Source organism: Octopus bimaculoides, chromosome 5, assembly GCF_046866305.1.
Source record: "Octopus bimaculoides isolate indiv1 chromosome 5, ASM4686630v1, whole genome shotgun sequence".
Lineage (NCBI taxonomy): Eukaryota > Metazoa > Mollusca > Cephalopoda > Octopoda > Octopodidae > Octopus > Octopus bimaculoides.
In genome coordinates, this window is record NC_142932.1 from 48578731 (window position 1) to 48649584 (window position 70854).

Below are 70854 nucleotides of genomic sequence, written 5' to 3' on the forward strand. Positions count from 1 at the left end.
AGAAATCGCTCAACATTCGATTATTATTATTATTATTATTATTATTTGCTTTTAATCTGCATGTTTGTTACAATCGCTTGCCGAGACACATCCCGCATCTTAGGGTAAGTGAAGCATAAGATATGTTACAGTATGACTGAAAGCTTGGGAAGGGGATGTGGCAGGGAAGGTAGTGCGATATCTTCATCTAATACAATACAAACATTTAAATTGATAAGGATTTTTTAAGGATGTGGGCAGTACTTGTCAGAACAATCTTTTGGATTCCTCTGAGACATGGTTCTCCTGGGATATTATCTTCATATTTCTGATATCCCTTTCTTATCATACCTGGGCACCCAGAATTACTATTATTATTATTATTATTATTATTATTATTATTATTATTATTATTATTATTATTGCAGCCCCATTGAAAATCAGTGTATAGTTTACAAACTTTCTCTCGATACAATAGACTAGATGCTTCGATCTTGCTTCCGAAGCGACGCGAGGACGTGACAATGACAAGCTGCAACGAAGGCGAAATACGTATATGTCGCTCTCGCAGTTGTTTCCACGGAGATTTTGTTTAGCCTGGCTCTGTTTTGCCTGGCTCTTTTAAACAATATATTTAAAACGGGATTTTCTCAGACACAAAATTAAGGATTTTGTCTTATCCGCAGTACACATAGATTAGGTATAATGCACAGAATATGATTTTGTCTTAGATCTGCTTTTATTGCATAATTCAAACGTAGTTTTATTGTTCTTACTGTTGTTGTTGTTGTTGTTGTTGTTGTTGTTGTTGTTGTTGTTGTCGTCGTCGGCGTCGTCGTCGTCGTCGTTTTCTTATTGGCCACAAGGGCCACAAACGTAACATTAAGGCATTACAAAGGCAAATGTCAATGGAGATATATATAAACACGCGTAAACAGTAAAATCAATAATACGAGAACAATAACAACAAAGTTCTCCGATACAGTGTATACCATGCTAGAGTAATCAATGAACCTCATAGTTCCTTGATCACCCCAGCCATCAAGTGTCCTACTGGAGGGCGTTCTTCTCCAATCTTTCCTCTTCGTGCTACAAAAACCAGCTAAAAGTAGATACACACACTCAAGCCATCCTCATCACATTCACCCACCTTTTAGGAAATTTACTAGGTGGCAGTACCTTCCTCTCCATCCTCACTTTACTTTTCAAATGACACTTGAAAAAGTTAACGTGTCTGTCTTCGGTAAGTCGAAGAGAGAAATGTCTGTCTTCAGCCCTTTGAGTCTTGTCCATCATACAACCTATTTCGACACCAAGTAGAGGAAAACTGGATGTGTTTCCCTATTCAAATAAATGTACTGGGTAAGCTTCACAATAGAGTCGGCCGATATTTGGATCTATCCTATGACAACTATTCGACATAACTCCACAAGTTAACAGTACTTAGGTAATGCAGGAGCGCGCACAGGACGGTTTACTCGGTATCCTCGTTTACTGCGCATCTGAGTAGGCCCGGCCGACAACACTACCAAGCCTGTAGAGATTCTCCCGAAACAGTTATACTCTCCGGTCGCACTGCTACGCCAGAGATTTCCGAAAATAATCCATAAAAACTACCCCAAAAGTCCAAGGAAGCACACCAGCCAGTTGAATCTCGCCGACGCTAATTTTCCCCGAGAACGTCGTCACTCTTGCTTGCTCACAATCGCCAACAGAACACCATGATGAAGCTTCTATCGACCATATTTCCCGATTGGCAGACGGTTGTAAGCGCGCTTGACAGCACTTACAGGAAACCTGCCTCGCTTTAAGCTTGATCTAGGGTTGCATTTCTGTAAAAGAGCCTGTATGTTGAAAAGGGAATCAGCACTATACCTGCTCATCATCAAGGAAACCCTTGAAATATCGTAACCTCAGCATATATCCGTGCGCCATAAGCACGGCATGCCCATTTTTCCATGTAGTGGATGTTGACAGCAAGTGGACCGTCTGACCAACGGAATCCGTCCCTTCTTCAAAATATTGAAAAACAAACTGGTCAGCCAAAAATCAGGGCAAGGTACAACAGTCAGGCAGTAGTAGATGATGGATGCATTGAGGTATTCGCCTCTCCCACCCTACAGTACAGGAATAGCTTCCTTTCGGTTAATTCGCGGATAAGGCTAGCTATCCGGTTCATGACCTTACCCAAATCTTGGCCACTAGGGGGTGCAGACAAAACCAGATCCCGAACTATTTACCAGTTCTCCGTCCAGTATCTTACTACGCTTTCGGGCAGAATGGATCTGCTTCTCCATGTGCCGAGTTGCAGGTCCACTGCTTTTGGTTAACTTTTGCTTGTATGACTGCCTTGTATTCCCTTAGCGTTGTGCAATCACCTCTCACTTCATTGGGTTACCTGCCCTAGACTATTACAGTAGTATCGTCCGTATATACAAACCACGGATATTCTGCACCCTAGTTCTCGCACGAGATCTCCCTTCAAAATCCAGCTTATGCAGTTGTGTCTCCTGAGTCCGCACAAACAGAAGGAAAGAGAGGTGGTACTTTGATGAACCTAGTGCATGATACTGAACGATTCCGATAGGTAGTCATTTACTCTAACCTCCGTACAAATAAGGCAGTACACTGCAACGATCCAGCCTCTGAAGACGAAGCCGAGGCCAGCCGCCTTCAGGTCAGCCGCCTTCAGGCCAGCCGCCTTCAGGCCAGCGGCCACATTGACAGTCGACCCTATCGTACGCTTTCGAGTAATCTAAATTTACCCACACTTTCTGTGATGTATTGCCTGAGGTGAAGGTTTCTTAGATAGATCTATTTGATATGGGACGTGTCTGTGCCTCACCCACTAATGTATCGGCGACAAACTCAGACTTCTTAGCAAGCACTTGACCAAATCTTTCAACTCTGCATTTAAATAGGTCTTAACGAGGCCTTTGCAATCTTCCCCCCTTGTTCGGATCCTTTCTTAGCAGCACAAACTGTACCAATTTTTGCAGGACTGAATTTTTCCGTTCTGCTGTCATTTGTAATTGACACCACCCAAGAAGAGACCGAACAAGTTTGGCATATGGCGATAAAGCTAGTAGCGTTGACCATCCTACCTCAGCTACTTCTCCATCGTGTAGCCGGTCATCGCTCCACGTAATTCCTCAGGAGTTATCGGCCTTTTGCAGAATTCAGCATCACTATCTAAGAGTTACAGCAAGCCATGGAGGTATGGGGTAATTTTTGTGTTGCCGACAACTTAGAATGGTGGATACCCAGCGCTATCTAACCGTGGATGATGAAGCAGCAACGTTACGAGACAGTCAATCAGTGGGGTCATCGATTCATATCCTGTCACAGCCACTTCTTTTTGCCAATGGTCAATACAATTACAACTTAGCAACGAGATTTATCTACATGTAATTACGTGATGCAAGGTGGAGCAACGCATCGCTGAATTGCGGAATTGGTGAATCATTGAAATTTCAATGCTTCTTCGTTCATATTCTCTTGCGGAATAAAAAATTCTCTGCATCAGACCATTCAACTATTTTTCTCTCATGTGCACCAAGTTACAGAAATTGTTGATAAGTAACAGTTTTATCAATACTAAATATTCAAGAAATGCTTTTAAAATAAATGATGAGAAAGACTCTTTCACTTGAGCACAGTACTCAGTAATTTGTAATAAACATTGTAAAGTAAACCAGTATAAGAAGTATAAATGACTCAATTACTAAACTATATTTATGCTTAAAAATACGTAAAAATGTTCATTTGTAGTTTCTTTAGATATTCGTTTCACGCTCAGCGTAACAAAAAAAGTTTGACGTTTCGGACATGAATTCTTCATCAGTGGAATGAACGATGAAAAAGAACAGAGGGATGATATTTCATCAATGAACAAATATTGTAGACATATGCACATAATTATGTCATACACGATCACATACATACACATACTTAAATGCCATAACCCAAGTACAATTCAGAAATATGTATTTAGAATTATTCTTTTAGTACAAATTTTGAATAAGTACAGAATATATGTAAAGCTCAATTTTATGTTATACACAGTCCGTTCGAAGCTAACGAATTAAATAACGGTTAAACTGATAAATCTATTTCAGCTTCTTACATTAATTGATTTCCATAACCATCAATACCATCACGCATTTTATTTCTAATTCTGAACCGTAGAGGCGCCAAACAACATATATTATCCATCAGGCAAATAAAATTATTAATAATACTGGAATTATTCAAGAAAACATTGACAAGTTGTGTGTGTAAATTTTACTTAAATATCAATTTAATTCTATCAGAAAATTCTCTATTCGCAAAATATCTTCCACTCTGCAGATAGTCGGCAAAATATAATTCCAATCAATTATCGCATAACACATGCTTATCATATACTATATACCCTATATATGGCATATATTTTACATTTGTAACTTGACTAAAAATATAATGGAAAACATGAACAAATTAGGACAATTATTTGCGAATTAATATACTAATAATGGCGATATACAAACGAAATACGCGTGCGTATGTGTGTATGTGTAAACGCATGCCCGTGTATGTATATATTTGAATCAATACTGATTCATTCAAATATATTTAGTCAATAATCGTTTCATTTATGTATATAAAACACATCTTTTTTAATGTATATATAGATATATGTATACATAGATATGTACACATATACTTAAAGACATGATTGTATATTTATATTGAGTTTATTATTCAGTCAAAGTTCATTTTTGGTTTTTCTTTGGTGATACCAAAATTCATACGCACATATATGTATGTGTGTTTACTCATGTTGGTATGGTTGCGTATGTATACGTGTGTCTGTTAGAGACAACATTTACCCGTATAAATCCGCTGCTGTAACAAATGGTGTAAATTAGTGATTCGATAAATGATGATTGATAAACTCATTACCAGAATGATAAAAAAAGTTACTGGAATATATCTGATTGATAAAATACTTGAAGGCGGTGACCCAGCAGGGCGGCAGTTCAATGATTGAAGCTTTAAAACAAAAAAAATATATTTAGGAGATACACTAACTAAAGTATGGAACATTTATTTCTCGCAATTGTGAATTCGAATATACCTCTCCCTACCTCCGCAAGCGAACAGACACACAGACACACACGCGCGCGCATATTTATATATATACATATACAGGGTGTCCATAAAGGCAATTGATATCTTAATCAGACTTGTTCTATTGTACTCAATGATTTTCAAACTTTTTAATCACATTGCATTCTTGTGCTTCAGGCATCCTGCAGATTAAAGAGGCACTATTTTTAATGAATCCTTAAGAAATGGCTACTCCTCAAGAGAAGGCACAATGTGTGTTGTGGTTTATTGAGACAGAATCGGATACGCAGACTCAACGAAACTACAGAACAAAGTATGGAGGAGATGCACCATCACGTCCGTTAATTCGTGCATTGCACAAGAAATTTATGGAGCCAGGGACAGTATTAGATAGAAAGAGAAGTGGGCGACCAAGAACATCTGAGGAAAACATTCATCGTGTAAGAGAAACCTTTCTCGTTCTCCCACAAAGTCCATCCGTACTGCTGCCAGACAGTTAGAGCTACCACGTTCAACAGTACACAAGGTCCTACACAAGTACCTGCGATTGTACGTTTACAAAGTGCAACTCCAGGCAATCGAACCAAATGATAAACCAAGGCGAAAAGAGTTTGCAGTTAACATGCTGCAACTAATATCTGAAGATGAAACATTTCTCAGGCGAGTTTGTTTTAATGATGAAGCAACCGTTCATGTTTCAGGGAAACTGAACAAACACAATGTGAGAATCTGGGGATTAGAACACCACCACGTGACTAGAGAAGTTCAGCGAATATCTGGTGTGGGATTACGTGTAATCGAATTATTGGTCCATTTTTCTTCAATGAGAGATCAATTACTGCAAATATCAACACTGACCTTTTGACTGAATATGTGGCACCACAACCTCAGGACCTTCGACTATCATTTTCCAGCAAGATAGTACCCCACCCTATTTGGGACTGCATGTTCGTGAGATACTCAATCAAACATTTCTAGACCGTTGGATTGGAAGGAGTGGACCAATTCCGTGGCCACCACGTTCACCAGATATCACATCTCTGGATTTCTTTCAATGGAGCTATGTTAAAGATATCGTGTATCGAACAAAGATGCGGAACATTACTGAACTAAAACAAAAGATAACAAATGCGATTGCAACCACTGATGAGGTTATGCTACACCGAACATGGCAAGAAATCGAGTGCCGTCTTGATGTGGTTCGTGCGACTAATGGTGCCCATGTAGAGGTGTATTAAATGAGGTAAAAAATTTGAAGACCACTGAGTAAAATAGAACAAGTCTCATTAAGATATCTTGTCAATTGTCTTTGTAATAAATTGTAAAAAGGATTTATGGGCACCCTGTATATGTGTGTGTGTAAGTTAAGTGGAGTATATATTAACCTCTTTCTCTCTCTTTCACACAATCTCTCTCTCTCCCTGTCTCTCTCTCTCTCTCCCTATATATATATATATATATATATATATATATATATATATATATATATATATGAAAAGAGATAGAATATACGCTACCGGTTTCAACCTTTTGAAAGACAATTTAGTGATGCTGAAATATAAGAGTAAATATTTTGAAATAAATTGTAATTTTTCATACTAGCCCTATACGTGTGTATATATCTATATGCGTATGTGTGTGTGAGTGAATGCGTGTGTGTGAGTGTGCGCGTGTGCATGTGCGTGTATATATATATATATATATATATATATACGCTCGGGAAATAAGAAAGTCTTTTACGTTTCGAGCCTACGCTCTTCAACAGAAAGGAATAAGAGAAAATAGAGAAAGAAGAGAAAAAAACATGTGTATTTAGCGATCAGGCATGGCGGCTGGTTGTATGTATGTGCATTTGTATGTATGTACATGTATGTATATTTCTTTAAATATATATATATATATATATATATACATATATATATATAGTAAATCATAAGGGTAAAAATTTTGAATAATGTATTACCAGTGGTTCGTATGCGTAATAAAAGTTATAAGACAACATATTTTCATATATAAGAGTGCATATAGATATATGCACAAAGAGAAGACCTATAGCACTAGTGCTTTATCGGCGTGTCTTTAAAATTATTTTTTCTTGATCGTGATTAACTGCCGTTTCTAGCGTGCAGGTATAGGTTTTCTCTTTGAGTATATATCTATATATACATAATGCTCTGAAATTGTTTTGAATTTGGCGCGCAACTATTCAAGACATAACGGATTACAACGAGACGTGATGGATTCCTTATTCTACGGTTTTTTTTTTACCTGAGGTAGTATGTTAAATTCCACTCGTTTGCCCGATTTCTGTTAGTCTGTTACATATTTTCAGTGAGATTAATGGTTACCTTCAGGTTTTTAACTCCACTTTCAAGCAAGCTGGTGCTTCATGTACCCTCTAGTATAATTAAGAATTTATTGTATAACTGTTTAATGCTAATGTTGCTTGTTATTGTTATTGTTATTATCAATTATTTAGATTTGCTGCTGATAATAATAATAATAATAATAATAATAATAATAATAATAATAATAATGATAATAATAATAATAACAATAATAATTATGATGATAATAATAATATCTTTACCAGAATTTATTTTGAATATTGACTCATTCTTATATATATGTTCTTATATTTAGTGAAGACACGTGGCTTAAACAGCGAAGGCGCGTGGCTTAGTGGTTAGGGCATTCGGCTCACAATCGCAAGGTCGTGAGTTCAATTCGCGGCGACGCGTTGTGTCCTTGAGCAAAATACTTTAATTCACGATGCTCAGTTCACTCAGCTGAGAAAAAGGAGTAGTACCTATATTTCAAAATGGGTCAGCCGTGCCACGCTGATGTTCCCAGTGAACTATGTTAAGGGTACGCGTGTCTGTGGAGTGCTCAGCCAGTTGCACGTTAATTTCACGAGCAATCTGTTCCATTGATAGGATCAACTGGAACCCTCATCTTCGTAAACGACGGAGTGCCAGTTTTATATATGTGTGTGTGTGTGTGTGTGTGTGTGTGTATGTGTGTGTATGTGTGTGTGTGTGTGTGTGTGTATGTGTGTAAATGTCTACCTACCTACGTACGTACATACATACATACATACATACATACATACATACAAAGTCGTTGATTGTTATGACGTAGCAAACTGGCAAATGAAAATTTTCCCCTTCAAGATTCAGTCTGCAAAAATCGATGCGATCAAAATTCCGAAGTTGCAAAAACAAATATCAACTGTTCACAATCAAATAAACATACAAATACATACAGTGAGAATTTACAAAAAAACAAAAGACGAATGTGGGTGTGTAAACAACAAACAGATGTGAGAAGTGAGAGAGTCTTCTACGTTTCGAGCCTACGCCTTTCGACAGAAAGGAACACAAAAATAAACAGGGAGAGAAAATACAAAAGGTTTGGTGGCTAGCGATCTATCATGGCGAATCAAATACATACACTCAGACAATTATTGACGCATTTATACACATAAACACATACACTCATATATTGTACGCTTAAGCATTGAACGCAAACGGGAAATACATCTTGCTGAAGAAGATTAAGTTTTTTTAATAATTTATTGTTAGTCGATCCCACAGTGAAGGAAATTATATGCACACATACATACCAAAATAAACATATATATGTAAAGATACATTCACACAAAGACACACACGCCCACATACACACACAAATATGTATGAATATATGTGTGGATGTGTGTATGCATGTATGTATGTATGTATGTATGTATGTATGTATGTATGTATGTATAATCTCTAATGTATTTCAAGTGCGTGATACGTCACCACTCGTATTAGTGCTCCCTATATTTTGCTATGTTAATATCCTCTATTCCGTTATTGTACGTTTAATGAAGTATAATGTTGCGTATATTTAGTGGGGAGGCTAAAATGTAGAATATTACCAAACTAAATTGAAAGAATAACCGAAAACAAATTATTGATATTTCGAAGCCATCATTTGTACGCTCATTTCAATAATTTAATGCAATCATAAAATGATTTCATCAGCAAAAGCTTACAAATGGAAGCTTCGAAATATCAATAATTGGTTTTCCATTATTCTTTCAAGTGTACATACATACATACATACATACATACATACATACATACATACATACATACATACGTACGTACGTACATACGTAGATACAAACATACACACATTGATACATTGATACATTCATTAAAAGAAATGCATGTGTATGTGTTTCGTTGCACAGGAAGCACTCCACAATCCTGAAGAGTGACGTACGGCTTCTCATACCAATCTACCTCGGTCGATGTGTAATAATAATGGAGTTTGTCGATGTGCCACCAGAAGTAAAGATCTATAGGAGGATGGTGGTTGTTCTCTTCGACATAGAAGATAAAACAATATATTGCAAGCCTAAAGACTGCAGAATAAAAATTGGTTACGCCAAGGTTTGAAATATTGATCCAAACGGTTCAAGAGTATAGAAGCCATCTCACATTTGATCAATCTGCGAAGCAACTCACAATTGTTCGTAGACGCAGTGAGAAGAGGGTTTAACATCACTTTTGTGGTAAGTGAAACTTTCTCAAGGTTTTCGGCCCACAGAAATAGAGGAGAGGAGCAAGAACCGCTTCTGTACTTTCTGTCATCAGAACGCCAGAAACACCAAAACATCAGTACCGCCAATAGCAGCGTGTATTTACAATAACATCAACAGCAACAATACAACCAACTGCCGCGAAAAAGGCAGTAACAGTAACAGAAACAACTGCAACAATAGCAGCAATAGGGATTGTATCGACATCCCCAAGCCTGCAAGCAGTACTTACAGCTACAGAATAAACATTAATGACCACCACGTTATAGACAACCGCAAAACCAACAGCACTAGGAAAGACCCAAACAGCCACAAATATATGAGAAACAAAACAAAACCACAAAACTTTCCAATGAGATTTCCTCTTTGCATCGTACCAAACAGACATATCGTGTCGTGAAGATGAGGGCGAGGATGTTAAATGGCAAATGTTAGTGGAATTACTGGAAATCGTTAGCCTGCCAGATAAAATGCTTAGCGACACTTCGTCTGTCTTTACGTCCTGAGTTTATATTCATCAGCAGTAGACTACGCCTTTCATCCTTTTGGGGTCGATCAAATAAGTAGTAGTCGAGCTCTAGGTTCGATGTAATCAAATAGCTCCTCCACCAAAATCTCAGGGCTTGTGCCTACAATAGAAAGGATTATTACTATTATTATTATTATTATTATTATTATTATTATTATTATTATTATTATTATTATTATTATTATTATCATTATTATTATCTCGGAGCGGCCAGCTGACAGCGTCGTTAGCACGTCCGATAGAATGTTTAGTGGAAGTTCTTCCGGCTTTATGTTCTAAGTTAAAATTCCGCCGAGGTCGACTTTGCCGTTCATCTTTTCTAGGCCGATAAACTAAATGTCTGTTGAGCACTGGGCTCAATAATCAACCAGCCCTTAATCTCCAATTTCATGCCTTGCGCTTAGAGTAGAAAGGATTATTGTTTTCAGTTCGATGGTGGATGTTTACCGGTTTATCTTCCTCTTTCTGGATATTAACTATTGGGGCATACTGACACAAGGTGAGCATCATGGTTTACATGTAGATTAGAGTTTGTGGTGCTACATGTATAAGAAAAAGATTTAGGGTCACGTTTAGTACAGGGGTTTTGCTTAATATATTTAAGAACTTTTTAGATATATGTCCGTGTGTATTATTATTATTATTATTATTATTGTTATTATTATTATTACTTCCGCCTTAACGAAGGCGGAGGTATTGTTTTTAGTTGTGCTTGTTTATTTGTCCGTGGACAAGATATCACAAGAACTGCTGGGTGGATTCGGATGAAGCTTTCACGGATGTTTAGATTTGTTACTGGCACGAACTGATTATATTTTGGGATCGATCCAGTGCCGGACAAGGATTCTGAATTACTTTTCCTGTTTTTTTACTTAATTTTTTAAGAGCAGTCGGGTTCATCTTTCGTATTCTCGTTTGTGAGCGCAGTCAATTTTAGTTCAGGTATTGTCATTTTAAAAATCATTTCTGTCTAATCGTTGAGAGGACGTTGGTGTTGCCTTGGCGGAAGTTTGCGCTGTCTGAGTGCTCTCGTTCTTCTTCTTCTTCTTCTTCTTCTTCTTCTTCTTCTTCTTCTTCTTCTTCTTCTTCTTCTTCTTCTTCTTCTTCTTCTTCTTCTTCTTCTTATTATTATTATTATTATTATTATTATTATTATTATTATTATTATTATTATTATTATTATCATTATTATTATTATTATTATTATTATTATTATTATTATCATTATTATTATTATTATTATTATTATTATTATTATTATTATTATTATTATTATTATGTTGTTTTTTTTCTTCTTTCTTCAAATTTTCTTCCATTTCTCGCCGAGTGTTTTCTGTATACCTAGGGCAGAGAAACTCATTGTATGCATTCCCAGTTTACACACGGAAATAAACAGGTAAAATATGTATTTAAAAAGAAAAAGATATTATTATTATTATTATTATTATTATCATCATCATCATCATCATCATCATCATCATCATCATCATCATTATTATTATTATTATTATTATTATTATTATTATTATCATTAAGTCAGCGAGCTGGCAGAATCGTTAGGACGCCGGGCAAAATGCCTAGCGGTGTTTCGTCCGTCCGTACGTTCTGAGTTCAAATTTCACTTTACATCCTTTCGGGGTGGATAAAATAAGTAACAGTTGAGTACTGGGCTCCATATAATTGACTCTCCCTCTCCCCCAAGTTTCAGACCTTCTGCCCATATTAGAGAAGATTATTATTATTATTATTATTATTATTATTATTATTATTATTATTATTATTATTATTATTATTATTATCATCATCATCATTAGTGACGACGAAGAGCGCGATTCGGTTCTAATAGATATTTTATTGGTTAAACGATATTTCGACAGTAAGTCTGTCTTTGTCAAGTTCAACATAAGGGGTAATAAAAATTCAAAATTATAGAAATTTAAATTTAAAGTATGAACGAGAGCAACCAGCGTCCACACGTTGATGGAATGATGCCATCAGTCTTTAAGATTCAATTTTATAACAGACGAAAAGAAAAAGAAAGAAAAAAGATTAAAAAAGCGAGGAAAGAAAAAAGAAAAGGAAAAAGAAGAATATTTAATCAAACAGTTTTGTGTAAATTTGCTGATATTCTCCTGTCATTTTATTCATTCCTCCAGGGCGTGATGTTAATAAACCGCAAACATATTTCTTCTCATACGTTCTGAGAAGTGAAAGTGAAGCAGATTCAGAATATTTTCTGAGAATATGCACTTTCAATTCTTTTTCAAAATTGCAGCCGCTTGAAACGAAATGTTCAGCAAGTTCTGTCGAACTACTGTTATTGTTCCTGATGTCGAATCTGTGCCCATTAAACCTTTTGTTTAATCGTTCTGTTGTACAACCAACATAAATTAAGTTGTGTTTCGTGCATTCTGCCGGGTAAGCCCTGTTCAATATGCAACAACATGAGCCAAGTGAATTCCATCAGGAATCATAACAGAAATGTTTTGATTTATACAGAAGGTGGGACATGTAGAGATTCTCATTTCGTGTATTTTGAACTTGATAAAGACAGACTTACTGCCGAAATATCGTTCAGCCAATAAAATATCCATTACAATTGAATCGCGCTCTTCGTCTTGACTGTTTATCTTTGTGACGAGTTACATCAATCTTTTTTAAAATATTATTATTATTATTATTATTATTGTTGTTGTTGTTGTTGTTGTTGTTGTTGTTGTTATTATTATTACTGAGTGAGAGAGCAATACATGCCATCAAAGTGATACTGGGGTAAAATATACAAAGCTCAATATACCCATCATGACTACCTGTCTGATAAGGTTACACCAGGTACATGCATCACAACCATATGTGCACGACATAGAGATCTCAAATCAAGCTCAGTTAGAACTTTCTTCAGGTCGAGTATCCCATCCTGCTTAAAATGTCCCTGAATAAGGGTTGTTTAAGGATGTTGAACAAAACACTAATGTTTCCAAAGGTGAATTATCCAAACCCCAAAGAATTCCTCTCAACACATGGCTATGATACTCCCCAACTACTTCTGCTCATGATCAGAGATGCACATATCATCAGCCACCAAAGGACACGCTCAAATGGTTATGGTCAAGCGACTGACTAGCAAATCTGTGATATTGAGCAGAATATTTGCTGTGGCCCATATTTTATACCAAGACAAAACAATGTACATGATAACACTTCCAATCAGTTAAGATCAGAAGCCATGAGAGCCACTGCCTGGTACTGTATCAGGGCATTTATTGTCATCATCATCGTCATCGTCATCATCATCATCATCATCATCATCATCATTATTATTATTACTATTATTATTATTATTATTATCAGTAGTAGTAGTAGTAGTAGTAGTAGTAGTAGTAGTAGTAGTAGTAGTAGTAGTAGTAGTAGTAGAAACGTTATCATGCCGGGCGAAATGTTTAGCGGCATTTCATCCGTCTTTACGTTTTGAGTTCAAATTTCCACCGAGGTCCACTTTGCTTTTCATACTTTCGGGATCAATAAATTAAGTACCTGTGAAATACTTGGGTCGATGAAATCGTGGAGTCCCCTCGCCCAAAATTGCAGGCTTTGTGCCTTTAGTAGGAAGGAATATTATTATTTTAATGCTGTTGCTGTTGTTGATGGTAGTGTTGGAGGTGGTGTAATCGTTGTTCTTCCGGATGTTGCTGAAACTGTTGATCCTGGTGATTCTGTCTTTGTCGCTATTGTAACTGTTGATGTTGTTTTCTGTCTCCCGGACGTTAGAAAATAAAGCTGAAATTTCTAACAAATTTGTAACAAATAACGGAGGAAAACATAGATGACTGATAGGAGTAAGTTTCTGAAGAATATATCAAAATATCAGAGGTTTGTATGCTCTTATGTAAATTGGGTTGTGTACGCATTCATGAAACATAAGTCTCAAATATACAATATTTGATACAGCTATCGAAGGGTGGTAATCACCCGCACTGTTTTCACATTATGACCTTGAGTTCTATGTGGTTACTTATAATAAGCAAATGAAAACACTGGTATTACAGGAATTCAACTGATGAATTGCTATCAAGTTTGGTTAAAAAAGGCGTCAAGCAACCAAGAAGAAAATTACTAGAGAACACTGATATAATGTTAGATAAGAAAAATAGAATGTACACATGAGAATTAGACAAAACACAAGATTTAAATACTTAGGTATTCATGAACTTGACAAGTACACCACCATAGATTAAAGAGCAGTGTAGGGACGAATATTGCAGCTGCGTTAGATTAATATTTAAAGTATTTAAATAGTAATAAAAATGTAATAATAGATATCTAACACTAGCTGTTCCAGTAATAAACCGAACGATATGTGAAATAACGAGATTAGTCAGGAAAATGGGGGAAATAATGAATATATTTAGGTACACCCATAGCTCGGAATATTATAATTATTAGGAATAGACGAAAGTATGGTTCGTATACAACAAAATAAGTATTATATAATTTCCGGTGTAAAACAAGAATATCTTGCAGAAGGCAAAACAAACGAAAAGACAAAAGCACCAAACAAACACAGCAAATATCACTTTTTGGGCTTCAAGGAAACTCCTAAATATAAATGCGTATATTTTTACAAGGATTTGTTGTTATTTCTCGCTGATCGAGCGGCCATGTAGAGGCTTTCTCATTCGCTCAGAATCAGTTTGTGTGTGTGTGTGACAGAGAGAGTGTATGGGTGTGTGGGTGTGCGCGTGAGAGAGAGAGAGAGAGAGTGTGTGTGTGTGTGTGTGTGTGTGTGTGTGTGTGTGTGTGTGTGTGTGTGTGTGTTTGTGTGAATGCTTATGTGTGTGCGAGCATGCAGTGGGATGAGTGTACGTTGGTTTCATTTGTATTGTTGCATGAGAGATAATCAGTTGTGTATTTCCTTTTATAGAAGATGAACATGAAAACGATGGTATAAAACAGAGATAAACCTCGAGTGAAATCTGTTATTTCGAAGGGTCGATAAGTTAAATAGATTCGATGAAATGAAACGATTTAAAAATGCAACCGAAGTTCAAATGGTGTTGTCATGGACAATTTGAATCCTATGCAATCGATTTGATACAATACCATATAAACTTAATGGGTGGAGTATTACTGATAATACATTGTATTGGGATGAAGAATGCATACGTCACCCTCACCGTCTTTCTCTCACTCAATTCATCTTTCTTTGTGTGTGTGTGTGTGTGTGTGTGTGTGTGTGTGTGTGTGTGTGTGTGTGTGTGTGTGTGTGTGTGTGTGTGCGTGCGTGTGTACATATCTACTTCGTTGTGGTCAAATATAATTTTGGAGAGATGTTGGCTTATTGAATCTGGGGTGGTTTTTCGCTTTTTCGCTTGATAATGTCACTTTGAGTCGATTTGGGGCTTTTAGTTTTTTTTCCTTTATATTATTATATTACAGGTTTGGTTGTTTTACATCGTTTTGTTTATACAAGAAGGGTGTTCGGATCGAGGATGTACACGCATGTGGAGAGATATATATTTACATTTATTCACTATACCGTGGACGTGTTTCATGAATAATAATGTTACATACAGAATAGTTTATAAACAGATTTCATCATCACATCATCAGAGATTGCATAGCAAACGTAAATAACCTTTAAATTATATAAGAGACATCGAACAGTTTTAAAACATCGACATGCATAACTACTGTTATGCTTGTTGATATGATAACACTATTCGAAATCCATTATATAATTTAAAGGTTATTTGAGTTTGCTATGCAATCTCTCAATCTGATAATGTAACTTTTATATAATGTATTTCCATATAAAACAGATTTTATTGTTGTTAACGAAATACGTGTAGGATCTTTTGTATACACGTGAAAATTTATCTCCACATTTGTTTTGCATTCGGTATGGGACTACAATTAGATAGAAACTTAGAACAATGACGCATTTGCGCTTGACAAATGGGTATTTTGAACCATATACAAAGATATGAAGTTCTAAAAATTGATAATATGTCGTGATGAATAAACAGCAGTACACAAATGCAGGGTGCTCGGGCTAAATCTGACGATTTGTATGCTTTATTTTTTCAGGAGCGGCTGGATGTATAGATGAATAATCAACGGTGTTGGGGAGCATAAAGATTAAAGTTGTAATAGAGATAAAGTTATCCGACATTGAGGACTGGAATTTATCTGAATATTGGAAAAGAGTTACACGTATCATGATGATTCGCGCCAGCTATCAATATGCCAACAACAATACTGCTGCTCAATGCTCTGTGAACACTGTAAAGGATGTAATACGTGGCACGGACAGCTGCAACGGAGACTACGAAGCCTTGGTGAGTAGGAAGGAACACAGCAGTCGTCTTGATTGCTTCTCCCGGCCGGAGTTCATCCCCACAACTTTGAACAGGACCTTAGTCTCAATTCAGACTGCTCCAGGTTGGCCAATTCCTCGCTGGGGCTCCAGCTGGCACGCCATATGCGTGGTAGTGGGTTTCGGTTCCTTGCCATATCTTTGAAATGAATCAAAAGTGGTTGTCAGAGAATTTTTGATCTCCTAATTCTACCGATTGTAATCCGATGTGTTACAATGTGTCGAGCGTGGTTCACAAAGACACCAAACGTTCTGCCTGCAACACCAAGGCTGATCTGGTGGCCAAGATTAAGGATATGTTCGAAGATCTTCCCAAGGACACAGTCAGGAAAGCATGCGCCAAGTTCAGGAATCATCTTGAGGCTGTTGTGGAAGCCGTTTTGAGGGTAGCTACCTGGAGTAAACTATCTTCCAGTCAGAATCTCATTGATATTTTTTTATATTAAAAAATCATTACATGCACTATTATGTCTCTTCTATTTTTCAATTATTATAAACCTCCCACTGAAGTGGGAACCGGTTTCCAACAAAGATACAAGGCTCCATCTTTGGGATGTAGATAACACAGAGAAATTCACATTTAGAACTTGAGAAAAGTCTTGCATATTGTTACTGTTCCACTCACAGATTGCACTTATAATGTACGAATTAGCCGGTTGATTTCTCTTTCTGAAAAATCCCAGTTTATCGAGATTCTCCTTTAAGCATTTATGCATGTACGTACGTACGTATGTATGTATGTAGAAATATAAACGCATATATATATATATATATATATATATATATATATATATACATATATATTTGATGTATATATATTCATATATATATATATATATATATATATATATATATATATATATATATATATATATATATATATATATATATATATATATATAATATAGGATAAAATCTTTATAAGAATTTATCAAGTAGTCAGCGTGAAAAAACCCCATAAGGAAAAAAACGATCGTTTTTTTCCCATAAATATATATAATTTATATAAGGGCATTACTATATAGTAATGCCTCACGCTTAGAGGGACTTAATAAGTCAAAACTACCAAAAAATAAGCACATATTTACCGAAAGCGAGAGAATGCAACTTTCAAAGTTAACCTCCTAAAAACATTTAACTTGACGGCAAACCACTGGTTTCATAATTAATACAGCAAAACTATGTAGTAAGCTGCATCTTTTATTCATCAGTGCACGTATAGTCGAGACACATAAAGAATAAACAAAAATCAACATACCCTGATGTACCCAACACAGTACGATGACTTATGTTCACCCTTATATATCCGTGAAAGAGGCGGGCTTTTTCAAGTTGCATCTCGGTAACACGTGCTTTTACAGAATAATATTCAGCACTGAATATATTCTAATTATTTATAATATCATATAGGATAAAATCTTTATAAGAATTTATCAAGTAGTCAGCGTGAAAAACCCCATAAGGAAAAAAAACCCATCGTTTTTTCCCCATATATATATATAATTTATATAAGGGCATTACTATATAGTAATGTCTCACGCTCAGAGGGACTTAATAAGTCAAAACTACCAAATCAGGGTATGTTGATTTTTGTTTATTCTTTATGTGTCTCAACCATACGTGCACTGATGAATAAAAGATGCAGCTTACTACATAGTTTTGCTGTATTAATTATGAAACCAGTGGTTTGCCGTTAAGTTAAATGTTTTTAGGAGGTTAACTTTGAAAGTTGCATTCCCTCGTTTTCGGTAAATATGTGCTTATTTTTTGGCAGTTTTGACTTATTAAGTCCCTCTAAGCGTGAGGCATTACTATATAGTAATGCCCTTATATAAATTATATATATATATATATATATATATATATATATATATATATGGATATGTATATGTATTTATATATATATATATATGTATTTATATATATGTTTATATATATATATATATATATATATATATATATATATATATATATATATATATATATATGTATGTATATTTATATATATTTATTTATTTATTTGGACCACTCAAGCAGAGAGTTGTTGTCGGTCGAGACGTATCCAGGTGTAAGTGGTTTATCCGATATTTCCTGGAGGAGTTTGTCCAGGTACCGTTTGAAAGTTGTGGGGTCTTTCTATACTTTTATTTTTTGGGGGATAACATTGAAAAATGCAGAACTATTTGCATTGAAGAAATTGTGTCGCAACGTTCTTACGTGATGTAATCTCGATCTTTGTAGGGGACGCATTGCACGGGGTCCTAGTCTTGGGTGAATTGTAAACATAATACCAATATCATTTGGATAATATTGGTGGAATATTTTCCACATAGTGCAAATAATGTATCGCTCACGGCAGCGTTGCAGAGAATAGAGCTTCAGCTGTTTAAGTCGAGCCCAATAATCAAGTCCCATCATGCCATTTATTTTTTTTTGTGATTGATCTTTGTGGCGCTTCGATTCTCACTATGTTTTTCTTTTTGTAGGTGGACCACAATGGGCAGCAGTATTCAAGGTGGGGGCCTAGCGAATATGGAGAAGAGAAGGATGATGGTTTCATGATCCCAGATTGGAAAGTTCTGAGGATCCATGAGCACATTCTGCAGGCAACATCGACTTTTTTGTTGATGTGCACACTCCAACTAAGGTTGCTGTGGACAGTTACACCTAAGACTCTGATATTATCCGACGGTTCATGTAGGTCTACCGACCGTAGTGTATATGGTTGTTTGAGTGTGCCCTCTCCTCCAAAGTAGATGAGCGCAAATGTTTCTTCGTTCAACTTCATATTGTTTTTTTTTTTTTAGTGCCCACTGGGTTACTGCGCATAGGTCCGATTGAAGCATTGTTCGATCATGAAGCATTGTCTGTCTGTCTGTGTGTTTGTGTGTGTGTGTGTGTGTATTTGTGTGTGTGTGTGTGTGTGTGTGTGTATGTGTGAGTGTATGTGTGTGTGCGTCTTTGTGTCTGTGTTTGTCCGTCCCCACCGACGCTTGACAACAAGTGTCGGTGTGCTTACGTCCCCGTAACTTATCGGTTCGGCAAAAAACGCTGATAGAATAAGTACTCGGCTTTAAAAAATAAGTTTGAGGTCGCTTTGTTCGACTAAAACTCTTCGAGGCGATGCTCCAGCAAGGCCGCAGTCAAAACGACTGAAACAAGCAAAAGAATAAAAAAATACAAGAGTATGTATATACACACACATGCACACACCCAAACACACACACACACACACCCAAACACACACAAACACACACATACACACACCCAAACACACACAAACACACACACGCACATTAGACGGGATAAGTGCACTCCTTTCACAGTTTTACAATTTAAAATTTCCAATTGGAATTTTTTCCAGTATTTTCCATCTGTATGTTATTACATATCTCTCCCGCCTGCGCTCCAGTGAGTAGAGACCTAGTGCCTTCAGTCGCTCCCTGTAGTTCATCTGTTGGACTGTGGAAATCTTTTTTGTGTAGTGACGCTGAATTGCCTCGAGTTCTGCTGTCCGCTTGACACTGTGAGGTGACCACATCTGAGAGCAATAGTCTAGGTGGCTCAGAACAAATGTCTTCCATAGAGTCAACATGACTTTTTGATCCCTTGTTCGGAATGTCCTCAGTATCCACCCTGCCAGTTGTCTGCACTTTGCTGCCAGCTTGACAATGTGCATGTGAAATTATGCATCACTACACATGTTGATGCCCAGGTCTCTTACTGTTTGTGGTTCTGGGATTGCAGTACCTCCAGGTCCTGTGTATGCCAGTTGGGAGGCACTTGTGGCCTTGTTGCGCAGTACTTGAATTTTTTTTGCATTGAACTGTATATTATTTTGCTCTGCCCACTTGTATATTGCATTTAGGTCATTCTGCAGGCTTATGATATCATCAGGATTCTTTATTGCCTGAGATAGTTTTGTGTCATCAGCGTAGCTAGTGACAGAGGCTCTCCGAGTAACCGTGGGCATGTCCAGAAGGGCCACTATGAACAGTAGCGGTTCCAGGGCAGTTCCTTGCGGAACACCGCTCAATATTTGCATTTCCCTAGATACTTCTCCATTGGCTGCAACTGTCTGACTTCTACTATTCAGGAAGTCATGCAGCCATTCTTCATATGCTTATATATATATATATATATATATATATATATATATATATATGCTTATATATATGTATATATATATATACACACACATATATATATGTATATGAATGTGTGTGTGTATGTATATATGTGTGTGCATAAACATATATATATATATATGAGTGTGCATAAATATATATGTGTGCATGTATTATTCTTTCCCTTTTTTACTTGTTTCAGGCACTGTATAGCGGCCATGATATAGCACCATTTTGAAAGTTTTATTTGATCAAATCAACGACAGTACTATTTTTAAGTCATGTTCTTATGTCGGCCTTTTTTGCAGGATCAATTGATTACCGGGACAGAAACAATCCAGCACTAGTTGTCGAGATGCACACAGTAACGCACATGCACATGCACATACACAAATACCAGCACTCATACATACATACATATATATATATATATACATTCATACATACATACATATATATGAGAATATGTGCGTGCACTTATGTATACACACACACACACACACATATATACATATACATGCATCCCCCTTTTATATACATACATATATATATATATATATATATATATGCACATACATACATACATGCATACATGTATGCATACATACTTGCATACATACATACATACATACATACATACATACATACATACATACATACATACAGACAGACATACATACATATATGCTGAATAATTAGACAAATAAATAGACGCCGTAAATAAACTATAGCTAATATAATTTTAGACACGTAATCGAGTGAAATATATCCTAGTAAATTGTAATTCAGTCTTGTTCAATGACGACTTGTTATGTCAGCAGTATAAATTTCTTTCAGAGTAAAAGTATCGATTGATAATCACATCGAAGGTAGAAGCGGACAGACGTGGATGGAAGTGGAAAGAATCGGGTAGATGTGGGTAGAATGTCTATTGAAAATATTAAGCAGATATATTACTATTCATTCGCAACCCACTGCTGATTCAGACATATTTTTAGTCAAGGTAGAGGCTGGCTTCAGCCAGGTGATTATTGGCCCCGGCAACAGACAAGACTTGCTTGGTTCCACATAACGAACGACGAATATCGAACGTTAATTCAATTACAGAGGGGGAGGCTTTCTCGACCAAATGGACGCTTTCTCTCTCTCTTTATCTCTCTCTCCCTCTTTCTTTCCCTCTTTCCTACTCTGTGTCTATCTATGTATTTAGCTACCTATCTACCTCTCCCGCTCTTTCTCAATCTCACCTTCACTCAACCACTCAATCACTCACTCATTCTCTCACTCTGTGCACAAACAACTTGCAGCCAAAATCAATGCCGACCAAATCAGAGTAAAGATAGTTTTGTCTGGAATTATTAACGAATGTTCTTCGCATTTCTCTCTCTTTCTCTCTCTCTTTCTCTTTCTCTCTGTCTGTCTATCTGTCTGCCTCTCTCTCTCTCTCTCTCTCTCTCTCTCTCCCTCTTTCTCTCTCTCTTTCTTTCTCTCTCTATCTTTCTCTCTCTCTCTCTCTCTCTCTCTCTCTCTTTCTCTCTCTCTCTCTCCTCTCTGCCGATATGTGTGTCTGTGTACGTAAATGTCTTTGCAAGTTTGTGTACTATGTGCATGTTTCTCTATGTGTGTGTGTGTATTTGTGTGTGTGTATCTACTTGTATGTATGTATATAGGTATGTGTATATCTATCTATCTATCTATCTATATATATATATATATATATATATATATATATATATATATACACACACACACACACACACACACACACACACACACACACACACGCATACATCCAATTCTATATGTGTCTCCTTAGAAATATATGTATATACACATATACGCACAATTACATACACGCACCACGCACACACGCTCACATACACATACACATATATGGTGCTTTCATTCTTCCAATGAGGAATTGCTTGTATTCCTTTTGCTCACGTTGTCTGCTCCATGTGGTGAGGCAGAAAGCAGTCCATGTATGAGATTTCCCAGCCATTACACTGCCACATCCTAACAACGCTTTTTTTCGGGTTTTATCGCAGCCCAAGTGTAACGTGGCAGTTGATATCGTAGTAGGGGTCAATAGAGAGTGTATTTCAAATCTGACGCATATGCTCTGACGTTTATCAGTCACTGCCTCGCTGCCTCGATGCCTTTTGTGCGAATCCAAGAAAGCAAAGTCGAAGGCAGCAAACACCAAGAGAGAAACAAACTGTGGCGTTCGGTTTTCAGACGGTTTCTGGCACACAAGACTTCCGATTGCCTGTTACAGCCGTGATGATGTAGAACCGTCTTGGTTTATATTTGCCAATACTTCTATTTTTTACTCAGTGCCACTATAAAGATTCATTGCCGGGTATTTTCTCCTTCATCTTGGGCCATTGATTTTTATTTCCTACTATTCTGACAATAAGGGAGTAATTCTGAATGTGTTGAACCCTCCTAGATCTCTACACCTGAGTGGCACTGGGTGACAGCTGTTGGGAAATTGATTGGGAGCTACCACCGTGCGGCAACTGGATCGTCCTATTCAAGGATCGCATTCTTCACTCTAGTCTGGGAAGTGACTAGAAAATGAAGCCTAAACATCGTATCCTCACCTCAATTCCTTCACAGCAAACCACACCTGTCAGTACATTCCAAGTGGCGGGGACAAATACAAAAATAATAAATCACCCAGGTTTGTTATGTGGAACATATGGACATTGCTTCAGGTCAGCAACTCGATGAGCCGGCCAGAGCGTCGAACAATTGTCACAGTCGCTGAACTGAAACGCTGCAGTGTGGATATTACTACACTCACTGAAACCAGGCTACATAGAGATTCTCTTAACACGCGGCTGGTGAGAACTTTAGTGACATTTCAGAAGAAAAGATAAAAGAAGCGTAACAATATAAACACAACAACAACAGTACACATACACATATTTCGTCAAGTGAATGGAGCATACGCCAGTCTAGAAAGGCAGAATTGGTTACGACACAAATATCTTTGATAGGTCCGCTTGATCAGGATTGACTTGGTTGTAAACGAAAGTAGGAGCGAGAAAGAAAACTTAGTAGGATTAAAAACGGCATGCCATCAGATGCATTTACATGACATAAGACAAATATGGGTTGCTGGAATGAAGAAATTGCATTGTAAGTACTACAACTGTAGTATTATATACTGCCTGAAAGCAAGAGAGAAAAAGAAAAAAACAGCAGCTGCTTGCAATTACAATACGCCGATAAGAAAATGAACATAAAGAAGATTCAACTGTTAGTAACTGCCCGAAGAAAACAAACCGAAACAAAAAAAAAAGCCTAGTGAAGATAAAGAAAGTATAAGTTTGCCCATTTGCGTATTTGCATCCAAATAAAGAATTTGGAAGAATGAACTTCACTTCAATTGCAACACCAGCTACAATAGCAACAACAACGATTATGTTGACGAATCTGAAGTGATTTTAAGATTCATTATTGATATTGCAATTATCCCAATCGAAGTTTAATATAGTATTTCAGTTTGAAGTGAAAAAATAGCTTAATCTTAATTCTCTTGAGATTTCAAGTTTCTGGGCGGAATGGGTCTTAACTTTGGCACGAGTCCCGGGGTTCAAGCAAGTTTAATGGAGAGATTTGCATTCCATTCGAAATATGGTTCTATGTCGTAAACGATACTACATTGCAAGTTTTGCATATGTCTCAATTTTGTATCGATCGCAAGAAAGAAATGGCCTTGCTAGAATAGTATCAAAACATTAGCAACAAATGGATATCGAAATGATTTTAAAGAGAGCAAAAGAAAGAGTGCTCATGAGTTTAGCAACATATACATAAAGATGTATTATCCCAACAAAAACTCGCATCTATCCAGTTCCGGAAGCATCATTATTGTTTGTTTCAGAAATGCTTAGAACATGAGATAAGAACCACCTTTCTGGATCTGGTTAGAAGATCAGAGGTGTTAGAAAAGAGTGGCAGTCAAGGAGGTGCCATTAGCCCAGTGGACACGTGTTCTCAAAGGTGACGGGGCGACCAAACTTCTTAAGGCCGCGGAAAACATTATTCAGAATATTCTGATTCTTAAAGTTAATTAGCGACTGGTAGAGTATCTGAAAAATATTTAGGATAGCGTGAGAATACCATACAAATGAAGAGTAGATACCAGCTTCCTTAATTTGATCAAACATTTGCAACTGTCAAAAGGAATCGGTAAGATGTGCATAATGTTCCATTGGTGTTCCGTTAGTTTAAGTTCTGTAGTATTTTCTTATTGTGATTGATACAATGAGAACGAAAGCAAACAATGAAAGGATTATGGAAATATTTATACACGATTTTACGCGAAACATTACAACAAATAAATAAGTGGATTTAAAAACCAAGCATATATCTGTGCGTATATCTGTGTGTGCGCGCGTGTGCGTGTGTTTGTATGTGTGCTTGTGTGTGAGGGAGAGAGAGAGACGGCGCCCGAGAGAGGCAGCGCGGTTATGATTATCATTTAACAACCACATCTTTTCTGGCTCGTCTCTACTGAGTGATGCCTTGGACAAATACGTTCTACTAGAATCCCGGGCCGACCAATGCCTTGTGAGCGAATTTGGCAGGCGGAAACTGTATATATATATATATATATATATATATATATATATATATATATATATATATATATATAGGCTTGAAAAGAGGTGGAGGCGTGTTTTCGTCCACATAACATAGCGGTTCAGCAAAAGAAACTGATAGCATATGTACCAGAGTTAAAATAGATGCTGAATTTGATTTTTCTCTACTAACCCTACAATGCTCTGTTCTAACATGCGTGCGTGCGTGCGTGCGTGCGTGCGTGTGTGTGTGTGTGTGTGTGTGTGTGTGCGTGTGTGTGTGTGCGTGCGTGTGTGTGTTGGGTGGTATTGGTTGGGTGGGTGTGGGTGTGGGTGTGAGTTTGTGTCATAAATGACATGGTCGAGTTTAACTTACTGCTCTGAACTCCGTATCATCTAAACCTCTCAGATGTATATTAATTACTCTATCGATTTATTGGTGCTCTCATCATATATGTTTGTCACGTCTTCGTGGGTACATTTTTCTGACTTGTTATATTATGATTTGAGAGTCTGGCTGCACCTGTTGAAATTCTTAAAACAAAATTTGCTTTTATTTCTGTTTTTCAAGATCTAATCTTAATTTTTGTTGAATAATATACAATTACGTTTGATATAATTTTCCGCTATATAAAGTTTTCATTTGTTGTCACCTCCATAATAAGCTTTGACAAAATCAATAACGCACCATTTTATTGCTGCATTATTTTCGCCATTCTATTCCAATAACTAAATATGCCTAACAAAGCGAAAGTATTTTCGTCGATATATTTTGGAAGAAACTAAGCGCTAATAAATACTCCACTGCAGGCCATATGTTTCATAAATTATTTAATAGAAAAAATGTTAAGGTCAGTTATCAGTTGTAGGCAGTATATAAGAATATAGGGAATATAACACACACTGGTAGAGCATATAACAACCACAATATTACACATGTAATACTATCACCCATCACACATGTAACAATCACTCTATCACACATTTAACAATAATATTTCGAAGTATCTACCAGATACTAGTAAATGTTTTACGATAGAGTATCACATATCATGCAATGGTAAAAAAGAAGATAACATAGCGCTAAAGGGTATCAGAAAAATATAGTAAAAATACATTAGCAAAATCTACTGCAATCGCAGTAGGAAAGATAGAGAAAAGGACAGAATTTATGTCAGTCAGAGTTTGAAATGTCTAAAAGAATGGATTCACGCTAATCAGAAGAGAGGATTTTCATCGGAAGCAGCCTAATGTCGGACTAGATGTCGGACTAGTACATCATTGTGGACATCGCTTTAACTCTGTAAGGTGTTTTTCGTTTGAAGAGGAATACCTCTGTTTGTAATTCAGTTTTGACTATACAGGTTAGAGGAAAATTCACGCACAAAATAAGTTCAATGTGCTCCGGAATTGTCAAAGACAAGTTTCATTTTTTCTAAAATTGAATAAACTAAAATAAATAAGATAATGATAGGTACACACGTACTTGTAGATGATGGAAAAAGTAACAACAACAAGAACAACAACAATAACAACAACAACAACAACAACAACAACAACAACAATAATAATAATAATAATAATAATAATAATAATAATGGCACATACTACAAACTGAATTCACGTCTAAAAATCGCATCGAAGCCATTAATACCCTGACACTTCCAATAGTCCAATACAGTTTTAACATCATTAGCTGGAATCTTACAGCGCTTCAACGCCCGGACAGGAGGACAAGAAAACTGCTAACTTCTAAGAACGTGCCCCACCCAAAAGCAGACGTTGATCGTCTGTACCTACCTAGAAGTAATGGGGGAAGTGGAATGATGCAGGTGGAACTGTACCATAAAACATCTAAAATAGCCATGAACAGGTGCTTATCTGGCACAGAGGACTGTACACTGCAACTTGTGTGCTAACACGAAACCAGCAAAATATTACATTTTATTGTCAAGGAAGCTTGAAAATTCTTAAGGGAACTTGGCGTTAACCGTGAAATATTTGAAGATCCTGAAACTACTGCCACAAAACAAGCAAAACGGATCAAGCAGACTGCAAAAATTAACGGGCCGAAACAAATTGAGGAACGGTGGAGCCAGAATCCTCTGCACGGACAGTATATACTTCGAAGTCGAAATGCTGATTATAGATCTAGCAACAATCCATCAGTGGCTGAGAAGTTCAGGACTGAAAGTAGAGACTGAATGTTTCATATTGGCGGCGCAAGATCAAAGCTTGCTCACAAAAAACCTACCAGGCTAACGGTCTTCAAAACGGTTCTGACCCTAAATGCAGATTCTGCGACACATTTGACGAAACAGTAGACCATCTTGTCTTTGGATGACCGGTGCTAACACCAAACGAATACAAAAGTCGCCACGATAGGATAGAACAGTATTTACATTGGAAAATATGTACACACTAAAAAATCAACACTCCTGCTTACTGGCATGAACATCATCCTGAGCCAGTCGTTGAAGGTAAACATGTCTCTATCCTCTGGGATTTTCCAGTCAGAAGTGACAGAACGATCCAGGCTAATCTACCAGACGTAATTATTAAAGACAATGAAGGAAATACTTGTAGACTAATAGATATAAGCGTTCCCACTGATAAAAATACATCTGTAAAGAAATTTGACAAACTAAGTGAATATAAGGACTTGAAAATTGAAATACAAAAGATGTGGCATCTTAAAGCGAAAACTGTTCCTGTTACTGTAGGTGACCTAGGTATGATAAAAAAGTGATGTCAGAAACATGTAGAGTCCTGCGCTTTATAGGTGCGAAACCAGTGGTCACCCCATGACCGACCATATCCTTTTACTTCCTAAAAAACAAAAATATATAATATTGCTCTAACGCTTTAGAATGAGCTTCTTTTCCACCTATATGAACTACTGACGATGGTGTATGTATGTGTGTGTGCGCGCGTGCATGTGTATGAGTGTGTACATATATATATATATATATATACATACAAATACACACACATTATCTCATATTACCTGTTTTAACCTTTTCTATTTCTCTATTTTCTCTCTTTCTTCTTAATCTTTTTCGGTATTTCTCTCTCTCTCTCTCTCTCTCTCTCTCTCTATATATATATATATATATATATATATATATATATATATATATATATATATCTTTTATCTTTTACTTGTTACAGTCATTTGACTGCGGCGTAGTACTTATTCTATCGGTCTTTTTTGCCGAACTGCTAAGTTACAGGGACGTGAACACACCAGCATCGTTAGTCAAGCGATGGTCGGGGGACAAACACAGACACACAAACATACACACATACATATATATACATATATACGATGGGCTTCTTTCAGTTTCCATCTACCAAATCCACTCACAATGATTTGGTCAGCCCGAGGCTATAATAAAAGGCACTTGCCCAAGGTGCCACGCAATGGGACTGAATCCGGAACCATGTGGTTGGTAAGCAGGCTACTTACCACACAGCCACTCGTGTGTACATACATACACATATATACATTCTAAAGCTTGAACCAGCTGCTATTCCTGAACTTAGGTATATGGTGATGCAAATATTTGCTGATCCCTTAATTATATTTATAAATATATATGAGCTTTTAAATAAGTTCTCCACCAATAATGGTGCTTTCATACCGATGGGCTTGGTAAAAATTGTTAATTGTTAATTGATTTATTAATTAATAAATTGATAATCCTTTACCCTTTTAATTTGTAATAATTATTCACTCCCTGGTAGTATACGCAGATTCTCTGCGATATCACTTGTCGCGCACGTGGTAATTTCTTGAGGGAAGGACAGTTAGACTGGCTGACCGAGGTGGATTCGGTTATGCTTTCAGACCTGTGTCGGTGTTGGAATGTTACTAGTCCATGCTTACACAGTTTGCTAGCATAGTCAAATTTACTACTGGAATACAGTACTGATGAAGGAAATTGATTATTATCAATCATGATCTAGAAACGCGTTTACTGTTAAACATCGGAATTGGTTAGTTTTCATTGTTTTTGCCTTTGTGAGTTACAAGTGATGCTATCTGTGGGATTCTCAGCTTTTTTAGCTGCTATTTCTGAACTTCGGTATATGGTGAAGCAAATATTTGCTGATCCCTTAATTATATTTATAAATATATATGAGCTTTTAAATAAGTTCTCCACCAATAATGGTGCTTTCATACCGATGGGCTTGGTAAAAATTGTTAATTGTTAATTGATTTATTAATTAATAAATTGATAATCCTTTACCCTTTTAATTTGTAATAAGTATGTATTTACATAGAGAGAGAGAGAGAGAGAGAGAGAGAGAGAGAGAGAGAGAGACAGAGAGAGAGACAGAGACAGAGAGAAACAGACAGGGAGAGAGAGACAGAGAGAGAGACAGACAGAGAGAGACAGACAGAGAGAGACAGACAGAGAGTGAGAGAGAGAGAGAGAAAGAGGGAGGGAGGGAGGGAGTGGTAGTTTTATATATTATGTATACTTTTGTTATAAATAGACTTCGGCGCTAACAGTGTTTTCTTGACTAAAGATATTGATAAATTCAAATAGTAGTAGTAGTAGTAGTAGTAGTAGTAGTAGTAGTAGTAGTAGTAGTAGTAGTAGTAGTGGTAGTAGTAGTAGTAGTAGTAGTAGTAGTAGTAGTAGTAGTAGTAGTAGTAGTAGTAGTAGTAGTAGTAGTAAATTAATAAATAAATTAACGAAAAGTACAGCCAGAAAATGGTCAGAAAATGAAAAAGAATAATTTGAAAATATCGCCTCCGTTGAAAAGGTCCATTTACGATATTGAAAAAATAATTATACCCAGACCGCTGCTCAAAAGACGAAAGGTTATGTAATTAAAATCAAAGCAGGAAATGTCTTACTATCTCTAGAAATGATGTACTTTTGAAATTGTTAAAAGATGATAAGACTGAACAATAAAGGAAAAATTAAGATGAAAGCTATGCAGGTGATGGAGAAGTATTATAAAATAATGTTATTAGAAATTATATTACTTTCTCTATAAAGAGCAGCTTGTACACTATTTTGTATCTTAATAATTCTCGATTGTCATATTAACTCACACACGATTCGTACGACAGAACTATAGAACTACAGAACTACAGAACTGAACTTCTTGATCATGCGAGTCTTGATTTTTCATGAAAGATTTCAACAGGAATCCTTCCGTATTAACCCACTAAATCAAACAAATCAACCAAAAGTTTTTTGAATAAGATTATACTAAGGTGAAGGAACAGTCGAATTTAAGCTTAAGGATCAACATGCAGGAAATAAGTAGATTTGTTCAGTAATTTAGAAAATAAGATTGAATAAACAGCAACATTTTGCAATTCGATATACCTCCAAAACACAGCACCTGATTTATAAAATAATTAAATCTGCTATTCGGCTGGGTTACAGATTGAGTGAATGGTTTATACTCCATAAACTTTAAAATTCTTGATTTTATTAGGAGACATATACTGTGATAATGATCATATGGTCATGGAGACAACATGATCAATGGTTTTATTTTGTTGTTGACATACACATGTTAGACTACTGCCGTTCTTTAATATGTCGGCCTGATAGTTCCTTGGGTTGCTATGATAAACTCTTCTGCTTCTGATTTTCAGCCAGAAGACACTAACCATTGATGGGTAAAGGCTTTGTCCACATCGGCACTATTAGCTCTTTGGGTATTCGCCATTGAGAAGTTTGTCTTACTATTTACCAGTAAGAATATCTAAGGTAGCAGTTTTAGCAAGGGTTTTCATACGCTTAGCTCTTTCTGTGCTTGTCTCTAGTACGTCTAACTCTGGAATTTGTTGTATTTGGAATTCATTTAGATATTCCTTTGCCTACTTTGTTACTGAGTAGGATACTTTCTTGTTTTCATGGTTTGAGACATGTTTTAGCATCCAGACATCAGAGTTTTTCAGGTAAATGTTGAGGCCAATTGCGGCAATCTTCATTGTTAATTCCAGTTGAAAAAGTACACGGCCACCCTCTTTTCATGGCAGATAAAGTCGTTCTATATCTGACTTAGGGTGGTGCATTCTAAGCATTGTCAACAATTTTCATATTTTTCTGTCGAGATTACATATTTCAGTAACTGACCAATTAGTTACGACTGGTATGGCTAAAGTATTGATCGCTTTGATCATGTTTCTTACATTCAGTTCTGTCTTGAGTATTGCTCTTACCCTGCGATAACATTCTCTTCTGATCCTATCCTTCATCACTGAATGTTTGATTCGTTCCCCTTCAAATGCCCCTGGGTATTTGTAACTTGCCGCTGGTTCTAATCCTTTATGACTTTCTGCTGGTCAAGATTACCATTGGATGTCTATGTCATTTTTCCTTTGATAAAAGTAGCATATGCACATCTATCGAGGTGAAATTGCATCCTGATGCCATCACTGAATTGTTTAACAGTCGCTAGTAAGTCCCGTAGTTGTTGGTCATTTTTCGCAAAGAGCTTGAAATCATCCATGTAAATGAGATGATTTATATTGTTATCAAACATGTTATAGCCGTATTGTACATCATCGAGCAATTTCGAGAGAGGTATTAAGGCTAGACAAAAGAGTGGTGAGAAAGAGTCACCCTGAAAAATGCCACATGAAATTCTTACATCTACAGCATTAAGAGATTCATTGTCACTGTTCGAAATCTGTGTAGTTTTCCATGATCACATACTTACAGACAAGAATTTTTGCAGAGTAGGTGTTATATTATACATTTCCAGACATTTCTTTATCAGAAGCATTTTTGTAGTCTATCCAGGCTATCGACAAGTTTTTGAGTCATTTGTGACAATCTTCCAAGATCATCTTATTGATGACTAGCTGATCTTTACAACCATAGGACCCACGTTTACATCCTTTTTGCTCATTAGGGAATATGCCATTTTCTATTAAAAAAAAAAAAAAAATAGGTATATTGTCAAGACAGATGTTAGCGTTTTATATATTGCTGTTAAGTAGGTTATGGTTCAATAATTTTTTGGTTCATTGTTTTCTTCATTTTTTGGAAGTAGGGATGTTACACCATTAACTATCCAAGAGAGAATCATACTATGTTTTTGCAAAACATTGTTGTAAAGTTTTGTTAGTAGTTCATGGCTCTCTGGAAAGGCATTCAACCAGAAGTTAAGTATTTTATCCTTTCCTGGAGACTTCCATTTGCTTCATTTCCTGAGAGCAGATCTTACATCTTCTACCTTGATACCCTCCCACTTTTGCTCGTGTAAGGATTCTAAGTCTGTAGATATTCTATCAATCCAACTGGCCTTTTCATTGTGTGTTTTGTCTTCTGCCCAAATTTTATTCCAAAATTCCTGCACTTCTTTTGATGGGACAGACTTTACTGTAACTGGTATTTTCCCTATGTTCCCGTAAAAAGTCCTTGGATTATTTTTGAACATGTTGTTGTCCTTGATGAATCTAACTTATTATTATTATTATTATTATTATTATTATTATTATTATTATTATTATTATTATTATTATGTTTTTCTCCTTCTTTCTTCAAATTTTCTTCCATTTCTCGCCGAGTGTTTTCCGTACACCTAGGGCAGAGAAACTCGTTGTATGCAATCCCAGTTTACACACGCAAATTCACAGGTAAACCATGTATTTAAAAAAAAAAAATCATGAATGGATGTTGTTTTCACAGCGATAATGCTCTTCTCAGTACATGAGTCGTTCCAGTTAGCACGATTTTTTACACTTCCTGTAGGGATGGTAAGCCTGGTATCATTTTCAAATAGGTTTCAGTCCCTTTTTCTATCATTCCTAGAGATCCTACAATAACTGGTACGGTAGTCGCCTTGAGGTGCCACATTTTTTCAATTTCTATTAGCAAGTCTTTATATTTACTGATCTTGTCAAATTCTTTCGCCGCTATATTATGATCAGAGGGAATACTCATGTCAATTAATAAACACGTCTTCTTTGTCTGATCTTTTATGATGATATCCGGTTTATTAGCTTTTATAGCCTTGTCAGTATGTACGGGGAAGTCCCAGAGAATCGATACATTTTCTCCTTCAGTCACAGCTTCAGTATGGTGTTTATACCATTTGTCAGCGGTTTTGATTTTATAATGCTGACATATTGTCCAGTGTAAATACTGGCCAACTCTGTCATGTCTTGCTTTATATTCTACAGGTGCTAAGACTCTACACCCTGAGATTAGGTGGTCTATAGTTTTAATGCAATTAATTTTATTTTCTTTGCAGCAGCAGTTGGCGCATTTCCTTCAACCTGATCAAGCTGGTGGGTATCTAAGAGTTCGGTAGCGAATTTTTTGCTCTCTTTCAGAATAGAGTGAAGTTTTTTCGGTTTTTCATGTTTTTCAACAAGTTTCAGCATCCAATCGTTGGTTGTTTCAAGGTATTTGGCCAGTCCGATTGTGGTGGTTTTGTACGTAAGTTCAAGCTGGATCAAGCCTCGACCTCCCTGAGCTCTTGGAAGGTAAAGACGATCCACGTCTGCCTTTGGATGGTGCATCTTATTATAAGTCAGTAGCTTGCGGATTTTTCTATTAATTAAGAGTAAGGCGACGAGCTGATAAAATAGTTAGCATGCTGGACAAAATTCTTAACCGCATTTCGTCCGTCTTTACGTTCTGAATTCACATGCCATGTGGGTGGACTTTGCTTTTCATCCTTTTGAAGCTGATAAAATAATCGACTTCAGAAACAGTTGGCCGAGTTGGGAGGTGACGCTATCCTTGCTGGGCATGCGTGAACATTTTCGCGCCGTTAGGCTGCATGAGTTTCCGACTGTTACGCCTAGAGTATAGACATGTAGTACGCACTTGGATTTCTTTTTCACCGAACGCATCGATATTGCATGAAGTTTTGCGAAAAGCTTTGTGATACTCATGTTTAAACCATCCAGAAGATTCAGCACAAACTTTGGCAATGATATGGGTAAAACCCAAATCAAGGTGTGGTACAATCGCTCCAAACCTGCTCGTACCTCAGTGGAGTGCGAGGCACGATGAGGCAGGCCATCCAGAAGCCGAGACGAGGAGCCGATTGAGAAGGTCCTTTGAATAGTTTTGGAAAATGCTCACGAAGTGGGAACAAACACAGGATTAGTGCATTTCATTTTAACTGTGGATTTGTGCATGTGGAGATTGTCGGCGAAATTCGTTCCGAAGTTGCTAGCAGAGCAACAGAAGCAACTCCTCGTGGAAATCGCTCCGTAAATGCTGGTCTGTGCAAACCACGACCCAAACCTCATAATGACCATCATCACTGGAGATGAGACAATGATATATAGTGACTACTCGATGTGTGCGGACATCTTGCGTGTAAACGAAACTGCGACGGGTGCACACTACAGATCTGTACTCTAAGCGTCTGTATATTAAACTAGGGACTGACGCGGCCTACCAGCGCAAAAATTTTCATGCCTGCGCAGCATGGGTGGCGTCACCTCCTAACTAAAAGCTTTTGCCCACGCGGTTTTAGTCTTGGCGGGAAAAATAACGTCGGATAATTTTTGAACCTACCTCGTATATGTATGCGTGTATGTATGCGTATATGCGTAAATGGATACTTATGCGTATATACGTATATGTATGCGTGTATGTGTGGAGGCGCAATGGCCCAGTGGTTGGGGCAGCGGTCTTGCGGTCATAGGATCGCGGTTTCGATTCCCAGACCAGGCGTTGTGAGTGTTTATTGAGCGAAAACCCCTAAAGCTCACGAGGCTCCGGCAGGGGATGGTGGCGAACCTTGCTGTACTCTTTCACCACAACTTTCTCTCACTCTTTCTTCCTGTTTCTGTTGTACCTGTATTTCAAAGGGCCAGCCTTGTCACACTGTGTCACGCTGAATATCCCCGAGAACTACATTAAGGGTACACGTGTCTGTGGAGTGCTCAGCCACTTGAACGTTAATTTCACGAGCAGGCTGGAATAATCGACGTCGTAAGCGACGGAGTGCCAACAATGCGTGTGTGTAAGTGTGTATACGTATATGTATGCGTGTGTATATGTATATATATATATATATATATATATATATATATATATATATATACCATGGGATTACCTCTAGAAAGTTACCCTCCGAGCCACAAGTCCAGGTAAGGCTGTTTATAGAAGAATAGCAGTGGCCCAACCTCTCCTCACCACGCCACCGATGTTATCCAAAGGAAAAGCAAAGGACGATACAGCTTGGCACCGGTGACATCGCAACTCGTTTGCACGGCTGAGTGAACTGAAGCAACGTGAAATAAAGTGTCTTGCTGAAGAACATAACACACAGCCCGATCTGGGAATCGAACTCACTACCTCATGATTGAGAGCTTGATGCTCTAACCACTGTGCAATGAGCCCTCATATGATGTGTGTGTGCGTGCGTGTTCGCGCGTGTATGGTATGTGTGTGTCTGTACATATGAGCAGAGAATATGGATATACAATATAAACTATATATTTAGTTGCATGTATATCTTTTTTGCATGTATATCTTTATGATTTAACATGTTTATGCAATAATATATGACTATATGTTATACGGAAGTTCTATTTGTGCACTTTTGACGGTTAATTCGTCTCATAAATTATGTATTCTGTTGGTACATAATTAATTAAGATAATTGGCGATCGGTTATCTGAACATCAATTATCGGAATTTCAGATTATTCAAACAAAATATCAAAGTCCAATGAATATATAATTAGCCATACTCTGTATAACGCAAACTCGAGAATTAGGTTGGTGCAAACATGTCTTTTTTGCAATATACTAAACTGAATTTAGGAGATGTAATTGCCTGCCAACTGATTTGATCTGAGACTGTGTGTTGATGTTAAAGCCATTACAGCGTGCGTGACACATATTAACCATCCAACAAAAAAAAAACGAAAGAAAGAAAAGAAAATGGATAAAAAACGGCTAAGTTCACTTAAACATTTATTATTTGGTGTCAAAACTTTCGTTGCACCATTTGCGACCTGATCACTGTCAAGATTCTCCAACAGTGGCTAATACGTCTATTATATGCCTTCTACGTTTTAACTGTTAAAGTTATTTGTATTACTGAAAACGTTTTAAACACATTCTTAAGGCAATGATACTGGCTCTTGTACGACCATAGCATCTTCTGTCTGCAGTTGTCAGGAAAACCAAGCGACTGTCAACTCGTCTGTTCCATTTTAGTCTGTATCTTATGCGGTGGAAAAATAATTTCAGCACGTAAAAATAAAGCTTGACAGAATTAATGGTACCATAGTTCATGTTACAGCTTTGTTTCGGGTAAAAATGATATAGAGTTGGTTGCTGTTTTTATGTCTGTTACGAGGATGCAAACATTATTGACAATGTGACGAAAAAAGCGAAGTCATACAGCGTCAGGTCCATGGCAAAACGGTATAAAGATTGCACAACAATCTGTATACCGTTTATTTAACGTAGTTATGTTTATCGTGGCTTTCTTTGTTTACAATGAATTCAGTTAGCTTTATATTTTGCTCTTATTTGATTCAGTCGTTGGACTACGGCCATGCTCGGATCCTATTTTGAAAGGTCTAATCGAAGAGATCGACTCCAGTACTTACATTGTAAGTCTGATACTTTCTCCATCTGGTTCTTTTGACAAACCTAAAAGTTACGGGATGATAAACAAATCAACATCGGTTTCAAGCGATACGGGTAGGGGACAAATACAGACTTACATTGTAAGTCTGGTACTTTCTCCATCTGGTTTTTTTGACAAACCTATAAGTTACAGGACGGTAAACAAATCAATATCGGTTTCAAGCGATACGGGTGGGAGACAAATACAGACTCAAAAGCACGCATACACACTCACGTATCGATGGCGGGCTTCCTCACAGTTTCTCTCTAACAAATTCACTTACACGGCATTGGTTGGTTCGTGACTATAGAAGAAAAAAAATTGCCCAAGTTGCCGCGTAGTGAAACTGAACGCAAAATGACATGATTGCAAACGCGATCTTCTTAACATTAAATTAATTTTGACCGTTCTTAGATCATATCTGTCTTTATTTTTTAACACTCTAGATCAATGTGACACGTGAATCTTTTACCATTTATCTGTCTATCTATCTATCTCTCTGTCCATCTAATTTGCTTTTGCGTTACTACTTGAAGTCAATAACATATTAAATTTACTTGCTTTTAAAAGAAATAATTGCATTATCTGTTTTACATTTCATTATATGTCCATTAGCTATTTGACTAAGATTCTCTATAAACTTGCCGCTTTTATATCTTAAATGCACCCGTGCAGCAGGTCCGATCTAAATGGATTCTTTTTTTATTTTTTTGCGGTAAAAAAATTAATTGTTATTTTCATATTTATTTCGTTTTTAGCTATGAACTATAAATATCAAATCAACTGCATTGTTCATTCTTCTCAGTGCGCCTCAAGAGAATCGCAAAATATGAAACGTTGGTAGAGCTTCAGGGCATTTATATATTCACTACCTCACTGGTTTTAGTTCTTTATTATATAATAGATTTTCTTAGTCTTCTGATTACAATATATATATTCAAAATTCAGAATTAAAGACAAGAATAATAACTCGAAAGACCAAAAACAAAGCGAAAACACAATATAACAATAAAACAACAACAACAACAACAACAACAACAACAACAACAATAATAATAATAATAATAATAATAATAATAATAATAATAATAATAATAATAATAATAATAATAAAGCACATGGACTTACAAGTGTATACAACATACAGAAAATAGCACTGCTAGGCACCGAACACATCCTACGTAAAGCACTTTCAATACAGAGAAAATAAGAACACCGCAACAAACCACAGAACATGCCCAAGGCACACAGAGCTACACTCGGTAGTGCAGTAATAGCACGTAATAAGAATAAGACTACTGAATAATAATAATAATAATAATAATAATAATAATAATAATAATAATAATAAAAATAATAATAATCCTTCCCACTTTAGGTACAATGTCTGGAATTTATGGGGAGTGGGATAGTCGATCACATCGACCCCAGTACTAGACTGGTACTTAATTTATCGACTCCGAAAGGCTGAAAGGCAAAGTCGATCTCGGTGGAATTTGAACTCAGAGCGTAGCGACGGGCGAAATACCGCTAAGCATTTCGTCCAGCGCTTTAACGATTCTGCCAACTGGCTACTGTAATAATAATAATAATAATAATAATAATAATAATAATAATAATAATAATAATAATAATAATAATAATAATAATAATAATAATAATAATAATAATAATAATAATAATAACAACAGCAACAACTTTATTTGATTTTTTTATATGAATAATCTGGTTAGTTTAATTTAATGGCCTATCAATGTATACAGCGAGTTTCTTTGCACTAGGTGTCGGGAAGACATACGGCAAGAAATAGAAACAAAATTAAAAGATGAAATACTCGTGATAATAGTTTTAAATTTCGGCAGAATGCCAGTTCGGGGAAGGGGTAAGTCGATTAAATCGACCCTAGTACTCAACTGGTACTTATTTTATTGTCCCCGGAAGAACAAAACGTAAAGTCGAACTCTGCAGAATTGGAACTCAGAACGTAAAGACAGACGAAACGCTGCTTTGCATTTTGTCCGGTGTACTAACGATTCTGTCAACTCGTCGCCTAAATAAGTATAATAACACTTATAATGACTTGCAGTAACCGTGGAAATTCCACAGTAAATAAAAAATTTCTTAGACTGTTGTAAGTTTATATAGAGACATAAAAATTAGCACCGGGGACAATACTGGACAATACAATACAAAGTGGGAATAAAACGTGTGAACAAAACAATAACAATAAATAAGATTCTAACAATTAACCCCCCCCCCCCAAAGGAGACTTCCCGTAGCTGCTCGTAGAAACCCATCAAAAATTACGATCGCTCTGGCCTCTAGGGAAGGTGCTTTCTCCTCTTCATCTACTCTTAATCTAGAGGCGCATGCTTAGAGTAGTTGAATCGGGTCATTCGCCTTACATTCACCCACTTTTTAACAAAATTACTGGGAGGCAGGAATTCTCACACTTACCCTCTTTCATGAAAACGTTGATGAGATCTTGGTCAAAGAAGAAAGTACCGGTTCCCAGCTATTTCAATCTGATCCGCCGCATAACATATTTCGCTAAGGCCACCTGACAAAGAAACAGTGCCTTCTCTTCCCGGCCAAAGCAAGGCGGTGGGCGATATTCACAATGGACTCAGCCGATAGCCGGATCCGTCTTACACACGACAGCAGGTGTTCGGCATAAATCCACAAACCAGCAATGCTCGGGCACTGGTAGAGAGCGTGGGGAAGAGATTCGTCGCTCTGCACACATCACAGGCAAGACCGGCTGACTGCACTTCCATGCCTGCAGAGTTTATCCCGAACCGGCAATGTCTCCCAGTAGGACTGCCAGGCCAAGGATTTCTGAGAATTATCCATAGGCCCTGGCGCAAAAGTCCTCCTGATCAAACCGGCCAGTTGATTCTCGTCAATGCCCAGAGTCTCCCGGAGAACGTCGTCGCACTAATCCACCACAAACCCTCTATAGACCGCCCGAGGGGAACTTCTACTGACCTGATTGCTCGACTGACAGTGAACTGTGAGCACCTGACGACACACAAGGTGCCAGGCACCCTGCCTCGTTCTACGCTCGATCCACGACTGCCGGTCTGTCAAAGAGACGAGCTGTGGAAAATCCTGTGTGACAAATAGCAGCTACACCTGCTCATTGTCAAGGAAACGCCGGAGATGTCGCAGTCGCAGTGCATGTTTGTGCATGCCACGGCATGCTCAGTCCTCCATTCAGCAGGTGTTGACAGCAAATAGAGTGTCTGACCAGTGGAACGCGTCCCTTCCACAGAAAGTATAAGACAGTGTGCTCCAGTTTAGTTTGACGTAAACTGGATCACGGCACAACGGTCAGGCGATAATATATAAGGGAGGCGATGTAAGAATTCTCTACCTTTGCCCGACCTTTCAGGGATAGCTTTCTCTCGGCTATTTTTGGTCGAGATTGCTCACCCTGCTTGTCACCTTCACCCAGTTCTTCTCCGCCTGGAGGTCAGGACCAAACCAAAACCCCGAGCAATTTAACCCGTATGTTGATACGGTTTTCCCAAGTTCTAGTTCACAAGGCATGCCTCTCAACGCCTCGAATTTTCGCAGTAGTGGCTCTAGAGCTAGTGCATATAGAGGAGACGAGAACATACACCACTGACAGACCGAGCGCATCATGGTTAATCGATCCGATAGGTAACCATTTCCCTTGATCCAAATTGATCAGAGCCCCACCCATACCGGCACTTTACACACCCTGCCTGGATGTATCGCATGAGGTGGAGGTTGTCTTGGATGGATCCGCTTGGAATTGAGCATGTTTGTGCATCACCAATCAGTTCCACTCACACACAAGCGCCAAACTCTTTACTGACCCCTAGTCCAAACTTGTTGAGTTTACCTTCAGCAGCGTTTTGGGTGGGTCATTTCTCAGCAGTGCCACCGCTCCTCGACTCACAGAACTAGAAATTCTCTCGCTCCACTTCTATTTGCGGTATATAAAAGTAAAGCTCGTAGGGCATTCAAAGAAGGCTATTCGCATCCTCGTGCAGCCGATAATCGCATCCCGTATTTCCGCGGCTGTTATCAGCATTTTACAATGCTCCGCTCGGCTTGCCGAAGGATGTGGTTTGCCGTCGAAAAAGGCACTGAAGTTCATCCTCAGTTCCAGTCTTCCATTCGCTCCACACTGTTGAGCGAAGTGATGCTGATATGCCATGCACACTTGCTAGGACTCGAGTATCTTGCGTCAATTTTTGTCCACCAACTATTTGGATGTTGTGTTCTACAGATAACAGTCTGTTCTTTTCAGTGAACAGCAACCCTCGTCCACCGTCTTTCTATTTTTAAAAATACAAAAACTGAGAGGCTTGTTTGCTAAACAACTCTGAATTTAGCCCCTAAGAGCTACAGATGGAGAAAATCTTACTGGCTTCCTAAGGTACCGGTTCGTTTATTTATATAACGATAGCAAATGTACAGTATAAATAACAAAAAAAACTTATGGGAGAAATGTACAATACGTGTTGATAGATGAACAATAATAAGAATAATAATAAAATTATTATTATTATGTTGTTTTTTTTTTCTTCTTTCTTCAAATTTTCTTCCATTTCTCGCCGAGTGTTTTCCGTACAGCTAGGGCAGAGAAACTCATTGTATACATTCCCAGTTTACACACACAAATTCTCAGGTAAAATATGTATTTAAAAAAAAAATAATAAATAAATAAATTCATTAATAGATGTTGTTTTCACAGCGATAATGCTCTTCTCAGTACATGAGTCGTTCCAGTTAACACGATTTTTACACTTCCTGTATCATATTCAAGTAGGTTTCAGACCTTTTTTTATCATTCCTAGAGATCCTACAATCACTGGTACGGTGCCTCGTTTTTTCAATTTCTATTAGCAAGTCTTTATATTTACTGATCTTGTCAAATTCTTTCGCCGCTATATTATAATCGCAGGGAATACTCATGTCAATTAATAAACACATGTTCTTAGTCTGATCTTTTATAATAATATCTTACCATCATCATCATCATTATTATTATTATTATTATTATTATTATTATTATTATTATTAATACTATAATTAAAATTTATTAATTCTTGTCATTTTCGTTATTGTTATTGTTCATCACACTAGCTGAATGTGATTCAGAAGCTCCGTTAGCCTGTGTCTTCTTTTTCTTTCCAGTTGGTTGTATTTCTTAATTTTATTGTTTTTATCGAGTTAAGCCAACTAGGACTATAAGGAACTGGTTGATTCTTTTTAATTACTCACCCCATTGTATTCAAAGTAAAACAAAATTTCCAAAAAGGCTTTGAAGCTATCGGGCAGCTAGAATAAAGTAAGTGGTGTTTTCAATGTGAAACCCTCGTTCGAAGTCAATACCTCTGACCACATAGCATCACAACCGCAGCAGTGACCAACAACTGTAGCAGTAGTATCAACAGTAGCCAGAATGACAATAGCAGCAACAACAACAATAACAGCAGCGATCTGCCAAATAGTAGAAAACCGCCGCCGTCGTCCACAAAATGACCAATAAGGGAAATAAATTCAACAAACTATAGTACTACTAATCTAACTACAACTTCCACAAAAGTTATAAGCAATAACAGAAGAAAGAACAGCAGCAAATATACAGGCACGTAGTGGAAGCACAGCAAATCTAACTCATTTGCTGATGTTGCAAAAACTTTTGATTTTGTCCTTGTCCCATTGGACAAAAAACATCAGTACTTTGCAGTAGCTGAAAAGTTGCAATTACAATACCGGCATAGTTCCTTGAGATAATAGAGAGAAGACCGAAAATATGCAGATATATATATCATTGGTGAGGCATAGACTGGAATGAGCCTGCGTAGAAAATGTTTAACTGTCCTTGAATAGTATCTGGGGTAACATAGGCTTTGTTACATGTATTAACTAGTATGGATCTATACCAGTGGTTCCCAACCTGCGGTCCGCGGACCCCAGGTCGTCCGCAAAGGTAATACTGGGGGTCTGTGTACATGTTAAGCTGACAGAACTTTCAATATCCTGGGATCTGTGGGAAAACTCATTTAAATAAAAGGAGACCTTGGTAGTGAAAAGTTGGGGAACCACTGCTCTATACGAATGATTTGTCGATCAGAAGCCCTTAGATTACGAGTACTCCACCGTAAGAAATTCACACTGATACCAGTTCACTATGTAACAAAATTACAAACACCTGCAAGATATTCCATACTTCACCTCGGACCATTCAGACAAGTCTCGAGCTGAAACTAACAAGGAAGACTCTAAACGTGAAAAAGTGCCCAATAAAAAGACAAGAAGTGAGCGAAAACATTTTCCTCAACAAAAAAGTTCGGAGTTTTGTACCAACGGAAGCGATGCATTTAAATAGCATACATTAACACCTCCCACAACAACAACACTAATACCATCAACGCTATCATTATCATCATCACCACTTTTTTGGTGCGATTGACTGGATTTTCTAGTGCGTCGGTCGCTGCCCCCCACAACAGTAGTCTGCGCAGACGGACTTAGTCACCAATGGTCGACTGCTGCTAGCATTCTTTTAGGATGTGTCGCGTCGACTTGGAAGCAATGTCACCTTATCAATGACCTCAGGTCATTAGACATAAATATAATAGCCTCCTGGGTGACCAGAAATTCAGAGCCACGACCCACCACGCTAATCTTCGATGGCTATGATGTATAGACATCTTAAAGCTGACCGGGCATCGGAGTACCTGTGTTATATCGGAAAGCTGAGGATCTCACAATACGAACCATCTTCTGTGTACTTCAGTGCTAGAAGTGACCAGAAACAAAAGCCTTAACTTCCAAATAGAAGCCATCTACTCCCTGCCCAGGGACTGAGTAACCAGATTTCTTTAGGCATCTAGAGCGTTTTCTGGAAATGACCCGCTCTTTAGTGCAAATGGGAGATTAGAGCATCACCTTCGATGCTCGATGAGATTGCATGGCTTTTGCCAATAGGAGAGGGTTATGCAGAAAGCTCTCAAGCCTTTTCAAACGTTCCCAACTGACTGGATGTCTTGGAAGTTAAAAATAAGGAAACGGACGAATCGCATCTGGTCCTCCTGATTGTATCTAAATAGTATATTAAGTTGACCAATATATAGGGAAAGAGTAGCCTGTTCACAATTTTAAGTCACCGGCTACACAGCCCACAAATCTGTAAACTGTGCCACGATCTAGTTGAAACGGATCTTTACATGTAGACTTTTGTTTTTTGTGTGTCACAGATAATTACGTCAGATCTGTTGTACTTGCATCTTACAGGAGCAGTGATAGAAATATCGTTAAACTAGCAAATAACTTACTTTCAGGAAATTTAATTTGAAGATATTTCACCGGAACGAAGCTAGATTATCTTTCACTAAAATTTTCAGAAATACACAGACACACAAATATACACTCATACACACAATGCACACACTCTCATACACACGCATACATACACACAAAACATAAATAATTAAAACGAGTTCACATATTGTTCCTTTCCTTTTTCTGTATCTATTTATCCAAATGTATCCCTCCACACAAGCATATATATATATATATATATATATATATATATATATATATATATATATATATAGATAGATATATATATATATATGCGTGTGTGTGTGTGTGTCTGTGTCTGTGTCTGTGTCTGTGTATGTGTATGTATGTATGTATATATAGGCACAGGAATGGCTGTATGGTAAGAAGCTCGCTTCACAACATCATGATTCCAGGTTCAGTCCCACTGAGAGACACCTTGGGCAAGTGCCGAGCTGACCAAAGTCTTGTGAGTGGATTTGGTAGACGGAAAGTCAAAGAATCCCGTCGTATATATATATATATATATATATATATATATATATATATATATATATATATATATATATATATATATATATGTGTGTGTGTGTGTGTGTATGTGTGTGTGCGTGCGTGTGTGTTTATGTGCGTATGTGTTTGTGGTTGACCCCAACCATCGCTTAACAACCGGTTTTGGTGTGTTTACGTCCTCGTAACTTAGCGGTTCGGCAAAAGAAACCGATAGAATAAGTACTAAGCTTACAAAGAATAAGTCTTGGGGTATATTTGTTCGACTACAGGCGGTGCTCCAGCATGGCCACCGTCAAATGACTGAAACAAGTAAAAGAAAAAATAAAAGAAAACACATACATAATACATACATACATAATACGTACATACATGCATAACATTCTGGTTACGGGGTGTTCAGCCAGCTAACTCGGTGTGTCAGCGTGTTTCTGTCTACAGCTATAAATTTTCTCCGCGACAAAATAAAATGAATGGCTTTCTTACAGATTCGAATATGTCTAAAGCATATTCTGAATTGGCAAGAAGTTTGTAGTTATACACACCACTTCTTAGAGCTGATACGCGTACATATAATATGTTTGTTTGTGTATTTACATATACGCACACACACACACAGACATTCATATAGAGGAATACGTGAGAGTGGAATGTATTAATAGGGGAAGCCGTATTGATTGTTTAAAAGAGTGTGTGCACATTTTCTAAAAATCACATCCGTACACACTCGCACAAACATACACATATATCTATATGCCTTTTATGTATCTATATGTCTGTGTGTGTGTGTGTGTGTGTAAATTTATATATATATGCATATATATATGTATACGTATGTGTGTGTAAATTTATATATATATGTATAAATGTATGTATACGTATGCATATATATATATATATATATATATATATATATATATATATATATATATATATATATATTTTTTTTTTTTTTTTTATTTATGTGTTTTAGCCAAGTGGCTGCGGTCATGCTGGTGCACCACCGTGATTTTGACGTTCCTTGCATGGCTCTTCTCCCCCACCTGACATGGTCCAATCAAGAGTTTTGATGGCACATCTGGTGTATAAGAGAATTTGACACAGCTGCCCTAAGCTGCGTCTCATTACGAGCCATTGGTTCGTCTAGTATCGTGGAGAGGAAAGCGTCAAGTTTTGTCTTGAAGACCTCCGCATCCATGTCTTGCATGTCTCTCAAATGTTTTGGCAGGGCATTGAAGAGCTGAGGTCCTCTGAAACCGAGGCTGCTGCAGTATCTCGTTCTTATGTGAGATGCAGTGGACGGTACCTTTGGCACCATGCAGTGGCGACCCGTGCGGGCATTCCTGTAGTACTTGATACCAAAGTTTGGCACCAGTCCTTCCAGTATTTTCCATATGTATATTATTACATATCTCTCCCGCCTGCGCTCCAGGGAGTAGAGACCTAGTGCCTTCAGTCGCTCCCTGTAGTTCATCTGTTGGACTGTGGCGATCTTTTTTGTATAGTGCCGCTGAATTGCCTCGAGTTCTGCTGTCCGCTTAACACTGTGTGGTGACCACAACTGAGAGCAATATATATGAATTTTCTTTCATTTGTTCCAGTCATTTGACTGCGGCCATGCTGGAGCACTGCTTTTAGTCGACAAATCGACACCAGGACTTTGTAAGCATAATACTTATTCTATCGGTTGATTTTGCTGAACCGCTATGTTACGGGGACGTAGACACGTTACAATCTGTTGTCAAGTGATGGTGGGGACAAACACAGACACACAAGCACACACAAACAAATATACATACATAGATATATACATATACACATGCAGAGATCGTTAGATAAAAGAAGCATACACACTCTGAGAAACACAAACACAAATACATGTACATGCATATGTGGTGTATGTATGTATGTATGTATATATATATATATATATATATATATATATATATATATATATATATATATATATGTATATATATATATATATATATGTGTGTGTGTGTGTGTGTGTGTGTGTGTGTGTGTGTGTGCGTGTGTGTGCTGTTGTTGTTGTTGCTGTTGGCACTCCGTCGCTAACGACGTCGTGCGTTCCAGTTGATCCGGTCAACGGAACAGCCTGCTCGTGAAATTAACGTGCAAGTGGCTGAGCACTCCACAGACACGTGTACCCTAAACGTAGTTCTCGGGGATATTCAGCGTGACACAGTGTGACAAGGATGACCCTTTGAATTACAGGCACAACAGAAACAGGAAGTAAGAGTGAGAGAAAGTTGTGGTGAAAGTGTACAGCAGGGTTCGCCACCATCCGCTGCCGGAGCCTCGTGGGGCCTTAGGTGTTTTCGCTCAATAAACACTCACAGCGCCCGGTCTGGAAATCGAAACCGCGATCCTATGACCGCGTGTCCGCTGCCCTAACCACTGAGCCATTGCGCCTCCATATATATGTATGTATATACATACATACAGGCACACACAGACACACTCACATACACACACAACATATATATATGGCACGCAGGTGCGCACATGCGCATAGAAATATATGTCCACACACAAAAATATAGAAGTATGCATGTGTGTGCGTGTGTACCCGAGTGCGTGTGTGCCCATGTCCGTGTGTGCTTGTGTTTGTGTAGACGTCAGTTATGATAGATTAATAGAAACATATGTAGATACATGTACGTATATATACGCTCGTACGTACACAAATTCATACAAAAACAAACGCATACAATGCATTAATGCATACGTCGATATATGCATGTATGCATAGAAGATTAGAGTGACATAACGATACAGTTGCACATATATCGAAGATGGAAAATTTAACAGATGGATAGACGGATGGATGAACGGATGGAAAATATAGTAAATCGACTAGTATTCATTCGTATAGACACACACGCTGAAACACACACACACACACACACGTAGACATATATAAATACGTGCGTACACATACACGCGTATATATATATATATATATATATATATATATATATGCTTGTGTTTGTTTACGTGTATATTTGTTTGTGTTTACGTGCGTACTTTTCTGCGTGTTTGTTTGTATGTCTGTGTGTGCGTGTGTGTGTCTGTGTGTGCGTGTTTGTGTCTGTGTGTGTTTGTGTCTGTCTGTCTGTCTTTCTGCTCCCTCTCTCTCTCTATCTCTTTCTCTCTCTTTCTCTCTCTCCATCTCTCTCTCTCTCTTTATCTCTCTCTCTATCTCTCTCTTTCTCTCTCTCTCTCTCTCTGTACTGAGAGGAAAAGAAGCGAAAGAAGAAAGAAAATGGCTGATCGACGGACAGACAGACTGACGGCGAAGTTGACAAGTTGTTTAATAATTACCTAGTCAGAAAGGTACAGGGACTGATAGAAAGATGAGGAAAGAAGTAAACACACACACACATACAAGCACACACATATCTACATACAAGCTTATATACATATACATGCATGCAAATTCGTGCACAAGCACATTCTTATAAACATACATATGTCGGTGTATGTTTGTGGTTGTGTGTGTTCACGTATGTGTTTATATTCAAACATGTAGCTGTGTGCGTATGTAGGTATACACACACACACACACACACACACACACACATATATATATATATATATATATATATATTATGCATGAACATTTGTACGTGTTTACGTGCATACGTGCGTGTGTGCATGCTTGTGTATGTGTATGCGTGTGTGCGTGTATATACTCGTTTACGCAGTGACAGACTGCCTGGCACGTGATAAAATCGGTCGCTCTTTAGAAAATAACTGACCCGTTTTTGAACCAATCAGATGCCTGTGTTTGCTATCTCCTTCAGCAGTGTTGGCGATGATAGTAACGTCAGCGGCGTCGATGCTGATGGTGCTGGTGCTGTCAGAGCTGCATCATATAAAGGTGAATTGAAAACTGCACGTATTTGCTTGCACTCTTTCTATCAGTACATCAGCCGCCATATTTGATTTAGTAAAACGAGTGTGGGAGAGTGTTCTTCGGAATTGGATGCGAGTGCAGTTTGGGAGGGGGCTATGTAGTTTCTCCAAACTCATGGTTTTTTTCTTGCTGCTGTTGATGACGACGATAATAGTGATGACGATGATGATGATGATGATGGTGATGGTGATGATGATGATGATGATGATGATGATGATGATGACGACGATGATAACGATGATGATGATGACGATGATGATGATGGTGAGGATGAGGATGATGACGATAATAACGATGATGATGATGATGATGATGATGATGGTGGTGGTGGTGGTGGTGGTGGTGGTGGTGGTGGTGGTGGTGATGATGACGATGACAACTCACTAACTACAATAATGGTGAAACGTTGACGGTGATAATGTAATGATGTCGTTGATTTTAGTGATGATGATGATAATGTTGAAGACACGTGACCGATATGCTGGAGTTACCCGTGTAATTGTTGCAGTATTTATTATATGATGACGATGAGAAGGAGTAGGAGAGAGGAGGAGGAGGAGGTTGGTGGTGGTGATGATGGTGGTGGCAGTGGTGCTTGTGGTGATAGATGTGATGGTGTGGTTGGTAGTGGTTGTCGTAATGGAATAGTTGAGACACTTGTTACTGTGTTTACTTCATGTTGTGGTTATTGCTGTTGTTGTTATTGACTGTCGTGTTTTGTCGCAATAACTAATCTATTGTATATATTGCTTCCGTTGGTGAGAGAGCAGAGATGGTATACTGCTAGCCAAAATGTCATGCATATAGGCATGGCCGATAACGTTCTGAGTTCACAACTGGAAGAGGTTTATATTGAGCAAATAATAACTCGAAGGGGATATTTTTCTGCAGTCCTAACGTGCATAAACAGTGGTTATGCAAGGGTCAGCTTCCGGAACCTGTCGCCAAAAATGGGCATAACTTGTATAGCGCTAGACAAAATGTCATGCATATAGGTATGTTCTGAGTTCATATCCGGAGCAGGTTTATATTGAGCAATAATAATCCGAGCGATAAATTTTTCCCAATCTTAACGAGGATAAGCAGTGGTTAAGCAAGTGCCAGCTTCCGGAATCTGTCGCCAAAAATTTACGCTTCGAACTTTGCATGTAGTAGAATTATGAGGGTATAATTCACCACGAATTCATTCCGGACGGTCGAACCATCAATGTTAACCTGTACTCCGAACAGCTGAAGATGATGTATACCATTATGCGTCGGATGTACGCCATTTTATGGCGTCGGCTAACAGAAAGTGAGGTCGTCTGCAGCAAGATAACGCACGACCTCACATCGCTTGAACGATGAGGAATAAATTCTAGAAACTCGATATCAGACACAGTAAATAGTGCTGACCTAGATTCCTCGGATTATCACTTGTGTTAATCCATGGTTCAATTTATCAACCAAGGGGAGGTCGAAACTTCAGTGAAGGAATTTTTTACCTTGAAGGACAAGAACTGGTATCAGTGTGGGATTAAAGACCTGGCAGAAAGGTGTCTTCAGTCGGTGCAACACGATGTCCTCTAATTTCAATGCCAGACTGCTTTTGTTGTAACTTGACAAATAAAGAAAATAAGTTACCAAGGTATTACAAAACGTCTGACTCAAAACATATATACACATACATACATTTATATACATATACATACATACATACATACATACATACATACATACATACATACATACATATGTGACTCTGTGTGTGTGTATGAAAAAGCAATCTTAATCTCCAACTTAACGTGGAGATTTTGTTGGAACACAAAATACTGCGTTATTTACATTGCGAGGATCGCTCATGTGGTCTCTTGGCGCACAAAAGCACTCGACTCTTATCTATATCGTTGATAGGCGAAAACAGTCTGCCACGGCCGCCGGAACTTCCAGATCAAGTGGTTCCGCCGTATTTTGGGCTCCCCAGTGACAGATGTCCAGCAGCGACATAACAACCGAATCTCCAGTCAACGATCTATAGAATATCAGTATCTATTCAGACACTAGTGTGTGTGTGTGTGTGTGTGTGTGTGTGTGTGTGTGTGTGTGTGTGTGTGTGTGTGTGTGTGTGTGTGTGTGTTTATGAGCGTAAAAACATATAATAGAAGTTCAAACAAGCGGAAAACAGACACAGAAGGTCAACAAATCTTCATCAGTTATCGGCCAGATGATCGAACGCAATTTTGCCCCTTCAACGATAATATTGGCTCCCTTCTGGTGGCGCTGGCAGCAAGAAGCCGCTGGAAAATGGTGAGCCAACGAACAAGGGACCAAACATGACAGAAAGTAAACAAGCAAACAATAAATTAACAGATATGTAATACAGAAAGTTAACATACAAACATGAATAAATGTGATTCAAGACGAGACCATTAGTGGAGACGATATACAAAGACGAAAACAAGCAAGACGAAACGTGGACATACGAACAAACTGAAATAAATAAACAGAATACGGACGTTGGGCCAGACGAGAGACGGAAATATGGTTAACGCCACGAGGAATAGCCTAAAGGATTAGAACGCGAAGTACAGCACATAGCGAAATGGGTTGAAAGTGGGAGACAATAGAAAATAGGACCAGTCGTTTCGGCGTGAAAAGGAAAAGAGAAAGAGAATAAAAGATGACGATCACACACACACACACACACACACACACACACACACACACACACACACACACACACACACACACATACACACATACACATACATAATACATACATACATACATACCTACATGCATACATACATACATACATACATACATACATACATATACTTCCTACAACTCTTCAGATATGAATGCATATTTTCCCAAATGTTAACATTTCTAGACATTTTTCATTTACTGTTTACCTATGCATGTATAATATCCCGTGCGTTCACATCTTACTTTTCAAATTGTTCACGTCTGTATCATTATATACTCAAATTTCACATCTGCTTTTATATTTAACGGACTTTGTACTTCTGCAAACATTCTTCCCCAACACTGTTTACATGTATACATACCACCCTAACCGTTAATTTCTGTAATCAAATTTACTTAATGTTCACATCTCTATATATCAACATCATTATTTATTCGTCTCCAAGTATCTGGCTCACTTGTCTTTAATTTCAATCTTTCTTTAATTTAAACAACAAACTACAATTGATTTAATATAAACAAATCAAAAGGAAGCAAAAAAAATTAATTCCGTGAGCAAGATGAAGCACTTAAGAAAGACTTCAGTCAGTACTCTTTCTGATACTGAGAATATTTGTTATTTATTCAGTATGATTATCAAACATATGTTTAATGATCTCCGACAATACGTATGTACTTACTGCCTGAAACCTTACGCTTTTTCCCTTTCCTCGCAACAAAATCCATAATTTGAACTATTTATAGTCGCTAATTACTGTTGCAGGCCTTCTTTTGTTGTTCCTGGTGCTATTCTGTATTTCAGAGTACATCACATTTGACTAGATCTTTTCTTTCTTCCATGCATTTCATTTTCATTTGATTCAGGCATTTCATAGGCAAACTGTTGATAATTTATATTTTGTTGTCATTTCTTGTGTTATTATCATCACCACCACCACCACCACTACCATCATCTACATCATCACCAGTAGTAAAAATAAGACCACCACGAATAACAACATTAGTACAACCATAGCCAATATGGATGCTACGCGGAGCAATAAACAAATTATGCTTCCTCGGAGGGGAATGGTGCGTAAAAAACACTAGCATCAGAACAACCGCCATCATTACATCCATCGTGGACGCCAGAAACGGGGAACAGCAGCATTAACAACAACAGCAGCATTAACAACAACAGCAACAATTAATGTAATAATAGCGACAACGAGTACTATATTGACCAATATAACAATGACATCACAATTGCCTTTTAAGTTGTATATTTTATTGTTAGACCTACCTGCAGATTTAAACATGGCATCCTCAAAATACAAGCAGAAAACTGAAGGCGGTAAAGAAGACCGCTTGGATTATATCACACATTACAGTTTTCCAGATAAAGATCTTTTCCCAACACCCGATATGATGGAATGCGTGAACAGGAGGACAGTAATGTATCAATTTATATGGATGAAGAGTAGGTGGGTAGAGAAGTTCCGGCAGATCGAGAGACGTGGTTTTCATCATTCACGCCAGAAAGGCATGCTAAAAAGCATAACACTTGCTTGTCGGAGCAAGTGTCTGAATTGACACTGATATTCCATAGGTTTTTGCCATTCTTATTACTTGCATGGTTAAGTAGCGGAGGTAAAGATGGGAAATCTCCAACCAGAATTACGCATACAATGGTTGGCAGTATGTGTTGTTATAGAATGTCAGACAACAGTTTTTGAAATGCGTAGATTTCGCCCAAACACAGCAATCCTTGTTGGCAAATCTATTTGACATCAAGAAATAATGACAAATACAGCTGTTAGGTAAATATGTCTAGCTGCTGGTGGAATGGACGTACACCACATATAAATGTTTCTACCTATTTATAAGGACAGTAAAACTAACACATATATAGCGACAAGAAGAAAAGAGAACAACTAAAACTCAGAGATATTCACCTCAATTGAACGCCCTCAGACAAAAAAAGAAACAGACTTTGGTGCTGCTATTCCTAAAGAAGACAAAGGTTTTCAGAGGGACTGTATTATCTCAGATTATGATACTCGTGTTTTTCACCGATACAAAATAATTGCATCAGTGAAGTAAAATTAGCTGTAGTGGAGATTTAAACTTGCCATGAAATTACATTAGATTATCATTTCATACTTGTTGTACAGAGCTGAATATTGTCTGAAGTATTTAAAGATATCTTCTAGCTAAAATGCGTTGGTGTATCTCGAGCAATATGGTGAGATAGTGAGAATGGCGTCTTTGGAGTTAGATATAGTTTATAGCACTACGATAAACTAATATTAACTAAACGACGAGATATCAATAATGTCAGGATGGTGTAATAAAGAGTATGAGTTTAAATGCTTAACCGTATTGAAAGATGAGAAGAGTGAGAGCGATGTGAATTTAGTGAGGTAGATGGAATGCAAGAATTTGTATACAAATAGGCAATATATATATATGTATATATACATATATATATATATATATATATATATATATATATATATATATATATATATATATATATATATATATATATATATATATATATATATATATATATATATATATATATATATATCACGAGAGACAGATAGACAGATAGACAGACAGACATTCAGACAGACAGAGACGTAAATAGCTGATCCGAAGAATAAGTTGACAGAGAGAAAACAAAAATGAAAAACATATATATATATATATATATATATATATATATATATATATATATATATATATATATATATATATATATATATATATATATATATATACATATATATATATATATATATACATATATATATATATATATATATATATATATATATATATATATATAGAGAGAGAGAGAGAGAGAGAGAGAGAGAGAGAGAGAGAGAGAGAAAGAGAGGGGTGAGAGAGAGAGATGGATCTTGGAAATTATGTATTGTTTGTAGAAACACAATGTCAGTTACAAGTGGTTGGTTTTGATTTATCATTTAAGAATAAATACTCGCCTGTTCTGAAGCTCAGCGGGTTACATCGCTGTAATCTACGCGGTCACTGAACCTTCCTGGAATAGGAATAAAATTTCCTTCAGTGAATACCAGGCAATCTTGAAAACATAAAGACTACCATTGATAATATTGTCCTAGATAAACAAACTTATGTCTGCTCTTTTGGGTGTTGATATGAGATTAGAAACAACAATAACTGGCTCTCGGTTGTTCGAATACCTTTCGATGCTTTGTTTCCTAAATTAACTGCTCTTGTATTCTAAATATTGTTTTTCTTTCTAAACTGGAATGAAAGAAAAGATATTCTCTGTTACATAATAAGTTCATAATCACGCCCAAGATAAAGATTTCCTCTCTTATATTACATCGAATTTGTCACCAATGTGTTAATTTGCTCGCTTCTCTTGACTGAAAAGGCGCGTAAGTTTGTTTTGTTTATCTATCTGGAGGGAAAGATTTTGTTCGTGGTTTTTATAGGCCCTCTAAATTGATGAGATGGGCGCGGTTAACGTTCCACTCGTAAGTCAATATCTGCAGAGAAAAAGATGTGCAAGCAAAGGATTCTAGAGGGATGGCAATCTAAGAAGGAAGTATGCAAAGAAGGAAGGAAGGAATGAAGGAAGGAAGGAAGGAAGGAAGGAAGGAATGGGTGGAAGCTGGAAGGAATCAATATGGGTGATGAAAAGAGCGGGGTCGTTGAGTGAGCTGTGATTATCTCACTAGATATAGCAAGAGATTATCCAGCCTCGAAGCACGGAAGTTATTGCAGTAACGATAGAATAGCTAGAGAATAGAGCACACCTGTGGGCCAGTGATTAGAATGTATTGGTGAGTGACATCATGCCAGTCAGTCAGTCATTTAAGTGGCCTCTCTCTGGACAGGGTCTTGCTCAATGATTCGCAGACTGATAAATATCAGACCCATTCCCAAATTTCTCTGCCTTTCTCGCAGTGCTATAAACCACGTTAAATTACACATCACCATATCTACAATTTACCAGTATTACATGAGATACACCAACACATCCATACTTCAACGTATCTTTAATACGTGCCTAATAGTCAGTACAGTATAGCAAGTATGGGACAGTAATATTATGACCCAATTTTATTTATCTTTATTGATTTTTGATCAGCAAGTGTTATTTCTTATTTGCTTCTATCTAAAAATCAAACGAAATGATTACTATTCCATTCAAACTTTGCTTTTGTGACCAGACATCAGTATTTTGAAACCGACCTATTTTCTATTACATTTCAGACAATGTTAGTGCTGAGTTGCTAAAGCAGAAATATCATACCAAATACCACAAATTTGCCTGTCAGTTGCTTGACCTTAACCACTTGAGATTGCCCTTTAGTGGCTGACAATAGTTGCATCTCTGATCATGAGCAACAGTAGTGAGGGAACATCATAGCCATGTATTGAGAGGGATGCTTTGTGGTTTGAATAAATGTAACAAAAGCAAAGTTTGAAGGAAATATTAGCCATTTTTCATACTTTCTAGGGATAAGCAAATAGGAAATAATAGTTGCTACCCAAGGACAAAAATTATGTCACACAGTGTAATCTAACGTAATTTCACGATAGGTTTAAGTCTCCAATCTCTCCGTAATTTCTATCCCAACTTCAAGAGTTTCTGCGCCACGGAAGCGCATGTTTGCCTGTCACTTCTATTAGATCAATCAAGGCTCAGTCATATCTTCTCTCCCTATCGCCACTCGTATTATTCCCATCCTCATGATCCGTGTTATTCAGTACTCCGATTTGCCTAGTGGAATTTTTAGACCATCCTCTCCAAACTCACTTTTAATGAATGAACAAATACTACTTGCATCCATATAATTCTTCTAACTTCATCTTGATGTCGAGCAAGTGTAAAATGTTTAAACCAATCATAATTTTATTAAGCATAACAATTTATTTTTCTCAATTGTTGTGAAGATGAATGTTTTAGTTGTTAGGATTTCTGGACCTGGCAACACGTTAAGCACTTCAGGAAGACATTTATTTTACAGATGTAATGAGAAGTAGTCAAGTGCCGGTGCAGCTGTTTTTCCTTCCAATTGTCGCATATTCTTTCTTCCACTAAGTCAAGGATCAGAGAGTCGAGAGTGTTTCCCGCGATTATGTAGATACCTGACAGATAACGAAATCATTCTACCAAGTCGTACTCTATCGCAACTGACGGCCAATTATACTTTCTACAATTTCTTCAATCCTCACAGGTTCCACCTCCTTAATATAAACACTGATCTGGAACATTGAGTAAATGGTATCTTTTGATGACGCAGAAACTTTCGATGGATGTATTGGTGTTCTAAGAGAAGGGTGAATGTAATGTTATAATCCTCATGGGAACTTTGTGCTTATTTCGCAGACATTGTATTTCTGCTTTTACTGGTTACTTTCATTAGACTGTGACTATTCTTCTCATCAAGGATTTGAGTCTATTATAACGCCCCGTTACTTTTTGCAATGAGAAAAACGTGTGGTTAGGTAAGTGGACTCTCGATTATAAGGTTGTAGTTTCGATTGCTTGTCTGGCAAAAAAAACAAACTATTAGATGTGACATACCGCCAAGCGTCAAGTTAACGAGGCAGTGGTTTAAACAAAAGCCTTCAGGTATGAGGAGGTGTATGTTCAGAAGTAGATATATCCTTCTATACACATAACTTGTTTTCAATCTGTGATTTATTTTATTAGTAAGTGTTTATGAAATGACTTTAACGAGCATAACGAGGTACATCGACATTTATAGAGGTATACATAAACACACACACACACACACATACACCCGCCACACACACACACATACATACACACACATACATACATACATACATACATACATACACACGCACGCACACATACACACATGCACATATGCACAAGTGGTGGTGATTGCAGCCACTCTTCTGATTGAGGCAAAAATAATATAATATTAATTACTTTTCCATTGCCTACATTACTTTAGAGCCCCTGCAATTTTTGACAGAAATGTCACCGTTATTCTATTTATTTATTTATTTATTTAACTGTTGGTGACCGGGCGTTATTTGAACTCAGAATGTGCAGATCGAGAACTGATATCGCAGAGCATTCGGTCCGACGCTCTAACAATTACGCCAATCCAACTTCCTACACAATTAATTTTTTTTTCTATCGATCCCAAAGAAATGAAAGGTGAACTCTGCAGTATTTGAATTCGCACTGCAGAGGATAGGAACTACGATGCATTCTAATACTCTGCCATTTCGCCGCCTTCATGAACACATACAGATATATGCGCCCGTGCAAGACTATGTGTGAATTTATCAGTGTATGTGTTTGTGTGTGTGTGTGTGTGTGTGTGTGTGCGCGTGCGACGGGTTTTTGCAAAATTTGCGTCAACTAAATTCAAATCACATAATATTTGTCAGATCTAGGCTGTAGTAGAAAACATTTGCTCAAAATGTCGCCCCGATTGATCGAAACCGAAACAACTTCATAACTACATTGCTATGCAACACTAAAACTTTAATGGAATTAACGTCAATCGGAAATCGAAACCGGGTCGAATAATAATCGGTCGACAGAAGTGAGTATTTGAGTAAACAGAAGAAAAAAAACCGACCTTGCTTTGCAGCAGAAAGAAATCTGTCTTTATAACGTTCGCGAGTTTCCGTAGGATATCAACAGAGTAAGTTATGTGTATTTAAATAGATATCAAAACTCTATCGCTGTTGGGTCAGGTCATTTGATTACGTCATAGTATCGCTGCTGATTAACACATATAGAATGATCTTTTGTGAGGTAGTCCTTGTTATGACGTCTACAGAGTCAGTGGTAACGGATTATTTTAAACATATCGATTTTGTAAGACCGGTATTTTGGTCGCAGGTCTAAAGGATCGCATGGTGTTTTTTCTTATATAATTATTTTCATATCTGTTTTTTCTCTATTGTAATGGCATCGTCGATTACATGTTTTTAATGAACCAATCAGTGGTCCGTTGCATTTCCGATTGGGAGAGTGACTTAGGATTGTCTAACTGGGCGGAACAAATGAAACATAGGTTATTTTTGTTGAAAGCACTGATTTTCACGCAAACGTTTACATCTTTCGTGGACGTATATCAGCATCAGATATACACACAAATACATAAAAGCAAACACACACAAACATATACACCCATAGATAAATACAAACATGCATACTAATATATACATATATATATATATATATATATATATATATATATATATATATATATATATATATATATATATATAGATAGATAGATAGATAGATAGATAGATAGATAGATAGATAGATAGATAGATAGATAGATAGATAGATAGATAAATAGATAGATAGATAACTCGGTATAACAACCTGTAAAGCGGGTGGGATATCTTGTTTTTTAGTGTAATTTTGCTACCCCTGGTAACTATTAACGTATTCAAATTATCGAAAGTTTTAATAACTGAGATAATATTAATATATACATAAAATGATATAGATATATAGATATGTATATAGATATAGATGTATATATATATATATATATATATATATATATATATATATATATATATATATATATATATATAGGTAAAAGCTCAAATTAGGCAATCATACTCATACAGTTATAAATTCGACTGAAAATGAGCATACATATATTAATACATATCGACAAATATAAATATTTTTTTAATATTTATAGAATATAAATATAAATATACCTAAAAATATATGTAAATAAAACCCATGTGGGATACATAGGAAAGGAAGTGTGAGACACTAGTGCCAAGAATGTGATTTTATGAGGATACCTTTCCTGATGTAGGGGATATTGTCCGCATCGTTTGTGAGATTTTTAAAATTAATTTTACTACCAGGACATGAAGTCTGGAAACGGCCGTAGAATGTGGACTTCCTCGAACTGAATTATATACCTTATATACCATTTATATATCTTTAAAAATACACATCGATCTCAATGGATCTTTTAATTGAAACTCTTACTCGCTAAAATTAAATTTTAGTACAAAAAAATTTATCGGTTCTCTTTTTCTCACACTTCCTTTCATAGCATCCCACATATGTTTTATTTACATGCATTTTTAGGTATATTTGTATTTAAATTTTATAAATATTCATTTGTGTCGATATGTATTAATATACGTATGCGCATTTTAAGTCGAAATTATAACTGTATGAGTATGATTGCCTAAATTGAGTTTATATCTTAGTTCTTATCTTTTGTCACGGGTTCAACACGGGCACTTCTTAAACAGCTCTGTAGGAGTTTAGTTCACCGGTAATCTAAACGAATAGGTACGCTAGGTAAGTGGTGTAACGGATTAAATATATGCATACATTATATATATACACAAACATACAAATACATTCTATTTTTATTTCATCTTACTTGATTCAGTCATTTGACTACTGCGATGCTGGAGCACGTCCTTGAACGTCTTTAGTCAAACAAATCGACACCGGAACTTGCTTTTTTAAGTCTAGTACTTATTCTATCGGACTCTTTTTTCGAGCCGCCATGTTACTGGCACGTAAATGCACCGACACCAACACCAACACCAGCAAGCAGTGATGGGAGTATAAACACAAACACAAAGACACACACACACACACACACACACACACACACACACACACACACACATATATATATATATATATATATATATATATATATATATATATATATATATATATACAAGGTGGAGTGAATAAATTGTCGTCTAAGTTACGCAAAAATGAAACTAACACTGACATCTCATTTTTAACAGATGTATCTACTACCAAAATTACATAAAAATATCTTGAAATACTAAACAGTAAATTTATACCATGAAATCACAATTGGCTTCAACCACAGCCCTGCAGACAATTTCAGAAGCTCCTGCAACTCTTCTGGCGGTCTCCTTATTTCAGATAGTGAATGCTGCCATAATAATTGCCTGCAGTTCATCTTTAGTGTTACAAGGAACTTTGTTGATCTCTCGCTCAACTGCGCCCCACACATAATAATCATGGAGGTTGCACTCTGAGGAGTTAGGTGGCCAGTCTCGCAATCATCAGTGCAACACCCTAGCCATTAAGACATGCACCTTCACACATACATAAATACATACATGCATACAGCTTTACATGCATGCATGCGTGCATGCGTACATGCATGCGTACATGCGTGCCTACGTATACGTACATACATACGCACACACCCGCACGCATACACGCACCTACACACATACATACATGCATACATACATGCATACATACATACATACATGCATACATACATACATACATACATACATACATACACACATAGAGAAATTGTGTACAGTACTAGAAATCAGCTGACCAGCAGATATTAACATGAAGCTAAAGATCAATGAAAAAGAAAATACCTACGCTGAACTATTGAGAAATCTTCAGTTACTCTACCCAGGTTACAAGTCCAAGTTTATACCTGTTATTATTGGGGCACTTGTATATGTAATACACTGCGTATGTACCAATCCTGAGAAATTAAGTTTCTCAAAACCAGAAAGGAAAAAGCTGATCCGTGCCATCCCTGAAACAGTAAAAATTTCTAAAACTTTCCAAAAGTTTATCAATTAAGTATATATACGCACGTTTAGACATACAACTATATGCATAAGAATACATGCATAAAACATAACATGCAAATCTGCACATATACTGACTCTAAATACTGCACTTACACTCACATACATGCAAAAATATCCTCTTGATGTTGTTGAAATTCAATTGAAGGAACATCGGAGACCAGCTCTTTTTCTATTGGCAAGAAATCTTGAGATAAAACTGAATGATGACACACATAAATGCACATACATACATACATACATACATACATACATACATACATACATACATACATACATATGTGACCACCATTCGCACGATTTCCGGATGTGAAATTCGACTTACAAAGAATTTGTCAACAGGAGAAGTTATTTGTAAAAGATTCCGCGTATTTGGATCGAGGTCAGAACCATACGATGACTGGTTAGAAAGCTACTTTTGTAAAGCAGATGCCTTGGAGAATTTCTTAGTAGTTGTCTGCACCTTGATATTATTTAGATCATCACGATAAAACCTCTCTCAATTTGTGCGCAGAAATAAGCAGTAAAAGTGGAAGTCTTTTATATTACATGATGTCATACAGTGATACTACATGACCACTTATTTATTGAAGAAATAAGTTGCATATCGATTCTAGAGGGAGAAAATTTCAATTCAACTCCAGTACGACTTCAATTTGGAGTGTAAAGTGACATCAATAAATCCAGCACCCTGCATAATATGCCATCTACTATCACTCTCCTATGTGATATAATATTTACAGTTGCTCATCATCCTATCATTCCGGCTGGTTTCGAAATAATAAATGCCATATCATTGCATCTTCGTTCAATGACACCAATAATCTCTTTCGAAATTCATTTAAACTATGACGTTATCACACAATAAATATTATTATATCTCGTAATAAATCTATCATTCACTTCCTCTGCATAGTTTAGTAATATCGTTTACATCACATTATGGCTAGGATATTTAATACTACACTGATTCAGATACCTGGTTATAAAATATGACCCATATGTAGTTACAAAAGCGGATAAATTAGGAAATTAATCACCTTCGTTTAATACTGTGGAGTTGTTGAGAAAACGGAATATCGTAAGATGCACTGGTCAATTATTATTGCTTAAGTACTATCAAAGTTACTACTGCAGTGGTGGGGGAAGCGATTATAAACTCATTGATTAAAGTTCGGCTAGAGTTCGTGTAATTTTTATTGAAGAGGTTTGTTATGTAATCGATAACGAAACAAGAGACAGTATAAAACAAAAATATCAGTAGATGAAGCTAGACATTTTAGAAAAAATAGCGCATTGTTTCACCTACATACATCAATGGTATAAAGCTGTTCTAGACTAACCAACCCTGCTAATTGCCCTCCTTTAACACACATTTCATAGAGGATAATGCCATCATTAACCCTATACTAATTAATAAGGTCTTAATTTTCGCGATGAAGAATTCTGATTTATCTAAATATGAAGTTGATATAATACTAACGGTTAGAAAAACCATAATAGAATTCGATGGAAAGTACAGAACCAGAGTTGATAAATCTGATAATTTCGACTTTACTATGGAGTTCAGCCACTCTACACAAGTAACTGATTTAGTGAGCGTTTATATTCTCAACTGTGCATATAGAGATTTTCCTGAATAAGGAAGTGGATTGTATAGGGATTATGCTGTTTTCCCTATCCATAGGTGTACTAAGTTTAATCTTGAAAGGTCTCGGAAAACACCTTTTGAACTTTTTAAACACCTCGGTCTGTCTCTCTTCATAGAAAATGAATATAGTAAGGTTAACGTCTTACTATATGTCACATTAAATTTGATGTCACTCTAGATTTATGTACAGGACTACAGTAACAATATCATAAAAAATTCCAATCATCCTAGAAACATCATAAATTCTATCGTCAATTATGAAACAAACTATAATGATAATTTTCCTGAATTAGTTTTTTGATATTTTAGGTGAAGGTGAAATTGTTAGTACCTTTTAGATAACAGCTACTAATACTGCTAATTATCCTGGTTTAACAACCATTCTGAGAGTAGAGTTAGTACTAAATCTTTTAACTATGCGTACTACATGCAAGTGAATAAAAGCCTGTGTAATTTCAAAAACAAACTTACATCCTTTAGAAAATCAATGTTTAAAGGAGAATATAGTATATCAAAGTAAGGCAATTGTAAGAGATCGTACGTATTATTACATCGGTTGTTCTGCTATAATTTGGAAATCTATATTACATAACCATTCTTCTTCATTTAAGTCTAGAAGAAAGTGTAATTCTACGAATCTTAGTAAATGCATCTGTGATTTGAAAGACCAGAGACTAACTACGATATAATTTGGTCTATTATTAGTTACGTTCCATCGTACAATACTGGTAATTTTAAATGCGATCTTTGCCTAGAGGAAATGTATTATACAATTGCTTCAACATTAAAATTATAAAATTTTTCACCCAGTCTTATAGTAAAATATTGCCATAAATATTGAAAAGCATTTAAATATTTCAATAGGGAATAACGCCTTAATTATAATTGCTTTCTTTATAATCTTCTAACAAGCATAACATTCCTCATTTGTTTAGCAAGATAACTAAATGTCGTGACTTAGAATTCCAATGTTTATCTATTAATCATTCGTTATCATAAGTTTAAATACTAACTGGATTTTCGAAGAATATTATATTTCTTCTTAACATTCTTTTTGTATGCGCTCATGTATTATACATATTATTTCAGTTCACTTTGAATTTAACCTGTTTTGGGTTACCTTGATAACATTGTGTTAGCATAAATTCTCGGATATAATGGTTTCACTGGTATTTTGTACCTTTTTTATATCTAAATATTCTGACATAATAGAAATAATCTCCTGTAATATGTGGTATAATCATCAATTAAAGATATGATTTTCTCCATTCTCGCTCATGTTGCTTCTCTCTCCCTCCCTACCCTCCTCCATCTCTCTCTCCCTACATATATATATACATATATAAACACAGGCATAACAGAAGTAAATAGACACCCATAAAACATCGTTTTATGTTTATTCTAACTTGTAAGGGTTTATATTTTTTATTAATTGACATTTTTATGTTTCAGGTTCTATATGTGACTGTTTAATCATGCTATGTACAAAAGAAGCCTTGGAATTGTCTGAAAAATTGGGTCAGTGGAGAGGCCCCTAGTATTTTGGGATACTGTCATATTTTCTGATGAGTCCAGATTTGCTATATTTCCTGACAATGGTCGAGTGTGGGTCTGAAGACTCTGTAATCAAAACTTTATTTGATGTGAAAAGATTGCAGCCAACAGTGAAACATGGCAGCTATTCTGTGATGGTCTGGGTAGTAATTTTGAGCAAAGGTTGATCAGATTTAGTTGAGTGTGAGGGAAACACGAAATCGGTTAAATATGTGTCCATATTGCAGAAAGGACTCATTACAATCTTCTCAAGTGGTGAAATGATTAAAGAAGACGCTTTATGTATGGAAGATGGGGCTCCTTGTCACACAGATAAAATTACCAAAGACTTCTTGGAAGAGAATGATATTAAAAAGCTTCCATGACCAAACATGTTACTTAATATAACCCTATTGAATACCTCTGAGGAATAATGGACAGGACACTTAATAAAAAGAACAAGAAAGCATCTTCAAAGCCAGATATTTTGAGATTACTGCATGGAACTTGGCACGAGATACCGCAAAAGAATATTCATCTGATCAGTAACATGCCTAATAGGGTCCTTGCATTGAAAAATGCAAAGAGCATGTCTACTAAATATTAAATATTCACATTATAATAATTAATAAATGATTTGAATGTATAATTTCAGATTTAAATAAATGTTTATGATTATAAGGGTGTCTATTTACTGTTGTCATGTCTGTGTATGTATGTATACATGTATATATATATATATATATATATATATATATATATATATTTAACATTTGTTTTCAGATATTTAATATGCTAACGAAAAAATATGCATGCACTTTGACACCTAATTGACATAAATCTCTAAAATATTGCTTATGCTATTGTTCTCATGTGCGAAAGCAGTTTTGCGTTAATTTATTGCATGCAGTTTGATCTTCATTCAATCAAGGATTCGACCTTGTTGTCCTCAACTACGAGAGAAATAGCAACTACTTACATCATGGGAAATATGTTACCATTTCCGAATACTTGGGAGTTATTAAAACCGCCTTTATTGTAAAACTAAAACCACTCATATAATATGATGAAATCGACTTAACAAATTTGGCGACGATGCAATAACAAGATTCGCCTGCAAATAAATAAACCACATTATCAATCATACGAAATGTTTTAATAACATTTGCTGAACATAAGAGTAAAAATATAAATACTAATGGAACGTAACATAACACAATGCCACTACAATAAAACATTAAACATAACATTAGCATGGAACTCAACACAATAGAATATCGAGGTAATATACATTATTAGCCAAAAGAGATGTTGTAATAGAAAATAATGAACAGACAAATCCAGCCGGAACACTGTCAAATAATAACAGGAAAGACCGATTCCTTATAACACAATGAATTGAGTGAATTAGAAAACAGAAATTAAGTAACTTAGACAAGAATCCAATGATTTAGATAAAAGAAATATAGCGAAATTTTGAAGAGAAAAATTCATTCAAATTGAAATCAGGTTATAAACTAGTAAATATTTTTGTTGTTGATATTTGCAGTATATTTAAAGAACGACACAAATCAGACAAGACCCATTCTCTTCTCTTTGTGTTTAATATCAGGTTGTTGAATGTGACCAATCTTGAATGTGGTTCATACAGGCTGAGTGAATAGAGGCATAGCAATGTATTCAGGAGATTTAAAAGAACATTTATAACTTGTATCATCTGCGTATATCTGGCGTTTAAGCTCGTAGCTGAGATTATTTAAACGTGGTGTGGAGAATAATTAGTACCAAAACCAATGATACACAGAAGTCAAGTACGATCACTTTTCCATTAGAGTAATCAATACGCCCCAACATGATATCATTCAGACGGATGAAAAAGGAACAAACCAAATACCATATTACTCGAACCAAGATGTGATTAAAGGTGATGCATGAGGATGTTATTATGAGCTGTGTCAAATACCATGTTTAAATGGAGGAAAATTACAGTTGACGTTTTGTCATCGTCAGGTACTTGTTCAAGATCCTTGTATGATTTAACACACGCTAATTCTATTTAGAAACTACTCCTAAATTTTGACTGATGTGAAATGAACAGCTACAGTCTGAAACCAGCTTTTCAATTAACTTTTGCGGTAAAAGATACCAATGGATAATTATTTAATTTGATCTTTTATTTATTTCATGCTTTTTAAGAGGACGTGTGATTAATATGCGTTTCAGAAGCTCCGATAAACATCTTGTTGATAGCAATACATTCGCTAATTTTGTAATGAACGGTGGGTGCAAAGCTTTTCCCGCAACGTATAAACATCCACGAAGATTTAGGTTTCTCGTGTGTTGGCTTAAAAGTTGGCTGATTTCATTCATTCTTTGTGACAGCTTCAAAATCGGATATGTACAAGAATTCATTTGCTAATTTGTGGACTCGTTACGATGTTACATTGAATGTGAGGAAGGTTAGGATTTTGTTAATTAAAATAGTCACCGAATACATTAGCACAATCCATAATTTTTTAATAAAAGGACAGTGTTATTGAATTCCTTTTATGTAGAGTACTTTTAACAGATAATTTTCATGACGGAGCATATGTGTGGTATAAACATGTAACTCAATAAACGAGCGCCACGACCTTCATTGTGTATTTTATTTCTCTTTCATCAGAATTCTGGGGTTTATGTCCATGAGATTCTAGCCTACACTCCATGAGTTTAGCTTGGTAAGCAATAGCGTAGCGTGAGGTGTACAAGATATACGGGTCGCACAGGACGGCCACTTTACAAACGTGTGTTTGCTGAAGTTTAAGGTATATTACGTTTACGGAGGACGATTTAGCTACTACCAGAGCTGCCAAAAGTCAACTCTGCCACTCGCTTGCTTCAATACTTTCACAGTTTATACCATGGCGAATATGACTTAAGATTAACAAAATGCGTAAGTTCAGACAACAGAATAATGATTAAGTTGGATAGCTTAGATTTATATAGAGAAATTGCTGTTTTAAAAAGTGATCATTATATAAGCATAAGTTTTCCTCAAAACATACAAATGACGAGATGTTTAATAACTTCTATCAGCGAAAAGTAATTAATTTGAATTCTGTTCTCATCTTTGGAAAATTTAAATCCGTCCGTATTAAATAGTGATCACTGATATTGGAATCATAAGCTGAAGTAGCGGAAATAATGTTGTCTGTAGGTCGAGAAATTGTAATTCAAGGATATGACCTGCGAAATGAATCGATATCGTAATATATTGCTGAAAACAGTGGCTATGAAGTATATTTCCGAAAGAGTCAGTGGCTGAAATCTGATGGAGAATGAAGTCATCCATTATTACATGATTTTTACGTCTGCACATTTGTTACAATAATCTCAGTTGAATGTTCAAGGTAAATAATAGAGAGTGTTTGATAATAAACTTACAGTTAATGTGTTCAAATGATCTATAATATGATAGTTTATTGGTTAGTTAAAGGAAGTGTTTAAAGAAAACAGGAAATCAGCAGTTTAACGTTTCCAGATATATTCATAACCACTATTTCTTTTTCTTGAGCTTCATACAAAAACTGGTGTATATAGGTTACTTAAAATCGAAGTAGCATTCTAACAAATACCATGAACCTTATTTGTAAACAGATTCAGTTGGCTGGCGACTAATAATCAACAGCTGCGCAAGCATTTCTACACAACAAGTACACTTCACACTTCATATTTTGAAAATTTCTGAGAATACATTGTATCACAACCACTACACAAATAATCTTGCACCCAAAGAATAGGTTTGCCGAAGAGATTCAATATAAGTTAAAATACCAACCATTGGTACAGAAAACAATATTAGAAGACGATAAAAAGAAAAACAAAAAATGCATTTTGACGCGTACTTACTATAAAAAAGGATTTTATGAAAATATACCGCATCCAGGGCCCTTAAATTAATGGAGATTCCTAAAATTATACTAGTAATAACATTCCGTGAAAGTGGCTTGCTATCATGGACAGGTGATACGGTATGAAATCATTAGAAATTTTATATCATTTATATTTAAAACTCTCATTCATGTGCAGTCAAGCTATTGTTCCAACTCCTTGGATGGGAGTAGATATTTCTGTCGTTGGTAGAGATGTGAACAAAAAAACTACTATTATTCAGTTTGGGTGTTTGGTGAGATATGACATTTACTTGTGCTACCAACAAAATGCACCTACATGGTTGACTAATCTGCTGAAAGAGCAGTCGAATCTTTTTTAAATCACATAATCTTATCTAAACTAAGTAAAGAACAAAAACAAAACACTAGAAAATTTGTTGTTGTTGGCACTCCGTCGTTTACGACGTCGAGGGTTCCAGTTGATCCGATCAACGGAACAACCTGCTCGTGAAATTAACGTGCAAGTGGCTGAGCACTCCACAGACACGTGTACCCTTAACGTAGTTCTCGGGGATATTCAGCGTGACACAGTGTGACAAGGCTGACCCTTTGAATTACAGGCACAACAGAAACAGGAAGTATGAGTGAGAGAAAGTTGTGGTGAAAGAGTACAGCAGGGTTCGCCACCATCCCCTGCCGGAGCCTCGTGGAGCTTTAGGTGTTTTCGCTCAATAAACACTCACAACGCCCGGTCTGGGAATCGAAACCGCGATCCTATGACCGCGAGTCTGCTGCCCTCACCACTGGGCCATTGCGCCTCCACACTAGAAAATGTAATCTTAGATAAAGTCTTAAAAATGACGATGGCTACAAGAGAAATGCTTTTGATCATATGGCAAGCCTGGAGTGAAATAATTACGAGCATTGAGAGACACTCTATGCAATCGTGCTACTTGCTAGAAATAACAGTCTATACTTCCAAAATCTTCTCCTATTACTGGAAATCAAGAAAAGGCACAAGGGATAATGTTACTCGTACATATCTTTGATCAGGGACATTTTTGATCAAGGCTGATCTTGGGTTAAACAAACACTTGTATCTCTACGAACTAAAGAAGAAATCATACCTATCTTTTCAAAGAAAAAAAAAATAATAGGATGGGCGTCTTGGCTAAATCGGTCCTAGATGTATTGTTTGGAGAAAAAAATCAAAAGTAAACAGATATCAGCACGAATGGAAAGCAAAAACAATGACGACAGCAAAGACAAATTTAGAAATGACATCAATAATATCAATGCTAAATTCTTAGTGAATACAACAACGAAGACCAACACTACCACCACCACCACAACGACAATAACAATAGCAGTAGCAACAACACCATCAACAACATCAACAATGATACAAACAACGACGACAACCACAACGACAACAACAATGACAACAATGACAATGATAACGAAAGCAACAACAGCAACGACAGCAAAATCAACAGCGGCTTCTAGCAATCCCCCCAGATCCGGAAGCTGGAAGATATAAATCGTCCCGTCTTGATTGCATATGGAATCATTCGGCTTGAATCTTATGTCTGAAGACTCAAGGGGAATGAAAGTTTACGATAGAACTTCGAGCCTTAGAATATGTTTTAAAAAAGTAGACGCAAATTAACACTAATTAATTTCTCTTCAAGATTGACAAAAATAAGGACAAGACATAGTTTATCAACACCTTCGGACAAATGAAGAGAGACAGACTAAGAGAGAAAGAGAGAGAGGTGACAGAGAGAGAGGGGGTAACAGAGAGAGGGGGTGACAGAGGAGGTGACAGAGAGAGGGGGTGACAGAGGAGTTGGCAGAGAGAGGGGGTGACAAAGGGAGAGAGACAGGCGGGCAGACGGACAGATAGACACGGAAAGAGAATCGTTAGCGAAGAGAAGAATGCGAGACATGATACTACTTATTAATGTATGATCGATTTTGTGTTTGCACTAATTTATTAACACTTCAAATTAGATTCACAGGTTGAAGTGAAAGCATAAAAATCGGAGATTAAACACCAAAGTATTTATCGATTTCTTCCGATGAGCAACTGTCCATATGATGAAATGGAAAGATACACCACTCAGTTAGATATCTTATTATAAACAAGTTCAAACGCATCAACAAAATTACCCTTCTGTTTTTTTACAACATGGAATGTTTGATTCAAAAGTCATTCAGTTATTCTTTGAACACAGCTCTACACGTACACTTAAGTCATATTTGATGTGTTTAGTGTATTACTAGCATTCGTTTGTAAATTTCTTGTAAGTCAGTTAAGCCAGTCAGCATTCGTTTAAAGACACGAAATAAATGCCAGATTTTCGCATGATATCAGAGCAATGATTAGTGAGAAGCAATATGCTAGAAAATACCACACAAAAGCCGATATAAATCAAATGTAATCACCAAATACATTTTGAATCGTCCAGTAGTTTTTTTTTTTTTCTTTTTCGGATAAGACGGCCATTTGCATTCAGAAAAGCAGCCAAATAGGCACCACCTATAGATTACTAACTAACTAGTATTTCCACCACTGCTACGCACGGACATTGCAAACAGTCTAATTTCTATTCTATAATAAGATAATTTAGAAACAGTACCAACATATTAAACCTCCCGCAGACGGCTACATACGGAGTGTTTACAGAGAATTTCTCTATCCTATTGTGGATTGCTTTTGGCATCCGTTACAACAGTAAGGTTCAAATTACATACCTTCCTCAAGCTGCTACCTAGGTATTGACTGATAA

The 70854-nt window shown here is 36.7% G+C and overlaps 1 long non-coding RNA gene across 1 annotated transcript; it reads right to left on the reverse strand.

The window, feature by feature from the left end:
* Positions 1-36226: 36226 nt before the first annotated feature.
* LOC128247853 (uncharacterized) lies at positions 36227-58117 on the reverse strand. The gene is made up of 3 exons (XR_016241789.1): positions 57976-58117; positions 54358-54413; positions 36227-36926 (listed from the first exon to the last, which is right to left on the reverse strand). It is a non-coding gene; the product is annotated as an uncharacterized LOC128247853 (long non-coding RNA).
* Positions 58118-70854: the final 12737 nt, after the last annotated feature.